Source organism: Nelusetta ayraudi, unplaced genomic scaffold (genome assembly GCF_046127955.1).
Source record: "Nelusetta ayraudi isolate G7.1 ecotype Tasmania unplaced genomic scaffold, CSIRO-AGI_Nayr_v1 ptg000060l, whole genome shotgun sequence".
Taxonomy (NCBI): Eukaryota; Metazoa; Chordata; class Actinopteri; order Tetraodontiformes; family Monacanthidae; genus Nelusetta; species Nelusetta ayraudi.
Window position 1 is genome coordinate 7,922,687 of NW_027466110.1, and position 52,869 is coordinate 7,975,555.

Here is a 52,869-nt window from a genome sequence, read left to right on the forward strand (position 1 = left end):
CAAGCTAGAGTCTGTATTAGAGTTTGTGAATTCCAACAAATATGTAAATATGTGTACATATAAATCTTTGCTGTAATGTCTCTAAAACAGGGGTTTGTACAGACCCAGTGTCGACTTCACCAGACGACCGTTCCATGCATCCCTGCCCAGAGATGATTTTTGCCACTCAGCAAAGTGACGTGTTCCCCTGACATATTTATGCTGCCAAAGCCGGGCCGGGGCCGGGGCCGGGGCCGGGGTGGGCCCTGTATTAGTTTTTGCCTCGCGCAAGTCGACACAAGTTCATATTTTCCAGGAATTTGTTTCACGGTGGTGCAGCGGAGGAGTCGGGCAAGCGCCGTGTTTATGGGCCACGCAGGAGGAAAATGCCATGGGGCACTTGTCCTCCGCTCCAGTATCTCGCCAGACATCAGCGGCTCCTCCGCTCCCCTCCGAGTCTCTGGGTTGTACCGCCACTCGCCAGCACCGCCGCCGCTGCTCGGACCGAGCCAGAGAAAATAGACAAGTGAGCAGAGAGATTTATTGGACCTTCACTATAAATATAGTTGCCTGTCGGCGTCTGTGTGCATGTGGCCGCCTGTGTCTGTCTTTGTCACTCAGTGTGTGTGTGTGTGTGTGTGTGTGTGTGTGTCCACCAATGTGTTGCAGTGAGGCTGGAAGGAGGCCTTTGTTGTTGATTTTTTTTTTTTTTTGCTTTGTTTTGTCCACATGACAGCTCAGAGGAAAAGAGGAGAGTGACATCGGCCTCTCTGGATATGACTTTTGTCACACACACACACACACACACACACACGCACGCCCACACACATACAGAGAGAAAAACACCGCCTCACACAAAGCATTAATGATGGGTTGCCACTGTAGAATGGATGTCGGGAGTCGTTTCCGCCGATCACTCAGATAAATGGAGTCCTGCCACCTGCGATCTCCCCCCGACCTGGAGTGACTGTTGGCTGCTCTGACGCTCCGACAGAGCCGTCCGTGCATGTGCACCGGTGTGCAGGCCATAAGAGGAGACAGACTGAGAGACAAAGTGACGAAGTGGAGCGAAGGGAAGCAGCGGCTCACTGGAAACCGTCCTGCGCTCGTGGGAACTCCACAATCCTCAACTGTCTTCAGTCTCGCCCTGAAAACGCTGCTTCCACGTCCTGCCTGGGATCAACTCTGTGTGGGGTTTCATCTGATACCGACGACTGTAATTACACGAGTGGAAGAGGAAACAAAATAAAACGACAACAAAACAACAACACACAGTGGAGCTGTGAGCTGCCGCTGGGCTCCGACTCCCACAGAAACAAATGTTTATCGTGCCCTCGAGATGGACGCGCACGTCCGCGCGAGCGCCAACGCACTCGCGCACGCTTGACCTCCGCTTGAGCTCGCCGGCGTTCGCAGGAGACAGGCAGCTTTACGAGTTAATGCAGGCCCTGGAGGTGGCGGCTCAGCGGCTGTCTGGGGCCACCCATCGCGCCCAGAGAGATTTAATAGTTTGTCTCCTGCATCTCCACCTTTTAGGTTCCCTTCGCCCTTCGCCTCGGGGGGGAACCTCCAGTGACATTTACTGTCGTCACACAGCGAAACGCATCAGCGCTATTGGACTTGACGGGCCGAGGCGCCGGGCCCGCCCGCTCACCCAGATAGATTAGCGTAGCGCAGATAAGTGCAGCTTTTAATTTGAAAGTGTCTCTCGGCTAATGTGAGAAATATGGTGGCGGGCGCGGGCGAGAAAACACGAGGTTCTTCGAAAAAGGAAACCCGTCATGGTTGCAACATCCTGGAGCAACACTGATTCAACCTTGAGGAGACGCGGCCCGACCCTCCTCGCCGTCGTGGGCGGACAGACTCGGTGGATGAGCTCAGAGTGCAGTTTTCACGCCCACTCCCCCAAATCTCCTCGCCCCTGTGCCGGATCCTGCTCCCTCCCTCCCACTGTTGCGTCCATCCCTGCGATGGCGTCATTTATCAAACCCTGGAGCTCTTTCGCACCCCCTGCCCCTCTCAACCCCCCCCGCCCCCAGACCCCAGACCCCACCTCCTTCCCCTCCTTCTTGCTGTTATCTTGAGTTGAGAAAACATGGCCGCCTGAACCTGGTGGGATACAAAGAAGGCCCGCAGTCGGCTGCCTGCTCGTCTCTGCTGGTGTGTGTGTCTGTGTGTGTGTGTGTGTGTCTGTGTGTCTGTGTGTGTGTGTGTGTGTGTGTGTAAAGGCTGGGCCATCCTCCCTCCTTTTCGCTTCAGGACAATAAACACACATTGCGCGAGAACGTCCATGGAAATCTTTACGTAGAAGCAAACTGTTTTCGCCCGGCTGCACCCTCGTCATGAGCGCACGGAACATCTTTTCCACTTCTCTGCCATGTCTGACACTCATGCAGGCACACGGAGCCTCCACCTCAGCAACTTTTTCGCAGTGTGAATAACTGGTGTTAACACACTACAGTTTTCAGTTGCACACCTTGTGATTGACGGAGGGCAGGCAAAGTTGGCCTCTTTGTCCTAAAAAATAATCACCATCCATAAAGTCGGTAGCAAAATGTTTTTAGGAGCTTTATTACAATCAGAGTCACAAGCAGAAGTGTCTGAAACTAACAGCACCTCATGTATCTGTGGAAGTGTAATTATTATTAGAAGACGTTGCCTCCTTTTAGCCCAGGTGTACTTTGTTGCTGTGCTGAATGACAAGAACAAAATAAAAATAAATGAAAACTGGTGAAAGAAAAAATAAATAAATGATGCTGGTAATAAAATCAATGACCTGATCTGAAAAAAATCCCAGAGGATTGAAATTTACTGGCCTGCATTGTTTTGGCCGAGTCGTCGGCCAGGAGTCCTCAGTCTGCTTGTGGACTCCTTGCAAGCAGACAGTGAGTTTATGGTTGCTCAACACAAGGTGGCGTCATAGGAGCAGACAGCTGAGCTGCCCAGCAGCAGCATGGCCTCCTTCTTCTAGTGGGACTCAGACTGCAATGCGAGGATAAACCACAGGAAGATAAAATTCAACTGTGGCCACGGAAAGAAAAAAAACCCAAAAAAAGAAAACAAAAACCCACAACTCCGTCATCATCAAACAGCAAGAATGTGTGTTGACATTCTGGCCACTGCTGCCTCGTCAATCTGCTCCTCATCTCAGGGTCTGTGAACAATTGTTGGACCTACCTGAGTACGTGACGTGGACGTCACTCAAGCACATATTTCAGTGGCAGTCTCACACACACACACACACACACACACACGGACAACAACAAAAACAAATTGAGCACACAAAATATGCCGTAATCATCCCCAATTAGGGATTCCCAGGGGTCAGTGAGGCGGTAAGACAAACAAGCCTTCCTGGCCTCTGCAGCAGAAGGCAGCGGTTCTAGCAGCAGCTCGTGAGAGCACGGAGCCAAATCTGGTCTGATGACGAGTGGCTCCTGACGGGCCACTGCACCTCGTCGGATGCAGGAGCACGACGAGGTGAGAAGATGAGGTTAAAGTTGAAGAGAAGAGTGATGCCTGAGGTTGTGCTTTCAATCACAATCATGATCAGAAAAGTGTTTCAATCCCCTGCGTTACAGCACTCCTTCCAAGTAAGACAATGACACCAATTATGCCTTGTCTATTAGTGTGTTTAAAAATAAATAAATAATATGTACATATATATATATATATATATATATATATATATATATATATATATATATATATATATATATATGTATATAGAAAGTGTTATCCAGAGGTGAGAACTGCCACTTGATTTAGTTTCCCTCATTTCATTTTTAAGAAAGACCAGAATGCAGGGAGGCAACTGTCCCAGCTGACTGGGCCTGTGTGTGTGTGTGTGTGTGTGTGTGTGTGTGTGTGTGTGTGTGTTTGCGTGTGCACCTTTCCCCCCACACCTGCTGCAAGAGCCTACAGGTGTGATCACTTGCAATCAAGGCCTGAAGCAGGATAAAAAGCTGCTGGGCAGCTGCAGTCTTTGGTGCCAGTGGCTCAAACTGCAGAAGACTGAGGAGCGGCGACAGTGAAACTTGAACCAGCAACCAGCCAACCGTGAAGGCCACGTGTGTTTAGTCGTAGTTTTTGTGTTATTAGTCAACTTTAGTTTTCTCAGCTCAAGTGTGTGTCTGTGATGATTATATATATATACTACATTTTTGGCTCCCACTTATTCCAAGTGTGTTCTGGTTTATGATTGGCTTCCGTTTTTGTCAATCATTCAACCATTTTTGGATGTTTTGTTTTCGGTTTTGGAGGGCGGAACTCCTGCTGAATAAAATCACTACTGTTTTGGGTAAACACTTTCCCTCTCTCCCTTATTCCTGGGATTCAATTATTATTGTTACTTTCCTCATTTAATAGGCAAGCACTGAATTGGACGAAATGGAATTATTGCTTGTGTTTTCTACTTTGACACATTAATTCTAAAAACACGTTGGATGTATTTATTTCCCCCAAACATTTTCCAATTCCTCTTTCAGTTTTTATTTGCCTGCAGAGGTTTTTTTTTCTCCCCATGCTTTTCTACTGCCTTCTGTTTTTATGTGCTCTCTGCAAATCTTTGGGATCATCTGAATTGTGGGCACTTCCTAACGTTTCAAAGCCTCTGGTTATTTTTTTTTAATTCCATACAATGTCAGATTAATCTATGTTCTCACCATGGGAATCACAGCAGAAATACGCTGCAACACAGCAAAATAAAAACAAATACAAATCCCCCAAAATGAGTTTGTCAAGCTGGAGGAGTTGCAAAGCGTCTCATGAAAAACAATGAAGTGAACAAAGTGTATATTTAATGATCATTACTGCCAAGTTTGTCCCTGTTGACCAGACTGGGAGACAATCTGCCCAAAAACAACTGACGGAGATCAGCCTGTGAAAACACAACCAGGCCCAGCACAAAATCACAAATAATAAATCTCAATTTCATTATTTTTGTGGTTTTCGCAAGATTAAAAAAAAAACAAAAAAAAACAACAACATTGTGGCTGCAGCGACTCTGTAAGTGAAACTGTTTTTGTTTGTGAAAAAAGAGCAGAGAGAGTTTTGCGCCTGAAGGACTCTTGTTGGACCCTCGGAACTTTCTCTCTTCCAGAACGTCCAATGACATCCGTCCCGAACACTGGCTGCTGGACGGACGGGCAGCCCTGTCATTTGTTGCAGCTCCCTCCCGGTGGTGTAATTGTAGAGCAGTCAAGTCCTCTGCTACTGTTTACCGCTCTCAGTATCTCACACAAGGCCACTCGCTCATGTAACATCGAGCCTCTGCCTGCAAAAAAAAAAACCCAAAAAGACATGCGCCGGTGCTTATTGACAGTGCACTGTTCCTGCATTGACACACACACACACACACACACACACACACACACACAGACATACACAGAGCAAGGCAGGGCCAATAATTTGTTTGCCAGAAGTTTGTTACTAGAGTGAAGCCTTGTAATTGACTGACCTCTGCACTGCCGCTCTCTCTCTCGCTCTCTCTCTCTGTCTCTCTCTCTCTCTCTCTGTCTCTCTCTCTCTCTCTCTCACTGATCTTCGTCTTCGAAAAAACTCTCCAAGAAACGTGAACTTAGCTTGAACTTTGTTCTTGATGTGAGTGTGCAACACAATTTTTCTGCTTCGAAGTCCAGCATATTGAAGGTTCCTGGAGTTGTTGTTATTCTGAGGGAAAGCAACACAGAGGAAGAGAAACGGGAGTCAAGGTTAAAAAAGTGCAGTTTGTGCAGTATTTTTCACCACAAATTCCATCTTGCACGATAAATGATCAAAACTCTCTCTCGATATCCAGAAAAACTAGGTGTTTAGGCCTCTGTTGGCTTTGTTGAACCCTCCATGTGTTAAATGAGGCAGACCTGAACACCTGGCTCCGGGTGATCTCGATGTGGGAGAGGGAGCAGCGTTGACTGTGACATCACAAGGGGCTAACTGCCCAGAACTGTGAGCTGTAGGGCACTTTACTTGAAAGGTGAACCTGGCAAACCACATAACTGATGGACCTTCTCTCATATCAGGCCAGTTTGCTGTCATTTGGCTGAATTTTACCAAATGTAAGACCTTTAGTAATTAATATTAACCTTCTGACCACCCGGCCAACAAAACTACCATCCACTTGATTTAGGACGCTGGGGTTCACAGGTTACTGGTAACAGGGCCCAGGTTCACTGTATCGCAGTAAATGAGCAAAAAAGTAACCACGACACCGGCCCTGCAATTCAAGCCAACAATAGGCGATGGGGTTGAAGAGGACAGAGGGGGAGGAATCCACCAGAACTGGAGAAAGGTCGTCACTGCACTGTGTAAAAGCCTCCACCGCCGGGGCACAATGGAAGCCCCTCCTTGCAGTCTAAAGGCCAGCTGTAACACAGTGCAACGCCATCAGTCACCTGTAATCAGAGCAACGTTTCCATGGTTTTCACTGGAGGAAGAAACAGTGCAGCTGAACTTTAAACATAGTGGGGAGGGAAGCATGTGGCCGCCGTGTTCGATTGGCATGTGGCTTGTAGCTCATTGGAAGATCGAGTTAGCTTAGCCTGAGACAGATTGAAAACATGGAGCAAAGACTTAAAGAAGAAATTGGCATCATAAGTTAAAAATAAGGAAAAGTTTATAATGTTTCTAATTTTGCTAACGTGACAGGTGTAGTTTACCTTTGAAGAGAGACGTAGAACTGGAAGACATACTTCTCAAGTCATTTTCCTGCAAGTTTTCCATATGTGTCCATAGTTTTCTGTCTGCACGTGTGCATGTGCACAATGTATAAATAATCAATGACAGTATTTAGAGATAAACTACTTGGGCGTTTTCAAAACAGCATCATGGACATTTTGCTGGTAATTCTCTAGTAATATTAAACAAAAAAAAATATATATATATATAACGCTATCATCTAGCTATTATTAGAGTGAGTCCACAGGTTTACACTTCACTTTTGGGCTCGTCGAATATTCAACAGATCAAAGGTGTGGCAACGTTTGCTCTTGTTATGACAAACACATCCAGCTGCATTCTCAAGTTGTCTTTCTGGAAAAACTGTGGGAGGAAAAAAGAAATTACATTTTGAGGTTCAGTGCCTCGGGCCAAATTAAAACACCAAGTTCAAACATTAGAAAAGTAAAGCTTCGACATACTGTACCTGTGGTTTTGCACGGCAGTGTCAACATTGACTTGGCAAGCAGTTATGGGTGGGGAGACGCGGCTTTTCATGGGAAAGATATAATAAAATTAACTTGCTTGCATGCCTGAAGTTTGCCAAAGGTGATGTTGATTTAATCTTTACACACACAAAAATATTGAGGCAATACCGGAGCAAGCCACCTGCGGTCACTCACTGTGGGCCTGGTGGGCTGCATGTTTTGTCTGTAGCCAAGAATTAGTCGGCCTGATTACGGGTATCGGGTGGACTTTTAGGTGCTTATCAATATTTTGTTATAATATAAGGTTTTCTTCCCTTCAATCACTTCAGTGTTTGAGACGCATTGTAGCATCGAAGCCAGAACACGTCTTCGGATTTCCGGTTACTTCATGGAAGAGTAATTCAGTCAACTCATTATATGTGAAAAATACGATAATAATGATAATAATGGCTTGAGTTTATATTGTGCTTTTCTACCAGGTACTTTTGCTGAAACCACGATTATTTACACTGGTGGTGGTAAACTCAGAATCTACACTTTAAAGACAATCTATAAACTTGCAATATCCATATTTAGGGGACTTGCCGTCCCCTCATCACTATCATCAAGTCAAGGCCACAATATTCTAAAGCTGATGGCAAGAAAAACTTTAAGATTACACATTTTCTTATTATTAGTTTCTATATGAAATCCTCACTATTAAATCATGATCAAACTATTTGATCTAACGTGTTTACCGGACTGCAGAATCTCAGCCCGTCTCCCCCTGCAGGACAGCAAAGCTCCAGCTGAGGCAGACGCGGAAACGCTGTTGGGAAGCCTCTGTGTTTTACTTCGTTATTGAATTAAAGGTCGGCCAGGTTCATGTTTCATGTCGCAGAGTGAGTGAGTGAGAGTGTAGAAGCGGGAGACAAGAACAATACGTGTTTCAGGGCCTTACACAGGAAATTCACGTTAAAGACGGGAAAAAAAAAAAGTTCAGCCACGAGTAAAAATGAACGGCTGAAATGAATCCGGCGTGAGTGAAAATAAAGGTCTGACGTCTCCAGACACAGGAGTCGAGCTGAGCTGAGAGCAGCACGGAAACCTTTCCCACATCACCGTAATGAATTTAGCTGGACACGAACATATTGTCTCATGAGGAATGGGAAACAATTAAAGGTGTGTGTGTGTGCGTGCGTGCGTGCGTGCGTGCGTGTGTGTGCGTGCGTGTGTGTGTGTGTGTGTGTGTGTCTGTCTGTAAGAAAGGAAGACCACGGTCCAAAATGTTTTGCAGAGAACTTCAGTCCAGATGTGGAAGTGCGCACACAATCTATTTTACATTATGAATAATGTGTATTAGGGCCTTGTCATGACTCGGTTGTGTGAGTGTGCGTGTTAAAAAAAAAAAAAAAAAAAAAGCATTGCCTGCTGGGACCAACTTTACTTTTTTTTTTTATCTTTTTTTTTTAAACATGTGTAAATTATTCCAAAGTCATCATGTGTGTGGTTGTGCTGATGCGTCCTGAAGCCCGAGGTTTATGAGGTGTCAGTGTGGAGTGCGGAGAGGAAGGTCAACTGTTGCCTTGGGACGTGGAGGGGGCAGGGTTAATGCTTTATGGATGTGTATTCAAGCTTCAGTGCATATTAGGTCCTGAGAAACAGAAACTCAAGGTGACCCAGTGTGGAGTAATCCACAGGTTGTTTTTCTTCTGAGGTGCCCACTGCCAACGCGTCTTCCCCCCAATAACATGTTTGTCTCCCGCATACATGTGAATGTTTCCTCCTCAGTGACAGTAGTTCAGCTCTGACTTCTCTTGTTTGCTCCTTTACCAAATCGTACAATGCTGCAAAAAGTGTTCCTTTTGTGATGTCATTGAAGGCAGTGATACCTCCCCCGAGCCCAGCCAGGTGTTCTTCCTCCCCCTTGGACCCCCTCAGGGCCGCCTCGTTCTCCCCCCCCCCATCCAAACACGTGCAGGAAGGTCCAACAAGTCAGCATTAGTTTAAAGCTGGAGAAAAAAGGGCAGTAAACAGAGTTCGAAAAGTCCTAGAAAATAACCTTTATTCACATAGTGAATATTAACCAAGTGGACTTCACTGATACTATTCAGATGAATAATACAACACAACACTTACACGTAGACTTGAATTGACAACAAAAACAACAACAACAATGCAAACTCTCTGACTCGGTTCCAAGGCTGCGTCCTTTACATGCCTGGTAATAATTAAACACTGAGTTGTGTCTGTGTGTGTGAGAAAGCCTCAGGGTGCCGTGATGAATCCGTGGGAGAAAAATTGATGTGGGATTATTTCCCCGACTTTCTAAATCCGAGTATGGCAACCTAATTGCATTTTAATGCTAAGCTTGTGTCGTGTTTGACTCCCCCGATGACTCCATGCGCTCAGAGCGCTCTCTTCCCTCCACTGGAGGGGGCAAAGACTTCTCCTCTTCTTTTTTCTTTTTTAAAGCTTGCGGTGGTTTCTGATTCTTCGTTCAACGCTACTCATAAAGCACTGGGCTGAGTAACATCGTGTGGTTGTCAACAACAAGGGAGGTTTTTTTGTCATGCTTAAAAAGCCCTTAAATGAAATGATTAAAGGCCACAAGCATGTGGAGGAACTTAGGAAGCAACGGGGACGTCAGCCGGCCTGGGTTTTCATGACACAGAGAAGCAAAAGGCTGCTCTCAGTGAGGCCAAAGTCATGGTGACAAAACACGGGTGGCTTTGGTCACACATGCTTGTTCGCAGAAAACAGTTTTCAGGCTTTTCAGATTGTAAAACAGACCTGATGAGTGAATGTCGGGCAGCTTTCTAGGAAGGTGGAGGGCAACGTACAACAAACAGTGGAATAAAGAGTTATAAAGGGTCAAGTAAGTATAAATGTCTTCACAAGTGAATGAAGTTGAAATATTAGAGTCTTTGCCTCTTTATGTCTGTTTAAGGAAGAAAAAAAAAAAAAATCCTGTAACAGAAAAGTCCTGGTTGGGTCAATGAAATTGCTGAAACTATGTAGAAATATGAAATATAGAAATATATTTCAAAATGAAGTAGATAACTGAGATGAAATCTCCCTATTAAAGGCAAGAAGGAGAAGAAGAAGAAGAAGAAGAAGAAGAAGAAGTGTTTTACTTGAAGTGATGATCTCGTCTATTCATCACCTCATCATAAATCCCACTCTGATGTGCTGGAGACCAGCAGTTCTTGTTTGTCCTCCTTCACACTGCTCCCACTCTAAGGTTTGCGAACTCAAACATTTGTTTGTTTCTGTCGCCCTTGATTTTTTTTTTTTTTTTTCATTTGTGTTGTGGGTTTAATCGCTCTGAAACTCGAAAGCAGCCACACAAATAAAGTTTATTAGAATCTACAAACTCTGTCCTGCTCCTCCATCACCCAGCAGCGCAGCCTCTCTAACTGCCTGCCTGCCTGCCGCGGTGAAAATAAATGTTCCGCCTCACAGGGGGCGCAGGCTAAGTGAAGTAAGTGCCTCTCTTATCCCAGCCGATCTCTATCCCGCTCTAACGAGCCACTTGACCTCCCTCGGCGCTTCCCCCGCCTGACGCAGAGCGCGAGTGGGCCGGCGCAGCGCTAAGAGCGCCAGTTTAGAGGGCTGTCGGTGCGCTGGCAGACACCACTAGTCGCTCGGAACTCCGCGAGATCAGCCGCGTCTCTGGCGGTCGGACGTCACAGCGCTCGTGCACGCAACCTCTGCGCGGATCTCAGACGACAGTGCGGATGCGTGTTTGACTTGGCGCTCCTCAGACTTGCAGCGGCGGCAGTCTCCGGCGCTCAGCAGCACAAGTGGAGAAGCCGGTGAAAACTTTTTTTTAATGACTTTTATTATTGTTGTTTCTTTTCTTCTGTTTTCTTTTTCTTTTTTCCCCGTTTAAATTTTGAATGAGTGTCCCGCCGCTGGCTGCCACATCTGGACGTCTCTGGATCTTCGGAGCTGACATCCAATCCGGAAGCCTCTCTGCTGCTCAACACTTTTTGAAAAGTTTTAAGGCGGACTATGGAACTTTAATATACAGCTCTTCCTTTTGGTCAGACTTATTTTTGTTTTGTTTTTAATTTTTACTCAATTCCACAAATCCCAACATGGAGCACTTCATGAAAATAACCTGGCTGTTGCTGCTCATCTGCCTCTTGGATAAAAGGTAAGGATGAAAGTTTGAGATCTTAAAAACTCAGTTACTTTTATATGAATGAGTGATTCTCTCTGGTGTATTTCTTCCACTCAAATATGGACTCATTAGTTGATTACTTTTTCCTCCCCCCATTCTTAATTAAACTTTCTTTTCAGTTCTTCACAAGAATATTAGTTCAATAAATGTTTCTGATAAAAAATAAAAGGCATTCAAGTCCTTTGTTCCCAGGAAACCCATCCATAAAACTGGCTGAAAAATAAAAGCATAATAGACACATAGATATTATTTGTAATTTATATATTACGATATAGAAAGGGCACAATTAAACTTTAGCTTGCGGTTTCACGGGTACCAACATCTTTTACAATTTGTCTGCTTCCCATGCATTCCACTGTTGCCAATCAATAAAAACGTGCCCTTTCGAGAGATAGCTGTTGGAACAGGTCTGCTCAGGAAACACAACAGGTAGCAACAGAAGCTTTACTGGAATTAGCAATAGCAAGAGGAAAAAATAAGGCGGCGTGCAAGAAACACCTGACTTGAGGGCGAGTTGTGTTGTGTTCTCTGTTGCAACTCACAAGTGGCACTCTTTCAAGGAAATACATACTTTCTGCAGCTGCATGGCCAGTTCCCTCCTCTCTGCACCTGCTTTTGTCTTCTTTTTCTTTTTTGAGTGCGTCTATCCTGCACCAACACGTGTGTGTAAACTCATGCATGTGTTCCCAACATTTGACTCTCTGTGTCTGAAACACAGAAGAGACGCAAACCTGTGTTTTAGGTGTAATGATAATGAAAAGAACGCGCTGGGCTCACATTTCAGCTGGCAGGCTGTGTTTTCCCTGATACTGCTCTTACTGTGAAGTCGCCAGTGATCTACGGGCTCCTGTCAGCCGGATTACTGTTGTTTACACGATTGACTGACAGCAGCAGCAGCAGTGGCAGCGGACGCTCCCGTGCAGAGGCTTTGAAAGTGGCCACATTTACATGTTTCCCTCAGGTGGTTTTAGAGCCGTGCGGTGGGGAAACTTTCCTCTGCTCTGTGTGTGTGTGTGTGTGTGTGTGTGTGTGTGTGTTTTGCCTTTTTTTGTTGAAACAGTTAGCAAATATATTGGACGGGTGCCAGCAACGCTGACGCCTGGGCCTCCACTCTCACCTGTTTGAGTGGAAGTTATTGTTGGACAGGCTCAGATTCGCGATGAGGGGGTAAATTTAGCTCGACCGGCTCTGGGATAAAGAAGGAGGCTTGCCTTCCATTTACACGTTTAGCGGCAGATATCCATCAAAGGCGGCAGCCGTATATCGAGGACAGGTTTATATGTCAATTGAGTCAATGTGAAGATTAAAAACCTGACAGACCAGACAGTCTTTCCCCTTTTCAGAGAGTAGGTTTGACAGGTCTTGGGTTGTGCTGGGACATCATCCAATCAGTCTGTTTGGCACTGTGGGAACAGGGTGTTGGTGTGAAACCTCAATTTCCCAATTCAAAAAAAACAACAAAAAAGTCAAGTGCACAGAGCGGCTATGAATTAACCTGTCCCGTGTCCCCCATCCAGGGTGGAATCCAATGAAATCCTGGGCCTGAAACTCCCGAACATCGACCCCATCCTGAACGCCAACACGGTGTGTCTGACGCTGCCCGGCTTGACGCGGCGCCAGCTGGAGGTGTGCATGCGTAATCCGGACGTGACCGCCTCGGCGATCCAGGGAATCCAGATTGCGATCCATGAGTGCCAGCACCAGTTCAGAGGACATCGCTGGAACTGTTCCAGCCTGGAGACCCGGAACAAAATCCCCTACGACAGCATCGTCTTTAAAAGAGGTTCGGTTTTTCACATCGTCGTGCTCTAACGATTGGTCTCGCCCCAAAACCTGCTTTCTAATATCAAAATCTTGAAATTGAAAATAAGGGGAACACCTCAATTGGTGAAGTACAAAAAAATACATATCTTGAGTCATAAAGGTGATACTGAGATACTGTGCTGGCCTGCTTGGGACAGCAGAGCTCAGGCATGCAGTTCAAAGTTTGGTCTTCAAACAGGGTCTCATCCTCAGACACACTTTGAAAGAATACCTTGAAAGGGCAGGCTTAGAAAGATAAGTTGCCGCAAAGATTCACATCCTAAAGGAGCAATACTGTCACTCTGAAAACACGGCCGGGAGATTACAAAAGAGGATCAGCTTCAAGGGCAGATGCGATCCTTGAACGACGTCCCTGAGGCAACTGAGTCCTCCTTGCGGTTAGTTTATCTCTGATGACCAGTGGACCAGTGTCCTCTTTCCTGCCACCTTACTGTATCCCCCCTCCATCCCCACCCACCCACCCACCCCTCAATAGCCAGTACAAAAGAACGGGCAACTTCAAAAGCACTTAGTCACCTGAAGATTACCAAACGGTGTGCGGATCGGTTTTCTCCGACGCTTTGTAGTGCTCGGAGCTTTGCGGGTCGGCCACAAAAGGATGAAAGGGGATCTTTAGCATCGGGATGTCCCCTCAGATGTGATTGTACCGCCGTTGCTGACTGGAAAAAGTCTGTCAGTCGTCTTTGTAGCCGCAGCGTCTGGATTAAAAGTGCTCCATGCGGTCGGTAGTTTTTTGGTGTCGTCTTGAGTCGTGCTCGGTAAAGACGGAAGTGTGACCAAATCTGGATTATCCTCAGATTCGGTCGCCAGAAACAGTGGATACAGTTGAAATACCGACGTGTGAGCAGCAATTTGACGTGTCTGGACGGATTGGGTCACCACGCACATATTTCACACAGATTCATCTGTTGCACCTTGTTGGCTTTGATCTATCCGTTGGCGATTTTTAGTGTTTGCTAACGGTGCCAACGAAGCCTGAGAGAGAAAATCCCCATCATAAAAATGAATGCACTGATTTGGTGCCGCAGCTGGAGGGCATTGGCACGACGGTAATAAAACTCTCCATGATCTGTGCACAATGAGATCGTTAAAGGCTGGTCGTCCTCAGCGAGGAGTTTGTGTTGTTGGAAATAGTAAAATGGCTCTTGCACAACTCTGGCTTCACTTTCACTCCTCACTCATTCAATGAGAGACGGTTGCAGAGGCAGCTGCCGGTTGCCTGAAAGGCACTCGGTTGGCCCCAGGTGCAGAAACTCCAAACCACTGACATAAACAAAGTCTTTCGAGCTGATGATTCATGTGTTGCAGGTTTGATGATGTTTCATGTGCGCGGTTAGCAACGACAGACGGTTGTGCGCGTGAAAGGCACAATGTCACTGTCACATAACGAGGTCTGTAGACACGGATTGGATGACATTCAGCAAACGAACTGTGGAGTTAAAAATCAGTTTTCAATCCAACAGGATGATTGAAGACTTAATTTGGTTACACAGAAGAACATGGACACATTTCAAAAAAACATTTTGGAAAAGCCTTCATCGAAACCAGTATTCGCTGGTAGACGGTGAAATTTGGAGTTTTGCCGACTTTATTTATCTCTTTGTGAAACTTGCTTGTGTCTCCTGATGAGATTGAAATTCTCGTCTGCGTGGCGCTTCCACGTATCCCTCCGCTGATGGACTCTGCTAACTTTTCTGGGCCCCATTTTCGGTTCGGTTTAAGCTTGCGTTAAAAAAGAACTAGGCTAAAGTCAGGCAAGCCCCCACCCACCTCTCTCTCTCTCTCTCTCTCTCTCTCTTCCTCCCCTCCTCGCTCTTTCTCTCCGTCACTGAGTCTGCATTCTCCGTCGCTGCCGCCGCTGCCCCTTAATGCTTTTACGTCCCTCGCTGGTGCGAGTGCTTGGCGAATTTGCTCTCAGCACTTCCCCCCTGCAACTCTCGGCGGCAAAAGCATAAACCTGTTCCGTCGGTTTTGTAACACAAAGTGACAGTTTCCCTTCAATCTTTAATCCATTTTGTCACTTCCTCTGCCATCAGCTCAGCCGGGCGTAGCCGGAGCCAGTGAATTATTTGTTAGATTGATCTGTTCCCAGCCTTCCGGGGGCCTGCGTTGCAGCGCCGGGCTCGGAGCGCCGGGGAAGAGCTAAAACAGGCCTCCGTCATGCGAGGATGTGCCTAAGTGCTGACGCCTCTTGCTCATCTCTCCTCCCCGCCTTGTGTGGTCAAGGTGGTGGTGGTGGGAGGGGCCATGGTGGAGTTGAAATAACCTCATTAATTCCCGTTTTCACGCTCGAGGAGGATCCCTCGCTCTTGAGTTTTTTTTTGGTCTTTACCTAATTTTTTTGTCTGCTTTCAGTATTTTCTAAAGGCCCCTGCACTGCACTGCCTGAAAGCCGGATATAATTAGGATTCCGGCGAGGCGCCAGTAAATATAAGAAAACAACCGCAGGTATTTTCAAAAGGCATCTCGGTGCTCAGCGCCACTCGGCCGCCGTGCACTCATCCATCTCCGGCGTGTTGATGGTCTGGAACAGTGAAGTCACGGCTGTTGTAGGTGATCTGGGCTATGCAACCTCTCATCCCCGGGATCTCCATCAAAGGGAATGAGCCAAGCTTTGACAGCCTTGATTAGTTTACTTTTAATTTTGCCCAATTCCATGACCAATCGCTCTGAGACTTTGACAGGCATTAGCCAACTTGTCTCCCACGTTCACATCCAGGGAAAAAGTGCTTCAGTCATGTTCATTTTGAAAAAGCATTGGCGAAACAACAACTGAAAACAAGATGTTTTAATGTTCCATCTTTTGCATTCTGAATGTAGCGTAATACTTCCACATCGTATATGTCCACAGCGTTTTAAAGAAACATGCAGTGTATTTGCACGGACAAAACGCTGGCAGTTTCTCCTCTGCATCCTTCAACGTTTTGTGTCCCTCAATTGATACGCACGAGTAATAATTTCACAACTGCTCCGACCCTTAAACAGGGAAGCGGGATCAAACGGGTGCTAAAAATTGCAGTCGAAGTTAATAACTTTTTATTTGACTCCGACAAGCAGCCTGAATCACTTCCCCCTGGGAGCAGTGTGCCATAAACCCAGTTGGTTTCTTTTCATGTTGCCTTTACAAGTTTCCATTCTCATCGTCACTCTCCTCCACACCAGCCAGTAGCTGCCAGCCGGGACCTCTTTTATGGAACCTGAGGGCACTGCGCTCGCTACTAGTAAAGTGAGATCTGTCAACAAACAGCGGAGAGGCCGCGGGTGCGAGCGCTACCGTCAAACTTCATCCTTCAATTTTCACGGATTCCACAATCGGACATGGATCCCCCTCCTTTTTTTCCATCGTGTGGACTGTGTGTGTGTGTGTGTGTGTGTGTGTGTGTGAGAGAGAGAGAGAGTATGTGTGTGTGTGTTTAAGAGTGCAACGCTGAATTATAGCCTAGCTGTGGGTGAGTTTTCCCATTGCGAGTAAGACTTGCTCTGGAGGAGAAAGGCCTGTATTTAGCTGCCACGGCAAGTCAAACATCAACCTCTGCCTTTCGTCTGTCAGGGCCAGTTAAGAATTATGAGGCAAAAGCTACACGGCATCTTCATCATCATCATCATCATCATCATCAGCCCACCTTTCTCCTTTAACAATGAACACCTCTGCACTGATATTCTCACACAACTGGGTTGCAGTAAGAGAGGATTGACGGAGATCGAGGAACAATCACTGTTCCCACTCATCGGCTTTCCAATCTTGCAAAGCATTACCGAACTGTGACGGTCACCTGAGTGTTGTTTCTCACTTCTTGCGTGACAGTTTCTGGACAAGCGTCCCAGATGAGCCCTGTGTGTGATTAAACTCCTCCAAGCCAGGAGGAGCGTCAGGGACCTGATCTTGTGGAGCCACTTTTATTGCACAGATGTCGGTTCGGGACGATAGTGCGTGAGCCCTCAACAGTGCAGCAGGCCATATCTCCATCTGGTTTCCATCCAGTTGACCAGGTTTCCCATCCACAACAAGAAAACCCACTTATTTAGTATAATTTAGCATTTTTGTGCAAGAACTCAATGCAAACCTGCGACAGTGTTCTCCGTGTTGCAGGACAGCGGGGAGTTAGGCAACCTTGCGGATGACACACGCAGTGACATAGGTGACATTAGACAGACAGAGGCGCGTGTTATTTAGTGAGGTTAATCCCACCGTGAGGCCTCCTCTGGTCGCAGTGCCGGGGGTCTGGGGTCCGTTCACATCCAGCAGAGAGTGTTTGCAAAACTCCAGCACCATTTGTCCTTGGTGGTGTTTCCCCAGTGAGATGACTCTTGGCAAATGTTATATATAAAAAAAAATAAAAAATGAGTAAGTGAGTAACCCCTTATGTGTATCGTGATCCAAACAGAGTGCATGCTGAGTCACAGCAGTGTTATTGACTGGGCGTGAAACAAAGCGTGCAATTGCTGGCTCACAAAGCCTGCTGACACGTGTTGCTGACAGAGAGGTTAAAGACAGTTTTTTTTTTGTTTTTTTTTTAATTTTTTTTGGGGGGGGTACTTTCTTGCTTACTGGAAAGTAGTTAAAAGTAGTTAAACTCATGCTTTTCCAAGCACAGGCATCTTGAAGGAGGTTTCTGTTCAAAGTGTGTCTGTAACAAAAAGGATTTTGGTAGACTCACTGTAATTGGTAGACAAACTACAGCTTGTCCTGCTCACTTGGACTCTTTGGTGTGTTGATGAATTCCAACAGTAAATTTGCATTGCGCTTGTCCATATTTGTGCTCACTAAAACTTTATTTCCAATATGAAACCCATTCCATTTTGACCAGTCCGATGATTCTGTGTTTGCATTCATTTTATTTATTTTTTTGCCAGTTCTTTAACCTCTTCCACTCCTTCCCATGTGCTACCTCAGATCATCATTTATCGTTCTGGCTGATCTGATATCTGATTTGTACCTTCTGTGTCTACGCTGGTGTTCAGTTATGCCTTCCAGAAGTTTGGAAGGGGACAAACTGAAAGTGGGTGGAACTTTAGGTGGCTGTAACACCCCCAGCAGTATTAGGAATGAATTGTAGGAAAGGTATAAAAAAAAGAAGAAGCACAAAAAGGTTTTCTTATTACGGGGGGGGTTGGGCATTTAATTATTGCAAGGTCAACATATTGTTACGGATTCCACACTTTCTCACAACTCACGCTGCTCCCCTCTCTCACCCAGGCTTCCGGGAGAGCGCCTTTGCCTATGCCATCGCGGCAGCGGGCGTGGTGCACGCCGTGGCCAACGCCTGCTCCATGGGCAAGCTGAAGGCCTGCAGCTGCGACGAGAAGCGGCGCGGCGACGAGGAGGCCTTCCGCATCAAGCTGCACCGCCTGCAGCTGGAGGCCATCCACAGAGGGAAGGGCATGGTGCACGGCGTCATGGAGCACTTCCCCCCTGAGCCGCTGGGGCCCCAAGACTCCTGGGAGTGGGGGGGCTGCAGCCCCGACGTGGAATTCGGCGAGAAGTTCTCCAGGGACTTCCTGGACGCCCGCGAGACCTACAGGGACATCCACGCCAGGATGAGGCTCCACAACAACAGAGTCGGAAGACAGGTGAGGGAATTGAACCATCACTGTGGTCAAAGTGCATGTGCGTTCTTTCGCAGGTTTACAGCCTTCCTTACTATGACTCAACTCGCGGCCAATGATTTGTTTTGCGGTTTTTCCTTCTGATTCAACAGCTCACTCGGCAGTTGGTTACGCACGTTCCTTACGATTAAGCCTGTAAAAAAAAAAGAGTTGTATAATGATGCTCGAGGGGTGGATTTCCAGAACTTCCAAAAATAACCCTGATGATGTAGTCAGGGTTTTCTCAGCAAGGAGATGGAAGGGAGGGGGGTGAGAGGGTAGGTTGTTTGGCAAGAAATGAGTCAGTCCTGCGTTTCAAACCGCGGCCATCGAGGAAGCTGCTCAATTTCCCCCCTTCTCCTCCAAATATAAACACTTCTCTCAAAGGTTAACACAGTTTAAAACACTGGTTAGTAGGAGGAGAGATGTGCTGCTGAAGAGACAGGGCAAAGTGTGACGTTATGAACGGTTAATGTTTGGAACCAGACTTACCAACAATGAACTAGACATGTCGTCTTGATGTGTGCAATGTTGACTTCCTCTCATTCCAAATTGTAAATTGTAAAACAATTCATCATCTGCGTGGAATGAGAGGAAGTTTTACTTATAATCGTGGCCAAAACTGTCAACGGCGGTTCCGCGTCAGAGATCTCCCTGTTCTAAGCAGAATGTTGTGTTTCCTGAGGAGGAACAATTTGATAAACACAGCAAATTGCTGTAGGGTGTGAGGGCTGCCGCTGCTGCTGCTGCTGCTGATGCCTGCTGCTTCTCATAAGAACATTTGGAGCTATCGGCCTGCAATTATTGTCTTTTTCTGACTATTCTTTGGCTTTTCTTTAGTCGGCCCAGTCAGACAGCTGAGCTCCGCCACTCGGTCTTAATGAGGTCTGCTTGTGTTTTACTGTAAGTCTGCACTTTTTACGGATTCACAGCAAATCTCTCAAATATCAGCCTCCAACTGGGAGCAAGTTTGGACTGACCTTCTATTGTGATAGCGTTTCATAATCTAAGACTTTGTAAATCCCTGGCGGTTGGTTCATGATCTTTAAGTCAGGTAATGATGCTCTACCCAAGGCCAAGGCGGGACGTCTCTCAAAATGTCTTTTGGGTGCATTTTTCTCATGCGAGGACAATGTCGTTCCGTACAGATGCGGCGATGACAGCATGCTAAATGTTCGCCCACGCCCTCGGCAATTGGCGTATTATGTATGTGGCGGGTGCATTTTGAATCAACTAAACTCCCTCTCGATAATTAACAACTCTGACAGTCATATTGAAATCTCATAGCGTGTCGAGACACACTTCAGCCTTGGCAGCGGGAGAGAATCCACGGGGAGAGAGGTAGCGACACACGAGCAGCGAGGCTGCCGTAAATTGCTCATTGTTCTCTGTTTCCTCCTCAGTAATTTGAGGGGGCCAAGTATCTTTCCATCGGTTGACTTCTGGTTTCCTTGATTGTGCAGACAAAACACAAAAACGCCGAGCGCGTCAGCAAACTGGACACGCAGCTGGCAATCCCGGCAGTGTTGTATACACGGCGACAAATTTAGACGCAGTGACAAATTAAGAAGAAGAAAAAAAGTTCTGCGGCCAGCTGGTGTGACACGAGTCGCAGTTTCATCAAAAAGCTTGGACTTGAGGCCCTTGACTGGCTTCCTGTTTGGACTCAGAGGCAGATGAGAGAAGAGTGTCTCAACATCACTCGAAGCAGCAGCTAAGACGTTGCAAATTGGCGTGATTCTTTCAAAGTGCCAGAGACATTTCACCTCGACCACAAGTATGGATTCACTCACATGTAACGCAAACATACCAGTAAATAACGACCGGTTTTGATTCAGTTCTAATCCCATTCCCAGGCAGCCGGTGCTAATTTTAGTGTCACTCACGTCTTGGCTTCACCCTTTTTTACCGCCATATGTCATTACAGGCAGCAATTAGCCCATTAGCATTTTATTCACAGGGCTGCTTTTACTTTCAGAATCGGTTTGGACCGTAATTACATATGGCATTTAGCTATTACAGAGATGAGTTTTTAGTTTAATTTACTGCTTCCCAAAATATATATTATCTACCCGTGGGGAAAAGAAATTGTTGGATGTGACTTGGAGCCTGGAACCTATCCTGGAACCTTCTTGGTCCCAGAACCCAGAAAAAAGCCTTCTCAGGGAGCACACACAAAAACCCAGACATTGGTGGACTGACTGACTGCCTGACTGACTGACTGACTGACTGACTGACTGACTGACTGACTGACTGGCACCTGCCACTCATTGCCCTGAATCTTCTGCATTTGGGTAAAAGCAGAATAACCCCAGTTACCTCTACTGGGATAAGCACCGTCCGTCAAGGAAAATGAGTAAACAAATTGGTTTCTTAGACCCACATATCCTGCTGTGCGCCACCACTGTGTGCACTCATAAGTCTTCGGTGGGTTCCGGTGGGTCTGGCAGAAAGTCCTGGCGGCAGGAGGTTCATCTTTGAGGAAGAAAGAAAGAAAGAAAGAAAGAAAGAAAAAAGGCGGTAAAGCGGAGAGTCATCAGCGTGAGTCATTACAGATGTGCTCCACACTGCATGGCACTGCACAAACTGCCGCAAAGGACCTGCAAAGGACACACACACACACACACACACACACACACACACACACACACACAACCTCCCACACACACACAAATGCACTGACAGGTGAGGCCTGCGGATAATGCCTGGCCCTCCCATCTACTACCTTCTCACCTCCTCCCACCACCTTTTTCTGCCTCTCCCCCAACACCCTCCCCGCTCCTCCCCTCGCCCCCGCCTCCCTCCCTCCCGCTTTCAGAGAGGAGCAGCCAGCGAGCAAAAGGAATGCAGTGGTTTTTTAGCGGGGTGTGCATGTCGCCTCATGCCCACCCCAGGGTTCTCACGATGTCCCATCTTGTTTTTAGCCCTAATTAGTGGCTGCTGGAAGTTTGGAAACAGATGTTTAAAACCCTGCAAAAGATTTTAGACTTCAAAGGGCCCGGGCGGAAAGTAGAAAGAGATTCGCCCTTCCTTCCCTCCCCACTTGCTGCTCTTTGCCTTCTCTCTCCGAGTGGGACTGATTACAGAAGCAAATCTGTGCACGACAGAGCCGCTGGAAATGAATTCATCTGGTATTAAAGTCCCTCCAACAGCTGGCCAGAGTCGCACAATGTGTGAAAGACTCAATTTCAGGTGTTTAACACTGTCAAATGAACCAACTGAAACTAACCAAGTCCATACTATGAAGTTGTTCCCTCCACGGCTCCGCTTTTAACATGAATATAATATTATTATTTAGCCATCAACAGTTATTACAAGTAAAATAGCTCCATCTATGCACTTTTTCCCCCAGCACCTTACGCTGTGGTTGCCGAGCAGCGCTTGCTTCTGTTCAGCTGCGGAGGTGAGTGTCTGGGCTGCCGGCTGATGGCATGGAAACACCTCACCAGGTACATAAAGTTCTCCGCCAGCTCTTTAATTTATTTTTAGCGTCCCACTCAATCATTCAGGGAGCGCACCTCAAAACAAACGCTTGGCACGCTGCCGGTGCTGCTGTGTGGAGAAGACTCTGTTAAGTCCTGTCTGCTCATCAGGCAGGTGGTTGACAATGCTGCCAAGCAGCTTTTTGGTAATTAGAATTTTAACATGAGGCCACGATTTTTTTTTTTTTTGTGGAAGGAGGAGAGATGAGAGGGGGCACAAATTTCAATCGGCTCGGATCGCTTCTTTTGAACGCCGGAGATGGTTGATATACGAGGTGATATCATTCTAACTGCGCTTGTCTGAAGTCTTTGAAATTTTAGAGACGCTCTTCAAAGTGTGCGAGAAGGAAAGCAGGTGCAAGTCACGACTGCAGGGGATGATTCAGCGTGCTTTTAGTTCGAGGTGACAGCGTCTTTTTCATTCTCCCCAAGTTTTCCTGAGTTAATAATATAGCGTTGGCGCAACTTTGGCGCAACTTTGCTATGATGCCTCAGATAAACCCAGAAAACACACTTGATCTGTCATTTTTCGCTGTCCTCAGGAGGAGGACGACTGTTCGCAGTTCAGCGGGACCGTAAAAAAAAAAAATTCTTCTGCTTTCTTGGAATCTCAGAAAAATTTGAGCTTTCTGTGTGCGACTACAGAGAGCCAGTGATCACAACCTGCATCTTCTGTGAACTGCAACTGTTGTTGGCTTCCAAACTTAAACTGTCACAGTCGGATGAGACGTAGTAAGACCTCACAAATTCCCACTGAAAAATCCCGCTCAACTAATGACGCAGCTAATAGGTTCAACTCTCTGATGATAAATTAATTAGAGGAGACAGTTACCCTGAGCTCCTTGGGCTCATCGGCTTCTTTGGGTAAATAGAGACTTGACTCTTGTCTGCTGCCAGCCGCCTGGAAAGAAAGTTCTAATGCACTTTAAAGCTTAATGGTATTTGAGGGGTTTTTGTAATTGAATTATACCAAACTTGAAATTACTGAGTGGATTCAGACACCGCAAACTGCAAACTGCAAGAAAAAAAAAAAAAACCCTCTTCCCCTCTTCCTGCCGGTGAAGGGGCCTATTTTCTACGATATTTGCTTTTACCGCAGCACTGGACACACGCTGAGTCATAAATCTGAAGCTCGATCCAAAACCAGCGGGAGTGAGACTCCGGGGATCCTTCAGCGGCTGATTCATCCCACAAACAACGACAAAGCGCTCGCGACGTAGAGGTCGTCAGGTGTGTTACGACGGTAACACACCTGACTGACTCCGAGGTCACTCTGAGGAGAACAGCGGAGTTGGAGTTTGATCAGGAAACAGCGTCAGCAGGTGTGGGAGGTGAGGGTTGGGGTGGGTGGGGGGGCAGCCGGCGTCTCCAGCAGCAGCTGACTTCCACACCGCAGAGGCACTGAATTCTCTGCACGCTGCAGCACACACACACACACACACACACACACACACACACACACACGCACACGCGCGCTCAACTTCTGCCCACTCGTTTCCCTTTCAACTCTTTCAAAGCGGCGGCCGAGCAGGTGGGAACCCTTATGTCGGTAATGACATTTTATTATTGTGCCTAAATTAGAGCCGCGGACATTGTGTGCAATTAACAATGAGTGGCGATTTCAAACGCACACGCACACACACACTTGTTCCAATGTGCTTGTTTTGTTTTTTGGTTGTTTTGTTTTTTCCCAACGTGCGCCGTCGATGTGCATTTCTCTCAGTCAGTCACCGCGGTGGCGTGTGTGCAGCGGCGGTGGCGGCGGCGGCGGCGGCCGTGTTTGTCTGCTCGCGCTGAGCCGAAAGCTTTTGAAGTCGGAGCGTTTGACTGCTTCCAAGCGATGTCTGGGCTTAATGTGCTGCTGTGGGATTTGTTTGTGTGCTTTGATATCGCCTCGGCTCTTTCTGCCCGGGCTTTAAAAGACCCTCAGTAGTTTTTTTTTCTCCTTCTTCTTCTGCTTCTTTGAACTGGCGAAGCCGAGGCCAGTGTGCAGACTCGCCGAGTGTCGACTGTGGGATGCGCAGACGTCCCAGCAGGATTTTCCCAAACGCGGTTCGCGGCGATGACACACAAGTTTCTGGCGAATAAACGGTTAAATCAAAGGGCACAAATTACACAAGAAGCACCGCGAATGTGTGTATACATGACTCAGCGACTGGGCCTCCTACACTGACCCTTTTTTTTTCTCTCCCCTTTTCTCTCTCAAGATGTTGATTATTCCTGCAGACTGAGCCTTTAAAAAAAAAAAATAAAAGTGCAACTTTCAAATTACAAACTAGTAGCCCTCCTCCGCCTGTGTACATGTACACAGCTTGACAAGACGCAGAACCGTGACAAGGAGCAAAAACACTTGTTACGCAACCCAACTCGGCTTTTGATTCCCACCGCTCGCGTTGGGGCACCGCAATGTGTGTCATCCCGCAAGATCCTGGAAGTCGGACAACGAAAGCAGACTCAGCAGAAATGGATCAAAGTGTCAAAAAAAAAACAAACAGTCAGGTGCAAGATTTAAAAGATTGCATGGGATCCAGGGCGGGTGATGGAAAAGGATGGTGCAGTGGGGCGGGCTGAGGTCCAGGTCCAGGTCTGGGCCGTGCACGTGCACGAGAACCTTATCTCTGAACCAGGAAGGGGCTTCCGTCGATCACACCCCCATTTCTCCTCCTGTCTGTCAACTGCACCCTCATGCTCTGCAGACGCCCACCTCCCACCCACCTGCGCCAGGGTGACCCTGAGTTACACATTGAAAAGCAGCGCAGAGGAAATATTATAATTCTGAACATGAGAACATAAGAATGCACATGACAGTGTTTTCATCCTGGCCTGAAGTGTTGGTTTGTTTGACAGCAGAAAACTACTTTTGTTCCGCCATCGTTTCGCGGTGGTGCACTTGAATGGCCCAACACACACACACACGCACGCACACACACACACACACACACACACACACACACACACACACACACACACACACACACACACACACACGTACAGTAAATACATTTTTTTTAAATTAAATTTAAACTTTAATTTAATCAGGCAAGTTATTAATATATATATATATGTGTATATATATATATATATATATATATATATATACACAATGTGAATAGGTGGCAGCGTTCTGAGTGGCGTTCTGAGTGGCAGTCTGTAAGAATTGGCACAAAGATATGGTATTGTTGTCTGGATACAGAGCAGAACGATTAGAGATCCGGTCGGTCGACTCAATAACTTATCAGGAACAAACAAACAAACAGCGGCGTGCCAGGACAGGCTTGTTATTGTGCGCACTGTAACCTTTGCGGTTGAGTTCTGGCTGCGGCAGCGGGTCACATGTCAGCGCTTCTGTCGTCGCCGCTTTTGTGGCGCTGCCTGCGCGGATCCAGCCGAGTGTTTGCGCTCCATTAGAAGCCTTAATACCCTTTTACCTGCCGCTAATCAACTCCCTCTCCGACCTTGCCCTCCATCCCTCCTCCCTCGTTTCTTTCTCTTCAAGCTGTCGTTCCACAGGTAGCCAGGGCCCTGATCTCCCGCTGCTGCTGCTGCTGCTGCCGCTGCTGCTGCTGCCGCTGCACGGTAGCGCTGCTTCGCTGAACTCTTCTTCGCCGCTGTATTGTGTAGCCTGCAGTCCTGATCTGTCACTGGCGTGTTGCGTTTGATCCCCGTCTGGAGCGGTTTTTATAGACGCCTCTGTCTTGGCCTGGAAGCCAATTAAAAGTTGCCAGATGCCTGTTTTCTAACTGTCACCCAGCACCGACTCTGGAAGGGATCAGATCTCCACCAGCACACGTGCCAGATGGTTTGTGTGTGTGTGTGTGTGTGTGTGTGTGTGTGTGTGTGTGTGTGTGTGTGTGTGTGTGTGTGTGTGTGTGTCTGCCAGCGGGTTCTGTGGCATCGTGTGAAACTGTCCAGTTTCCAAGAGTAAATGTTGCACAAAATTACTTAATTATTTTCCCATTTCATCCGTTTTACCGTTCGCTACCGCAGCAAAGCTGTGAGTTTTGTTTGTTTTTGTAATTGTTGTTCTAAACTGTCGAGTGAGTTAAGTTCTGTTGTGCCGCTCGACATACTCGTCTACTTCCCGGCTCAGGTTGCCGGGGGCAGCTGGCTGAGGGCTGAGCTGCGGCGGGCCTTCACGGGCAGGTTGAGTGTCAGCAGGGCGGACGGATGATTTATAATCCCGCCCACAGACACACAGGTGTAGGGACAGCCAAGAGATAATCCCCCGATCATCTCTCCTCCTCCTCCTCCTCCTCCGCCTCCTCCAACCCGAGGGGCAAATTCTTAAGATGAGCCTTATAGATGTAATAAATCACACTATAAGATTTCCCTCCTTTCTCCTTTGAATATCGTAAACACAGACAGGGAGACAGACAGAAAACATTTTCTCTCTTTGTCTGCGTTGCCCCCAGCAAGGAGAGAAGGAGACCAACAAGAAACCAGGAATTCCCAACCTTTCATCTGATCTTTTCATCACTCTGTGATTTTTTTTTTTTTTTGAAAAGAGATATTCGAGGTTTTGCTCTGTTGCAACAAGTCAGGGTAAAATATAATATCTGTAGTTATCTGAAAAAAAACCTTTTATTCATTAAATAACTCAGGACATATTTGTAGGAATTTCATTTGAAACCAAGACTATGTTGGTTCAGCTTCCACAGGTTTGCCTTTTTTTTTTTTACTTAATGATCTGTTTAAGAATAACCACAAGCCAACCAACGTTCACACTGAGACAAATGACCACATCAGCTCCATGAATCAAAGACGAGTTAATGGTTTCTGTCACTAACTCCACTCTCAGCGAGTTGGTCTCTCCTCCTGTCCCACTCACAGATCGATGGTTCTGAATGTTTCTATTTCTCTTACACAAAATAAGCTGTTTTTTTGGGTTTTGTTGTTTTCTCTCTCTCCTTGCTGTAGCACTCAGGTTCCACACTCACTTATCGTTACATATTACATTTCTGCCTTGTGTATGGCTCATGTTCAAAATGCGCTCAACTGCTTCCTCTAGTTGTTTCACTGTTTGGCTCAACGACAAACTGACTGACAACTGACAGACAACATTGTGTCGAACGCTGCACTGCCGACGCAACACAACCCTATTTCCCGATGACTCTCAGGACCGCATGCATTTCATTCATGCATGGTTTGCTTCGTTGGAAGGCATATTTTCTGTCACACCATCTCATGTTCTTCTTCTGGAGCTCAAAACTGATGCAAACGGGCTGCCGATCATGCAGGAGGACTTTCCTTCATTTTCCTCCTACTGCATAAATATGTCCAGAGTTAATGAGGAATGGCACTTTTTCTGCACTCCTTGTTTGTTTTCAGCTCCTTTTGAAGCCCATATCCTGCTGCCAATGTACCTTCAAACAGTGGCAATGTGGATGCAATTACGACTCCGGGCCAGTTTGTCTCTTTAAGGTTTAAGTGGGTTGGAGAGTCGCATGATTACAGACTAGTGTGTTGTGAGTTTCAGGCCAGCACATTTGTGACTCTGGAGTTGCTTCTGCCCCTATAAACCCATGCGAGAGCAGCAGTCTGACGGAGTGCCGCTGCCGGAATGTTCGCTGTAAAGTCCTCGAGCGTCCTCGGGAGTGTCCACGGCAAAGTTTTCAGGGCTTCCCGACAGCATAAAAGCAGATTCCCCCCCCCCCCGTCACTTTCTGAGGTTTCTACCACGTGGCGGCGAATAAAAAAAGAAAAACCTCTTCCCTTGAAAAATATTTTCGCGTCATCACCATCTTACGCAACGTGCACTTAGCAAAGACTTTGCAGCCCGTCAAGGTGTTGACGACATGGCCGGGGGGGGTGACGAGCCTTGGATGACGAGACTAAACCCTGCGAGCTGCAAAGGTTTTATACACATTCACACCAATGTTACATTTGAGTTTAATAAAACACATTGTTCTTGTTTTTTTTGGGGGGAGCTTTACATAACGTGGCCTCATCTGTCTCGATAGTTCACTGCGTGCGAGAGATGGATGCCACTATTGGTACTGCGTCAGTGGAATTTGTGGTCGACTGTGCAAGTGTCTGATAGGGGCAGCAGCAGCAGCAGCAGCAGCAGCAGCAGCAGCAGCAGCAGCAGCATCTGCCACTGCTCTGCTGGGTGGCCTGCAGTTGCTGGCGGTAATTGGATCTGAAAGTTTAGAGCAGGTGACGACTGATCAGCGCGATCACATGCACACACACACACACACACACACACACACACACACACATGCAGTTAAATAGGTTTTAAGGACAACGTGAGCCTGCCAATATAGGTGTGTGTAACATGATGTGAGCTTTTAAAACAGAATCATGTCATAACCATATTGTAATAATGGGCCCGTTGACAGTTGGTAGCTGAATTTACATGCTGTTTAAAACTATATTGCCCCTGCGGGCCTGCAGCAGGCCGTTGGAGTGAAAGAAGGAAAAAAAAAAAGTAAATGTCGTCAGGTGTGCGGGTCCATGCATGTCACGCTTTGTGCGGCTAGCTGGTCCTGAAGGATGACTAATGACGCGAGTGTTTGGGTGATGCCTGCATCCACCGCTGTTACTTGATAGCAGCGTGTTTGACAACAGGCCCAGACCACCTGGCTGTTTGAATGTGGGGCCGGTGCTCTGCCAGGGGATTACAGGTCATTCACTGAACAACCGGAGCTCCAAACTTCAACAAGTGAAGCTGCGACGCCCTTTAACTGTATACACAACTAAATGTAACCGGTGCTCAGGGAGGTCATTCATCTTTCTTTTTGCCCTCCGCCTCCTTCACCTACTCCTCCTCCCCCGCCTTCTCCACCTCCACCTCCACTACCACCACCACTACCTCCTCCACCTTCCCTTCCTCCTCTCATTTCCTTGCCTCTGTGTGTCTCCTCTGCAGGTGGTGCTGGACCACATGAGACGGAAATGCAAGTGCCACGGGACGTCGGGCAGCTGCCAGCTCAAAACCTGCTGGCAGGTCACCCCAGAGTTCCGGGTGGTGGGCTCCATCCTCAAAGAGCGCTTCCAGATCGCCACGCTCATCAAGGCCCACAACCGAAACACGGGGCAGCTGGACCACTCCAACCACCACTCCAGCAACAACCACCACTCCAACAACCACCACTCCAGCAACCACCACTCCAACAACCACCACCACCACCATCACCACCACCACCACCAGAACAGCCACCACCACCACCACCACCACTCGCACCACCGGCGGAGGCCCAGCATCAACGAGCTGGTCTACTTTGAAAAGTCGCCAGACTTCTGCGAGCGCGACCTGGGCTCAGACTCGGCCGGCACGCAGGGCCGGATCTGCAACAAGACCAGCCCCGGCATGGACAACTGCGAGAGTCTGTGCTGCGGCAGGGGCCACAACATCCTGCAGCAGACGCGGAGCGAGCGCTGCAACTGCAAGTTCCACTGGTGCTGCTACGTGGTGTGCGAGGAGTGCCGGATAACAGAGTGGGTGAGCGTCTGCAAGTGATGGCGGGAGTCGGAGGGGGAAGAAAAGGCACGAGCCAGAAGAATAAAGGAACAGATTTAGAAAAAAAAAATAAAATCAGGAGGGTCGGTTTGAAAAAAGGGATCCTGACTGCCGTGATGTTTGCCCTTTACCCTTTTTGCGTTGGACTGCTGGTTTTTCAGAAAAAAAAAAACTTGGACGTAACGGAAGGAGAGAGCCAGCAGTGAGAGAGAGAGAGAGAGAGAGAGAGAGAGAGAGAGAGAGAGAGGAAGAGAGAGAGAGAGAGGAAGAGAGAGAAGAGAGAGAAAGAGAGAGAGATACGCGTGCACATGGTAAGGAGAGTGCACAGTCTAAGTCTGACGCTGCCTCAGCGGCTCTGCGCCGAGGAGACAAGGCGAGACGCAGCTCCTGCTGTTTCTGAATGAAGCCCGAAGAACCTCAGCGATCCTATTTCGCTGCAGGGACGCAGGAAAAGAGCAAAGATTCTTCACGGCGGAGGCACATTTTTATGAGGCGGGAAGGCTGAGGTCGTCGTCGTCTCATGGAATTTGCGATGAGTAAAAAATAAGAGACATAGTGAGAAAGTATTTCCTTCACCATCCATAAATGTAAGCAGAGACGATCTTGTGGACCTGCATCCTGTTTGTGATTGACCCTTGAAGCTTCCTCCACTCCTCAGGATCCCCAGTGATGACATCACCGCACACCTGGAGCACCTCGTCCACGGCAGTCAGGAGGTTTCAGTGTTTGTAGCAGCGCGACGCTGTGACTGTTGCCGAGCTCAATGTGACTATGCATCCCTGTTCCATCCTGCCGTGCACAGTGACCACACACACACACACACACACACACACACACGCACAGAAACATTTACAAATGTTTGCACACATCCCAGCAGCCTCAACATGAGGATGCAAACACACCCCATTGTGCTTGTGCCAACATGTCGTTTTTGTCATGACCCTGCGCAAAGTTGTTCAATTGTGTCGTCCTGAGTTCAATTTGAGCTGAGTGCAAAGTGTGTCATGTTGTAATCGGACCAAAATTCCAATCCAGAAATCATTTTAAAATACTTCCCTACCTACAAAAACCAGAATAGAACAAACCCTCTGCACACTTTTGATAGATTGTGGCTCTACGTGCAAACTGTCTCTTGTAAAACACATTTACTCTGCGTGAAAACTCGTTGTGCTGCATCGTGTCGTCCCAAAGCCTTCCGCGTCCCGTGTGTTCCGTTCTTCCTATGTGAAACGTCCAGAAGTGGTGAAGTGTCGTGCACGTGTGGGTCACTCAGCAAACACAGTTCCGACGTGTAAATAAAAACTGAGAAACGCTGCACAAACAAACAAAGATCTTTCAGGAGCACACGTCGGGATTCCTCACTTCTCCCGCCGTCCCAGTGTGTCGACCAAGTGCTGTTTTGTGACATGTGCGACACCGTGAGCTTCCGCCTCAACACTCTGTCACACTTCCACTGAGCCCACGTGGACCAACAGTTTGTATTATCAAAGAAATAACAGTAAAATGTCAATGTAGATTTCTGCCTATGCACATTCAATTGATCATGTTTGGTCTCGGGGGGGTGGGGGAGGGTACAAGTGAGACTTGTTGCAAGTTATTTACTACAAGTGTGTCTCTGTACCAAATGGAGGTAGAAGAGGTGGAGGAGGGGGAGGAGGTGGAGGAGGAGGAGGAGGGAAAAACGATCTGGGACATTATTTTCTTGTCAGTGTAATGGATGGTTTTGATTGCGATGAGTTGATTGCACATTCTTCATGACTTTGTCCAGGAAAAAAACTCTGGGAGATTTCAGCAATATGCATTTTTTTGATGTCATGAATTTTAATGTATGTATGTATGTATGTATGTATGTATGTATGTATGTATGTATGTATGTATGTATGTTTTAATATGGTTATTATCTAAGTTATTTTTTTATTTTTGTGGATAACTTAATATTTGTAAAACATTAAAGAAAGACAATATGGCCGTAAAAGTAGGGGCTCTAATGTGATGAGTAATAAAAAAAATACATTGTATTTGATAAAACCTTGAGTGTTGTGTTTCTGCTGTCAGCATCAACCAACCGTCAGACTAGCAACATATTTCATTTGCAGACAGAAGAAGAAATGGACTGCACACTCTGAGAACACAAAATACAGCTAACTGGACGGCTTTAGGAATTTTACGTAATCTCAACAACAACAACAACAACAACAACAACACCAATAATAATAATAATAATCACCTACTAGAAGTTAGACGGTGATGATGAACTTTCTCATCCTGACACCAGAATCATCTAATAAACAATCAGCCAATGAGAGGGGAGGAGGGTGGAGACAGAAATAGAAAGGAAGTTGTGGTTTGTTTGAGGTCACAAGCAGCGTTGTTAATGTTAATACTTATGACAACACTAATGCCACCATAATTTCACTTTTTTTAATACTGTGTATGCGTATCCAATCTGGAAAAAAAAAAAAATAATAATAAAGATAATTTGGTGGCGAAACCTCGACCTCCTGGCCCGACAAAGCCGAAGGTGTGCCGAGGTTTTCACTCTCTCCGCGTCGTCCTCCTCCTCCTCCTCCTTGCAATAATGACCGTTATTACCGCCGTTATTACGACTCAGCGCCGCACATAGCCGGGATGTTTGGTCTATAAGAAGAAGAAGGAGAAGCGGCGGGGTCGGGTGAGAGCACGCGGCTGCAGCGGCGGAGGGAAGGACCTGTAGCAGTTGCGTGCAGAGAGAAACCCTGTTGAGCGTCCTGACTGACTCACTCGAACATTCTGCACCCGCGGGGGGGTTTGGAGGGTTTGGGAGAGGCGGGGTGAGGGGGAGGGGGGGGGAGGGGGCGATGAAGTCGCCTAGTCAAGTGTAAGAATGCGAGAGATACACTCGCAAAGTAAACAGATGTGCCGAGGAAAGGTGCTATTTCGGAACGGTGCCAGTCTATTCTTATCCAAACACGGCAGCGCTCATATCCCAATCCCTCCCGTCTCCCTGGTTGACTTTTCTTTTTTCTGTTTTTTTCTGGAGCACCATCTGTATGTCGGCTTCAGCAAACTCAGTGAATCTTTCAAAGCGAACACGCCCGCTGCTCGTCTCGTGTCTACGTGCTTCTGAATAGTTGATGTCGGGATTCCTTCGGCGGCGACGGCGTGCGTTGACTGCAGCAATGTTTTTGTTTTTGTTTTTGCGAGGACGCGTGCGTCTTCTTTTTGAAGGACACAATGCGTGTATGAATACGCGTAGGTGCGTCGGCACGCTAGCAGGTGTTGACAAGGCTTTGACGCAAACACTTGCGCGGTTTCCTCTGCCGCTGAAGGGCCAAACCGAAAGTTCACCTGATTCTCTCTATTATCAGCGGGAGGCAACTGCACGGACCCGAGTCCAAGGAAAATAGAACACAAAGGAAGAGAGAGAGAAAGCGCGAGTGTCGCCTCCTCTCCCGCAGTAACGATTTCATCTCACGCGGCAAACGAGAAGATCGCGTAACCATCCGGAGCCCCGAAAGAAATGATAAGCCCTCTGATAAATGCTTGTTTAATATCAGATTACCTGAAAGGGGGAAAAAATACATTAATCTTCATGAGAAGGGCTCTCGACTGTGAAGCAGCGCCAGGCCCGGACTTGTGCGTCAGGGTTTATTTGAATAGAGGCTGTTATTTTGATAGTGAACAGCTCTCTGAGCTGAAACAACAGCGTGCCGCCAGAGGAGATTGATCGAGTTGTGATCCCTCTGGCACCGAGTAGCAGCTCGTCATCACCCAATCAAAAACCCCCCTCAGCCCAGCCCCCTCACCCGGGCTCCCCCGCTGGCTAAACCCAACCTGCGGTCTCGTTTTGCAGATGACGGTGGGGTGGACGCTCCGCTGTGGCACATTCACACTAGCTGCGTTCCCATGACCCCTAGAATTGCGCAAAACCTAAATGTGGCAATAAAGATTTGGTCTTGCGGGACGAGATTTGACAAGAATTACAGCTTATGCGATTCACATCTTTCAATGGAAACACCTGCAAATCGCAGTTGTACTTTTTTGAATTTTTTTCAAATTTCGCTTTTATCTTGCAAAAAAAACTGTGATGGAAACGCAGCTCTTGCAAACTTACATGCAGATTGATTGTTACTCAGATACGCGAGATGGATCAACTTCCATCCATCCCTCCATCCTGGGTCACTAAAGTGTTGCAGCCTGTTCCTGTTGTTCAGAGCCAAAGTCCAATTTTGACCTTGGACAAGTTGATAGTTTATCTCAGGGTCACGCAGAGAGACAACAGAGGGGGAACATCCATCCATGCAAAAATTCACATTTTAAACATCCGTCCATCCCTCCATCCGTCCGTCCGTCCATTTCCCATCACTGTCTCTCCTGCACTCAGGGTACCATACTTCTGGTGTCCATCCAGACACCAGCCGGAGGCCGGTTTCATCACGGTGCCGCAAAGAGAGACAATTGACACTTCTGGACATTTCAGCCATCTTGCCAGTCAGCCCAGAAAAAACATTCACACGCACACCAGCTTGTGGGAGTAAGTAACTTGGAGAGAAGCCAACATGCAAACCTCCACACAGAAAGACCAGGGGCGGCAGTAGAACCCACAACCTTCTCGCTGTGACGGTTCCAATCACTGCACTGCCGCGACACCCACACTTCACAGTTGACACCCACGTAGACGACGGTCTAATTATTGTTTACCTGCGGGCGTCGGTCAAACCAGTTTTTGTCAGTCACAGGGCTTTCGCTCCGTTGGCGCTGCATGCCAAGTGTCAACCCGTGAGATTATTAATTGTCCCTTTAATTGCTTTATTTACTTTTGTAGCGCTGCTCATTGTTGACATTATTTTGAAGCACTACGAGAGTGGGGGGGGGGGGGAATCAAAGGCACAGAATTTGCATACCACGGTGAGATAAAACCGCAGCATGTTATTTTTAATGACTGTTTTTAATAATTATTTGAAATGTGACCTTTTTTTATTTTTTTATTTTTTCATTTAAAGAGAGATTTATCATTTAGAAGCATGTGTGTGTCTGTTTGTGGGACATTTTTAATGCCCTGATTGGATGTTGACTAAAAGTGACATCTAGTCTCTAGGCACAGTTACATTCTGACTTATCCAACACCACAAACTTAATAGTTTGATCGGGGGAGGGGGGGTGCAGCAGACTGAATGAAGATCAGGAGACTCATAAGATGTGAGTTCTCTTTAACCCTGGAGGGATAAACAGAACCAGGGACCAGTTCATACAGGCACGTCAATCTCTGGGAGCAAAACTGGTGCGATTACAAACAGATCCACGTCTTCGGTGGCTTCAGGTAGGTGTTAATGAACCAAGAAGCAACACAGCACCTGCTTCCGAGTTCTGCAGGTTGGACGGATTCCGGATCTTTCCCGCCACATTCAGCTGCAAAACTCTTCTCTTACAACATAGTGACCTATATATAAAAACCCCGAGAGCTGTCCGGTCGTAATGGGACCCCCGGCAGTGTCGGCCGATGGACAAAAGTCAAAAAGAAAGTTTGAAGTAAAGTTTGAGAATGAGTGCAAACATTTGGTGTCGCCTTCATTTCAAGCGTAAGTGAGTTTGCAATTGCAAATACAGAATCTTATTTTCTCTTTAAATTCACCTCTGCGCTGCTTCCGTGACTTAATTGATGTCATTCGCTGCTGCCGGCTGTGTCTGGTTGCAAAATGCGTTATAACTTTATGGCGACTACTTTTTTTCCTCTTCTTTTATGGCTCCCTTCCAAGACATTCCCATCTAAAGATAGGTCTTGTGTTTTGATAACTAATTCATCATTCTCATACCGTGTAGAATCGCCCGCTGCTTTCTTTTTTTTTTTTTTTTGTCAAGTGAAAATTGAATGTGACAGGAACAGGGAGTGAGCCTGGCACATCCACATGATCTCATAGGACCCCCTCCCACCCCCCCCCCACCCATCCCACCCTCCCGCTGTACATAGTCCTTTCAGCTTCTTTTACAAATACTTGATCTGCACTAACACTGCAGTTTGATCTGTGTTACTTATTCATGCGCACTCCCCACCAGGGATCGAAGAGGAAACAGGGATCATTTTTTGTGGGCCTCCTCTCATTAATTATTGAGGAAGGAGGCCAACGAGTACATGCTTTTAACACCATTTGCAAATGTTCCGCCCGACCTAAGCTGACACTTGTTCCACCGGATCTGAGTTCCACTTTCCTGGGAATGAGATGGTACACGGGGAAACGCAATGGGCCTCCTGACGGATTTATTTTAACTCAAGCCTCTCTGGCACACACGCGCGCACACACGCACATGCACACACACACATACACGCACGCAACCCGCAACGCGGGGCAATTATTCCCTCGTCCACTTATGGACGGACTGACACGCGGAGCAATTTCCTAAAATATTGATTAGCACGGGTCAAAGAAAAGGTTATAAATGAAAGATGTCCGAGCTCTCCGCTCCACGGATTTTCCTCCAGAGGAACCTTTAGCTCCATCAATCCGCCTAACTGCTTGAATATTGCACTTTCAGCTCAACCAAGTAGAAGACGGGAGCCGCGCTCTGCTAAATGCAGACCTTGAAGCGGGACACGCAGCACCGTGTTGCGTGGCTCAGCATTTAGTGAATTTTTAACTGATTCCCCGGAAATCTTTCGCACCCTCGTCAGAGTGCGTCCGCTTTGAGAGAGAACGGAATGTCAGTTTTCCGTGTGGAAGAGTTGGACAAAGTTCCCATCAGTTTGGCAGAATTTGTTTTGCAACTGTTCCAGTTCAGAAACTTACTTTGATCCGTGCTCTCGGAGGCCAGCTGATTGTTGTTTTTGAAATGGGAAAACAAATTAGTAAACAGGGTGTTTATCAGATTGCCAACCGGAAAACAAATAACACCCAATTTTTATGTTGTTTTTTTTTTTGCGTTGTACTGCAGGCACAGAAAAAAAAAACACATAACAGTTTGTACTGCATGAGCTGTTTAGTGTGTTTTTCTTTCTTTTTAAATTATAAAAAAGAAAAAAAAAAGCAAATGCCAAATAAACATGAAGTAGCCGGGTGTTGCTAGTTCTAGTTCGTCAGCTCTTGGAAGGACTGTTGATCCAGAACCTGGAGCTGGAAGTCCAGTGACAAAGTGAGCTAAGGCCGACACTAGTTTCAACAGCAACCTTTTTTAAAAATGCAAGGAATTATTGTTCACTTTCACATGCCAGGCTCTGTGAAACTTTAATATTTCAATGGCTCTAAGAAATAGATGTGGCAAAATGGCTCTAAAGTGCCACTGAGACAAAAAAAAAAAAAAAAAACTCTCTGCGCGGCGTGACCTACATATGTGCAACCACATGTAACATGACAAGACAAAATAGTCGTGCGTGACATAAACCCCAAAGGAAATGATGCGTTTTGGATTTTATTTTTCTGTGGCGTATTTCCGCCAAAACCTGCAGTTTTAAACAAACTGTCATGACGCTTTTCTCTCCAGTAGGAGATTAGTACGTAGAAAACGTTTAAGTAAGTTTGTTTTCTTTTCTCATGCTATCGATGACATCATGTCACGTCCCGTTGAGTCGAGTCCTTCAACGTGGGGAAATTTGCACCACACGGGGACGTGCACTTGCACGGTCTTTCTTTCAGGCCCACAGGTGGCGCTGCGCTTTGATCGAAGCCCCCTCACCGCAAAACAAGTTTGACTGCTGGGAAACTTCCCCGGCCTCAAAACCATCTGAGAAAAAAAAAAAATCTAATGAGTGATTCTAGTATTAATATCGCAGCAGCGATGCCCTCTAATCTCAGGAGCTCCGGCGGCTTGTTTCATCTTCCTCGTCGTCTTCCCACTTTCTTCCCGGGCTTCCACTGACCCGCGACGGGCTGCAGCCCACCGCCACAGACGCGGGCCGCAGCCTCAGAGAAAGGGTGTGTGTGTGACTGGAGACAGATCTGAAAACCTAGTGGTTTGTCAAAACATGTTGTCGGTCATTTCTCATTTGTAGTCGTCCTCATCCCCGCCTTTGATATTCTTCTGCGACCTGCGGGGCATCAAACGCTTTGAGGGCTCGGCGGAGGAGTTCAAGTGGCTCGGAGCGCCTCCCAGCTGGCGGCGCGGTCGGATGTGGAGCTGGTGCTCGCCTCGCTGGAACAATCTTTTCATTCATTCTTTACGCATATGAAGTGTTTTATCTTCTCTGCGAAAGGAACGGATGAGATCCAACCCCCCCCAAAAAAAAAAAAACGTTTGTCATCTGGAGCACATCTAAAACGTACACGTCATTGGTTCAAATGTAAAAACTGGAGCTTCAATTGCAGAAAATAGTAAAAACGCTCACTTGACGTGTTTCCATTTAGGAATTTGGTGCGGCGTCACAGCGCAGCACCAAAAGCAGTCGAGGTCGACAAAAAAAGTGGGAAAATGACAATTTCAGGTATCACTGCCAACTGGCCAAATTCAGCTCATTCTTTTTTTCTTTTCTTTTTTTATCATTCCTGCCAATACAGAGTATACAAAATAATGTAAACACACTACATGAAAGAAAAACGTACATATATATTTTAACACCAAATTTATTTAGAAAATCATGAGATAAATACAAGTTACGCTTGGCCTCTACTATTACAAGAGACGCTCAAAGTGGTGGCCATTGACTTCCAGACAGTTATGTGCGTGGTCAACTACTACTTGGATAACGTTGGCGTCCAAAAGTGTCCAATAGGATTGCTGCACATGTCTTGTCTAAGGGCCACCAATGCAGTCGGTTTCAAAGTGTTTATCGTAACCTCATCAAACTTCGACAGAGGTATCCACATGTAATGAAGTACTTATACAAATTATTCCTTTTTTTTTTCCTGATGTGTGTATGCATTATTTTTGGAGACACTATATAAAACGTGATATGAATCAAAGGATATCCCAGTTTGAACATCGTTGGGGTTTAATTTTGGCTTGAAAACATCCCCTCAGTTTTCCTCTTCAGGAAAAAGCAGCTGACCACCAGGTGAAAGATCAACAAGAGTCATTCCCACACAAGGTCTTTTACTAAACATTGTCCCAGTTTATTCCTCAACAGGACGAGGCCCCCAATCTGTGGTGACCTGGCCCAAGGATCAGACCGTGTATTCTATGTGTATTATTATAGGAACTGGAAGACCTGGAAAGATTGACGTCCATTCATTTCAACTGAGCCGCTCACCCAAACGTCCCACCACGTCACCCCTCTGGTGTTCTGACCAATGAGATGGAGGCTGATGCTGACCTGCTGAGAGCGCTGAGGCCCTGGCAGAAGACGTGTCCCGAGGCCATCGCCGCTACCTGACACAGAGTTCAGCTCGGCTCAGGTCTCTGCACAGACCTGCTGCCGGGCTGAGCTCAGCCGTCATTCCACACATTCCTGCCTCCTCGGCTCCCTCCTGTCCCGGCCGTCCCTCCCGCTGCAGCCGCCGGTGCTGCTGCTGCTGCCGCTGCAGGGCCGCGGGGCATCGCAGTCTGCAGACAGACATTCGTAGCACACGGGCCAGTTATGCCACCTACACACTGTCTGGATCACACACACACACACACACACACACACAGAAAAAAAGAAGGAAGGAAGGAAGGAAGCTGACTGTTGAAAGAAACCTGCGTTTTCTATCTCTGACAGAAACAGACATGATCTATTGGCTGTTACTCTAATTGCTACCTTTGAAAAAAAAAAATGCACGCACAATTGCACGCACACGACACAGAGACACAAGATTCCCCTTCTTTTTGCACAGAGAAAAATGCAGTTTGTGCCACGTCGTTTAATGAAAGAGAAGAGCGCCTGGATGGAATGTTTTCTCTGGACTTTCACCTTCTGTTTCCCGCACAGGTGGTGGTGGGGGTGGTAGAGGTGGAGGCGTAAGAAGAGGAGGTCATGGAGGACATGAAGGTGGTGGTGGAGGAGGTGGAGGAAACCATCCCTCATTTATGTTTTTATTTTTTTGTTTTCTCTCTCCTCTCGGCTGATCCAGCCACACATTAAACAGAGTTTCAGTGATGAGGACAGATTTCAACATGTCAGGTGGGGGAGTGCCAAGGCTACCTCAGTGTTTAAACCTGCCCCGCGCTGAAGGCGGATGTGTGAGTGCGACATATGAACACACACACAAAAAAAAACCAACACACATGCAGGCTTTCTGAGAAACGGCCTCCCAGTGGACGGGACTGTGAAAAAACTGTTACAGTTTAAAGATTTTTTTCTACCTTGATCAGGCCGATCGCCAGCGTCCGACGCTCACATGAATGTGTTCAGTGGAGGCAAAGGCATCTTTATGAATCACTGCTGGAAGAAGCTGTTGCCCAAGGCGCCGTTTTCCGGGGTTTTCCATCCCACACTTGTAAAATGCAGTATCCTGGAAACACCTTGAAGGAATCGCTTTAAGTTTGACATAAATCTTCCTTTTCTTTTGGGGTTAGGGTTAGAACACAGTCACAAAGGCGGGAGGAGGGACTTAATGTACAGGTACTATAAGATTAACAATCTGGTTTACTGAGATGTTGCAGTTGGTTTTGCAGGTTCACACACAACTTAGCTCTTGAACTGGGAGAAAACTATTTACTTATGTATTTATTTATTCTTTTTATTTATTTCTGATATTGAATCTTGCCCAACAATCTCTACCTCTGCCTCTTTTGTCATGCAAGAAATGGAGATCTATAGCTCAGTGTAATGTGTCTCTAATATTATTCAGGTGTTCCAGTTCCTGCCTGGGGGAATGTCTCTTTTGAAAACAATTTCATTTGATCATCAACATAGAAAAAAATAAAAAAAATCCACGGTTTCATGACGACCTCAGCTGGCGTGTCAGCGGAGATGAAAGGATGAGGTCAGTGTGTGCGAAGCACCTGAACACCACCATGACATAATGTCATTGTCTCACCACTCATTCCCTCTCATATGAGGCAACCGCTGCAGGTACAACCGCTCATCACCCCTGCAACATCATCACACTTTGTTCATTTGTGTGTGTGAGAGAGAGACAGGGAGAGAGAGAGAGAGACAGAGAGAGAGAGAGAGAGAGAGGAAGAGGGAGAGAGAGAGACAGAGAGAGAGATCTGCTCATCACAGTCAACACAAGACCTCAGATGTGTTTTATTCGGGCAAGCATGTGGTTGTGTGTGTGTGTGTGTGTGTGTGTGTGTGTGTGTGTGTGTTTAAACATTCAGATGACTAGTGCACTACAGAAGATATCTGAGCGAGGTAGTTAACAGTAGTCTTGGATGCATTAGCCAGACACTGCATCAGTTTATGCTTTAGTTTCATCTCCAACAATATAGAACATCACCACAGTCGGCACGTCTGTGAAGATGATAGATTTTTGTCAATATGTATATATATATCTATATATATATCTATAGACATATGTGTGTGTATGCCTTTGCATATGGTCATTTCCAAGTTTCTCACTTCTGTCCATCGAACCGTCTGTCCATCCCTCCATTCATTCATCCATCCATCCATCCATCCATCCATCCATCCATCCAACCACGCACTAATGGTATCCAGTCCAGTTCAAGCCTCTAATCTTTGGTCCTGAGCAGCTGCTGGCTTGTGGCTAACAGGCTACAGGGCTCTTATTATTGCACATGCACCCATGCACTTAAACGCACGCACACACACACACACACACACACGCAGGCACACAAACATCTTCTCATGTGGTAGGCCAGCTGCCTGCCTGCCTGTTCCTTCCACTCAGTAGTGGGACCCAAACACTGCAGCTTCTCCCGCTGCTGCCGCCGCCGCTGCTGCCGCTGCTGCTGCTGCTGCTGCTGCTGCCGCTGCACTGCCTCACTTTCCAGTCAGGAGGTGTGACGGAAAGATCAGAAGACAGGAGGAGATGAAGGGGCGTAACAGGGCGTGGCGCTGAGAGCGGAAGCTGAATATATAGATGGCTGCAGCAGTGCTGTAAAGATCTGAGTCAGAGAGAGAGAGAGAGAGAGAGAGAGAGAGAGACAGAGAGAGTCACCTCCGCTCTGATTGAATGAATGAATCCAGAAATAAATTTCTACCAAAATGTATAATGGAGACCTGGTGAGAGAAATGTTTTATTCCCCTAGAAGTTCTGCTGTTTGTTGTTTTGGTGCCATTTTTTTTTACATGATTTCAGTTGAGACAAACAAAACAAAACAAAACAAAAATTTCAGCACAGATGTCAGAACATGAGACTTCTGGCTTGACCTTCACCTGCTTCACATTTCTTGAATACAAAGAGAAAATGCTGCCGCACAGTGATGCAGGAGTCGGTCGTTACTGAGTCGCTGAGGCTATTTTCACTTGCGAAAAAATTCTACATCATCAAGTGGCTATTTTGTGTCTGAGTATTTCTACTCAAGCTGTCAGAGAAATATCTCTCTGAGAGCAGTGAGTGGAGAGCAGACCACCCACTCCTGCATACGAACGAGCTCAACGCCGTCGACTCGGCCACGGTTATGAACATGTGAGCCAAGCGACCGAGTTGAGGACTCGGGCCGGACGGCTACATGCAAATTTTCCTCGAGTCCAACTTCCCGCGTGCCCAACCTCGGGCCGGCCCAGCCAACACAGCTTCACATCTGCCGGTGAGGTCAGCAGTAGCTTCCCATCGCAGAAACATGAGCATGATGGATGCTTTGGGACGCCGAGGGTTTTTTTTTCTCTCTCTGTGGCTTTTTCCAGAGTTGCCTCGTCCACCTCGCCGCTCTCCTCTGATCTTTCCTCCAGTTACCTTCCGTCCACTGCGCCGTCTTTAGCAACCGCGTCATTCTCCTCGACGTCCATTTATTAGCTGCTCAAACGTCCCCCGTCTGTGTCTCTGTTGGACTTAATAGGTTTGGGAACGAAACGGAAATCTCCGGGCAGAACCAGAACTATATATGGAAAGCCCAGTGAAGTCTGTCATGTGTCCACGATGCCTCGGGTTGGCAGCTGCTACAGGAGGATTTTAACAGAAGCCTGTTTTTTTTTTTTTTTCTTCCATCAGGGGCCTGAAGAGTGAGAAATGCCGGCAGGCTGTGTTCACTAATCACAGTACAACTCATCACCATCTTTAAAGGAGCCAAAGATTGCATTTCCATATTTTATTCTGATTTTAATTCGTGGGAGCTCAAAGGTTTTGCTAAATTCAAAGTTGTCCAAAAGACTTTAGAAAGGAGTCAAAAAACTTCAGTCGACATGTTTGAAATACGATGATGTGACCACACATTTTTGTGCGATACCGGTGGCTCGGTAGCACTCGCACAAAGTTCGATGAAGAACTCTGAAAAAACCAGAGCGACCCAGCGTGGAAAGAGGCCAAAGTTGAGTGGATTTGTCAGACTCTCTTTCTCTGAGGTCGCTTGACGGCTGTATTTCCCCCCCCCCCCCCCCCCCCCCCGAAGCGGGAGCGGAAAAGGGAAGGACGACGAGGAGTTCAGCTTAATTACCACCTGCCACTGCTGGACGCCCGGGTCTTTGTGTATTGTTTTTTTTTTTTTTTTTGACATTTCTGTGCCCTTATACTGCGGTCATTCAGATTATATGGCACGTTAACTTTGAAGGCATGGCGTTTGCGTCCATTGGCTTCCGCGTGTATGTATACAGGCGTGTGTATGCGCTGCACCCAACTGGAACTCTGTGGTCTGCTCAAGGATTTCTGATGATGGTGAGACTTTTATGTGAGGCCTCAGCCGCTGATCTTTATGCAAGCTGGTTGGAGAAAAACCTCCAGATCTTTTTTTTTTTTCTTTCCGTACGTCGCATATGATGCCGAATTGCACGTGCGAGAAAAGAATGGCGAGACGGGAAAAAAACCCAGCAGAAAACAGACCTGTAAACTGAAAAGTGCACGCAAGCGTAGACGTCCACAGCGTTTGTTTATTATGATAAGCAAGTGTTTTGTTTGCAGAAGACTCTGGTGACTGACGCAGTCTCGACTTCTGAAGTTGAAACCACGACACCACAGGGCCAAAATAGTCATAGTCGCAGAAACCGCATAAATGTTTGTCACCCCCGCCGTGCACGGTCTATTCCGACAACCCAAGCGCTGTCCTTTGCAAAAAAAAAAAAGAAAAAAGAAAAGAAGCAAATTGCAATATGCAAATTTGAGGTACACTGAGCGAAGACAAAGTGCAGAGAAGTCTGGACGTTTGTTTCCAATCAACTGAATGAAAACCCGACTTTGTCGACTCTCAGGCTTTTCTTTCATCTGAATTCACACGGGTGGTTTGCGTGGCAGAAGAACACACATGCAGCACATCCACCCAGTAGCCGGCTGAGTTTGCTCAGAGGAGGCGATGGCCTGATCAAAGCGCTCGTCTTGTCCTCCAACACCGGAACGGATCACACACACTCTGACGGAGGCATCAGGATGTTGTTAATCAGGAGCAGTGGGAGCAGAGTGGGGAAAAAACGCTGGAGGCTCACACAAAGTCTGGAATATTCAGGGTCAGTGTGCTTTCGGAACGCCAAAAAATAAAATAAAAAACAGCGACGAAAATAAAGAAGAGGAGTTTGAACCTCAACATTTCTCAAAATGCTCAGGAATAGCGTCAACGAGCTATTGTGACTTTTGAACTAGCGTAGCTTAGCTCACTCCAAACAGCAGCCATTCATGTGTGTTTGAGGTGGATCAGCAACATGAAACTGTTGCTACTTCCTAAATAAACAATAAATAACGCGATGACAAGAGTAACTTGAAGCTGAATGTTGCTCATCTCCCACAGAACTAGCAAAAGAATGAATCACAAAAAGACGACCAGATTAAAAGACGTGCGTTTTATTTTCGTTCCGCTCTGCCATAATAATACACACACACACACACACACACACACACACACACACACACACATAGGAAGATAATCCACCCCGTTTGTTGGCATGTTGGGACGACAGAATCAAAAACCTAAATTTGTGAGTCACAGGTTTGCGTCTGGTGGCTCCCCACATCAACGGCCGTGATTCAAGCAGGGCCGTGCGTCCTCGCTGGATGAGACTGTAATTCCTAAATATAGACGTCAGGATGACAAAGTGCGGGGTTGGAGGAGTTGGGGTGGGGTGGGGGGGTTCGGAGGGGACTCCTTTGCCTCGCTTACCCCACAGAGCTCATTCCAACCCTTTGTTTCAAAACTGAATCTGACTTTTATTTACAGCGCGCCGCCACTCCCCGCGTTTTTCAAACCTCGCAGGCCGTTAGGACGTCTGAAATGACCGTAAATTGCCTCCCTGCATGTGGGACGCAGCCTTTGATTCCCGCTGGCTGCAGTAATGACTCGGTAGTCGTCGAAGGTAGTTAGTTAGTAGCGAGCTGACTGCTTTTGAAGGGGAGGGGCTATTTACTGTAGCCAAATGACAGGGTGAGGTCAGTTCCCAGACCAGGTGAATGACTGGCTGTCACTTGAGATGGAGCGCGGGGGCAGTTGCAGGGGGGGGGGGGGGTGGGGGGGGTTAATGGCCAACCCATCCCCAAACACAGAATGCATTGGGAGGTTTTGTGCTGCGTGCAAAAACAAATTTGCATGCATGGAAATTTCAAATGGTTTTGCACGCAACAGAAGCCTCGCAACGCGCAGTCACGACACGCAGGGTGAGTAAATGTTCATCGAGCCCTTTCCCCTCCTGTGATGAGGGCAGGTAGCACCTTCTCCCTCTTTTTCTTTTTTCTCCTCTCCCAGGGGGAAAATTACAGGCATTTTCGGTGCAAAGAGAAGCCGATTTTGGAAACGAGTTCCAAAAAAGCTGTTTTCCTCCGGCGGTTGTTTGTTTGGCTATACAACCTGCAAAGAACCTAATTTGCTGTGCTGTAATAAACCTTCTCTTGACATACGGATACTTTTAAACTTGGTGATTTTTCTCTGTTCTTCTAGACAGACTCTAGCAGCTCTCTCATCGACATCTTCCAGTAAAAATCCTGCAGCTGCACACCCGCTACAAGGAGGAGAAGAAAAAAAAAACTCTGAAACTTTCACTCGTTTGAAAATGTTACGGGAACAAGGGCCTGCAGTTACCGAAAGTGTGTGTTTGTGTGTCTGCATTGAGTCACCCGTTGAGTTGAGTCAATCGCAAAGTGAGGTCAGAGGTCAAGTGAGCTTGTCCCGCTTGTCCTGGCCGGGAGGAAACCTTGTTTCTTCTGTTAACAAGCGTCCTGTGTGGCTCCCGAGGCCTCGCAGGGAGCCGAGCGGGGGAAGGAGTCGACGGCGAGCTCTTATCAGGAGGCTGTTTAGCGGCACGTCGCCCGCTGACAGGAGCCAGCTGGAGCCGCCACGCAATTGTATCCAGATGACAGCCATGTATTTTTCTTTTTCTTTCTTTTTTTTTTTCAATAAATTATCTCGCAGGAAGCCTCTTCCTGTTTTTACAAAATTCTGCAAATGTTACCGCATGCTGTCCTGGAACACCTAGGTCAGATATAATAAAGAGCCTTTATTTATACACAAGCCTCTGCTTTAAAAATTTGATTTGGGATCTGGGGGATTTGGAAACATCACTGAGTGGGTCACTGTTTTTATAAATTGATTTTCAAAGCCAAATAAAGTGTTGCTTCATCTCTAAATGTTTTTTAAATGTGCAATCATCCTTATTTCACACCTCATCCTGGTACCGCGGGACAGGAAGTCATTACATCTCGTCAGGGCCTCCTGTTGAAAATGAAACTTGTGCAATCGGCCGGAATGAAACGGGGGCCAGCTGCACGCCAGCCGTCTCGCTTCTCTTTTCTCATTCCCCGTGTTGCTTTAAACTCAGAGTCTCCACGCCGTGAACGAGGCTGACTGCCTCTGAAATGTACGGTCGCTGGTTGAGTCCATCTCTCGTTGGCTCCAACCAGGGTTGGTCACGGTTGGACACCAGTCAGACCCATAGCAACATCACCAGGCAGAGGAGCCCGATGAAAAATCTGGGCATGGTCGTGTGTGTGTGTGTGTGTGTGTGTGTTCATGTGGTACCATGGGAAGTTTTTATTGAGCGAACTGGAGGTCCGGGCTGTCGACAACCTTGTCATTCTTTCCGTGAAGTGAAACAGTTGCTTCACTTCACTGACGTTCAGCTACCATCAGTCCACCGGGGGGCTTCGTCACTCCGTGGCTGGGATAATATAACTGGGGGTATTTTGGGAACTCATCATAACATTACAACAGTCATGACGGGGCGCCATCGGTCTGTCCTTCTATTTTCCACCGGGAGTGCGGCAGCAGATTTTGCCTCGTCCCTCCGCTGCAGTCTCTAACCAGCACGCCTTGATGCTGAATGGGGACCAGTGCAGTTTTTCAGTTGAAGCTCTGGGTTTGTGTTACGCAGTTGTAGTTCAGTTGTGCAGTTCAGTTGTGTTCCTGTCATTCAAGTTAAAGCAAACAAACTTGACATACTGAAGGCTAGATTGTTAGAGATGCATCAGACCAACAAACAACTTTATTCATTGTGTGCAGTCGTGCTGCCGGATGACAACATGTGACCACCCGCAGTAGGTCAGCGGCACACACAGATCTAAAAGGCTCTTGACAATACACCTGAAAAGTGTTTACGTCTCTTCAAGGACAGCACCTGCATGTCGTTGGCCCCCCCTGTAGCCGCTGCCACCGCCGCCGCGTCCATCAGCAGGTAATTTACTGCTTTAATTACAGACAGAAAGAATACCAGAAACATTTTATAACCCCTCCTAATAGGTTTGACCCCTGCAGGTCCCCTTGTGGGTCAAAGGGGGTCACCATCACTCTTCACAAAATGAGTTGGGGTTGGCGTGGGGGGGGGGTCCTGGGAACCCTGAGTGGATGCAGCTTCAGAGAGCCTCCAGTCCGAGGTGCTTAAAACGTCGGCGGGAGAAATGCAATACTGAATAATTGCGTTTGGCCGACATCAAAAGGAGAAAAGTTTCAACTCCACAGGTGTCCGGCCCCGTTGTTTTCCACGACCTGCTAGGGGCCGCCGATGCGATATCGCAAGCTGGGGGCCAGAAAGCACCAGGCCCACACAGTAGTGTTGTAGTACTGGAGATTAGTGTTGGTCTGCGGACCACATTTTAAAAGTCTCGGTCTCGCACTGGGCAGACTCGGGATTTTTGATCAAGACTGATCAAGACTCAGCCAACACTGCAATGACACGATAATAACAGAAAAGAATCCAGCTGCAGTTTTACGCACTGTTCGTAGCACCCAGAGTGACACCCTGCCTCCTTATTCCTGGTTCATTTCCTTTTCAGTTTTGTTTTTTTTTTTGAAAATGGTTCAAAATAGTTGGAAAAGCAGCAAAATGTTAAAGAAAATCATTCAAAGACACCTTGCTGAAAAGAGATCCTGCTGTTCCTCTTAGAAGCAAATTTGAATTTTGAAAAAGGTACTGGTCATTTTTTTTCTGTGTTGTTGTTATTTTCTGCGATGAACTGGCGACTTGTCCAGGGTGTCCCCTGCCTTCGCCCTAAGAAAGCTGGGATAGGCTCCAGCAGACCCATGTGACCCTGAGCTCGGGACTAAGCGGGTATGGAAAATGAATGAATGAATGAATGAATGAATGAATGTTGTTATTTTTCTTTGATATATAAAGTCTTGGTCTGGTCTCCATCTCGATGCTCTCCAGTCTTGACAATGTCTTGGTCTCGGTCGGTGCCGTCTCGACTACAACGCTACCACACTGCTAACAAATGCTTGCTTTACTTTACACTTGATTTAAGAAATGATGTTCATCTGGGGGTCATGCATCTTTTCTCACAGTTTTTAAAATCATTATTTCATTTTAACCAGAACCAAACATTAAAAAATAAAATCCCCACTTGGTGGTTTGAGCCCCTGCAAAGCCCCATGTGGCGCCCGCCAGCCTCAGTTTGTTTATCTGTTTGTGTGGTTCGTCCGTTTGCGTGCAATTAAAGTGCGTCTGTATGTGTGGCACTCGCATGTTGTTTATGTTACATTTATTTTACGCGCGCATGTGTGTGTGTGTGTGTGTGTGTGTGTGTGTGTGTGTGTGTGAGTGTGTGTGTGAGAGAGAGAGCAGGGTGGGGCCGCGGACCCTGATGTGGTGGCCTCTGTGTTACTTCAACACATGGCGACGGAGGCTGGAGGCTCCACGCATCGCCAGGAATGTCTGGGAACCTTCTGCGAGTAGCGCGCGCGCATGTTGTGTGTGTGTTTTTGAGGCTGTATGTGTGTGTGTGTGTGTGTGTGTGTGTGTGTGTGTGTGTATGTGTGTGCCACTATGCAATTTCTGATGACCACACTGATCATTATACACTGGATTCATGTGCACGGATGCAAGCCTGGGAATTTGCTCCTCTCGCTTGTTTATGTTCCCACTTGTTGTGATGATAAACACGCAAACATGAACACGCGCGCACACACACACAAACACACACACACACACACACACACTTAATTGAACTTTCGGTGCGGCGCGAACTGACAGATTGTTTCACCTCAGTGTGACTGATGAGTTCTCTTTCTTGGAAACGTGGAAGCTGATTAACGGTTAATTGAAGACTTAAAACCCCACTTGCATTGTTTTCTTTCCTGTGTTGTTGTATCCTCCAACATGATTAAAAGTCCAAGCAAGATTGCAGAGACGAGGCCCATTTCCCACCAAAACCAAACACAAGAGGCACATCTTCAGGTTTCATTTGGTTCTGCGTGTGACAGGTGCAAAGTTTTAACCTTGAGCTTGAATTGAGGGAAGAAGATGGATCAAGTCGCTGCAGCCCTTCAATACACACACTAGTTATATTGCAGCTGTCCTCACTCAATTGAATTTCTTTTTTTGGACTTTTCAGTGGCACTAACTAAACGAGTCGACGGCGTTTAGGTCGTTCGTATGCAGGAGTGGGTGGTCTGCTCTCCACTCACTGCTCTCAGAGAGATATTTCTCTGACAGCTTGAGTAGAAATGACACAAAATAGCCACTTGACGATGTAGAATTTTTTCGCCCGAAAGTTTGGAAAAGTGAAAATAGCCTCAGCGACTCAGTAACGACCGACTCCTGCATCACTGTGCGGCAGCATTTTCTCTTTGTATTCAAGAAATGTGAAGCAGGTGAAGGTCAAACTGAAGTGTTGTAACAATAAACACTCAATCCATCACAGAAGACTCAAATCATGAATGTGGAAAACAAAATAAAGTGACTCTCTGCACAATGTGAGTGCAAAAAAAAACCTTTGTGCAATGTTTTGAACCAGGTCAAGGGAGCGTGACGGTGCAGCGAGCTGACATGGAGTCCGCTGCACTTGCGATAAACTCCCTCCTCCCGCTGGCCGCGCTCCTGCACCGCCGCGGCTCCAAAATAACTTTGTCAAACGTCCCGGTATCGCATATCTGCTTCGCAACACACAGCTCTGCAAACTGCGGCCGTGACACATGTCGAGGTTCTCCGCGCGGTTCCCCCGAGCGGCGGCCCGAGCGGTTCTGGTGGTGTTCGCCCTCCGAGCAGCTGCGCAGCGCCGGGGCCAAGTCGCTGCTGACCCGACTGTTCTGCTTCCAGCAGTCGACCGAGCCAGGCAAACGGAGTTCAGCTCCTGCTCTTTTTTTCTCTCCCCCCAGTGATCTCGGGAGCTCCTGGGATCAAACAGTGCAGCAGGCAGGCAGCGGTTAGCGCCGGCCAGAGGGAAACACCCTCCCTGCGGCTTCCCTCTCCTGACAAATATTAAAGACCTGCCCTGCGCCTGCCTTCCACCGGTTGTGTTCTCCGCTTTGTGTGTGTGTGTGTGTGTGTGTGTGTGTGTGTGTGTGTGTGTGTGTGTGTGCACCAGTAAGCGGTGTAAACAGAGAGAGGAAAAATCTAAAAAGCAGTTGTGGGAAACAGTATGACGGTACGTCAACATTCACCTGCAACAAACGCATTTGTTTGATATTGCGCTGTTTTCTTTTCAAACACTCCGTACGTTCAAACAATAATACTTGCAAACATTAAGACAATGACCGGAAACTCGCTGGAAAGGAGAAAATCCCTTTTCTTCCATCTTCTTCTGAATCATAGGTGAGGCTTTAATGGAAAGGTCAGAGGGCAGCTTCCCACAAAGGTCAAGTTCATTATTTATTCAAGTGTACGTACAGATTGGTCTCTGAAACTCTTCAAGGATCAATCAGGAGCTCCAAGACATTATTCCCGTCAGCTGTTTCTGTTTGTCTGGATCACCTTGATTTTAAAGGGTCCATACTGTGCCGTACTCACTTTGACAGTGTTTTGCAACTTTAGGAAGAATCTTATGTTCCTGTTTTAATTTCCAGTTTTTTTTATTTCCTGCCCTCGGGTGTCTCCCTCACCTGAGTGGTGACCTGATTTGTCGCACCTGTACCTCGTTGTTCTCACCTTATTTAAGTGCTGCGTCACCAGCCTGCTGTGCCAGTTTGTCTCACTCACCTGGTTTGGCGCCGGTAGCCGCTTGGCCCCTCAGGGTCTCAGTCAGCCAGGTCTTAATATAAAGGGCTTTTCACCACTCCATCTGAAAGGCTTGTTCAGTTCAGTTCGGTTCACTTCAGTTCATAACCGCTCTTCATCAACTCCTCAGGTGTTTGTTTTTTTTTTGTATCTGCGGCCTGTTGTTGTGTTGTGCCTAATGTGTCTGTAGTTAGGTGACGTTTTGAAAAGACCGAAGGCCCAGAACCAGCAACAGTCGAGCTCTCTGCTGACCCTTGTGTGCTTCTCTCCTTCTTCTCCTCCTCCTCCTACACCTCTTTTCTTCTCTCCCTCCTCTCCTCTGACAGGGTTACGGGATTAGTAGCTGCGTCTTCAAAGGCGAGGCCACATGCTCGCAGATTTACTACGAGCGCAATCCTGTGCACCGAGAGCGACAACAAAAAAAGAACAAGAAGAAAAGAAAAAAGATTTACGCCCCACCTGGAGTCCAATGACGCTCCGCCTGCTGCTGTTAACATTTCACTTTAACCTTCAGCCTCTGGCCACTGTGGCAGACTCCTAATTGCTCTAATTTAGCCATTGTTCATTTTGAAGAGTAATTTCAAATCATTACACCGTGTGTGTGTGTGTGTGTGTGTGTGTGTGTGTGTGTGTGTGTGTGTGTGTGTGTGTGTGTGTGTGTGTGTCGCTAGCCTACCCGCCCTCCACCTTCTCCAAGGAAGATAAACAAACTAATTACACAATTCAGTCACGGTGCTTTGGGTGCTGACATGTATTCAAAGATGAAGACGAAGAAAAAAAGACGTTGGATAACAAACATGTCATCGCTGTCAGTTTGAGGGGCTACTCAGAGCGTGCAGACGGCACATGGCGGTGGGCGGCGTCCCAGAGCGGCGTGAAGAGCCTCCCTTGTTCCTCTTTCACTCGCGCCGCCAGGTGACGTTCCACGACTTCACCTCGGCCTGCAGTATAATAAACAGTCAAGGCGTGGAGAGCGCAGAGGTGAGGGGAGTTCGCCACCGAGAAGGGCAGCGGCGGCATGTCAGGGCGAGGATCAGTGACGCTCGACTGTAAGAAAAAAAGGAGAAAAAAGTGGCCTAAAGTTTAAGAGCCAATCTACTTTTTTCCTCCACATGTGGAGAACAGGTGTCAGCCAGAGCAGCTGTGGCCGCAGTGGAGAGAAGCCCGTTGGTGTTTGAGTGTAGGGGACTGCCCCCTCTACAGGTCAGCCGGGAGAATTACAGCTCCAGTCGAAGCGAGCCCGGGCCTCGACGGCTGGGAGTCACGTATGTCACAGTCCTAAATCAGCGGCACCAGCGACGATCAAAGGTGCCGTACAGCAGCGAAATTTACATTGTTTCATCCTAATTACACCGTCATGTGGAAGCAGCTCGTTCCAGCCCAGTCCGGTCCAGTTCAGTTCTGTTCAGTTCAGGGCAGCAGGGCATCGGCAGGGCTTACACACAAATATCTGCCATATTTCAGATGCTTCTGGAAGTAACATAATGACTTGCATCCCACCAGAGGTGAAAAGGTCATAGTTAATGTAGTACATTTATGGCTCTGTAGGGGGGCGTAGCCTAAACCGACCAGGCATCTGGTCTTTATAACCGTCCACTTTGTTTGATGTTGCACCTAAAGCGGCTGGAAAATGGAGCGAACCACGTTTGGTTTTGAGACAAAGTCCCTTTTCTCCTTCTTCCCGTCGTCCGGCCCTCTTCTCTTCCCTTTGATTCAGGCGTGTATCGAGTCGCCTTGGCAACACGTATGGATACACGAGCAATTTGGCTTCTGGTGTTTGACAAAAAGTCTCAACATGACTCAGCGTGTCCGCGGAAAACAAAATCCATAAGGTGTTCCTCCGCTGTTCATCTCGAGACTGCAGCCTGCAGTGAATGGAACGGTGTCACCTGTCGCTAATACAAATACTGATTATGAGTCGAGGTGATCATCATTAT

At 47.2% G+C, this 52,869-nt stretch overlaps 1 protein-coding gene across 1 annotated transcript; it reads left to right on the top strand.

Moving 5' to 3' along the window:
- Positions 1-10,706: 10,706 nt before the first annotated feature.
- Positions 10,707-31,641, top strand: wnt10a (wingless-type MMTV integration site family, member 10a). Its single transcript, XM_076040029.1, has 4 exons — positions 10,707-11,262; positions 12,807-13,072; positions 18,311-18,684; positions 29,053-31,641. Exons 1-4 carry the CDS (start codon positions 11,204-11,206, stop codon positions 29,641-29,643), a joined length of 1,290 nt encoding a protein of 429 aa, XP_075896144.1. The 5' UTR covers positions 10,707-11,203; the 3' UTR covers positions 29,644-31,641.
- Positions 31,642-52,869: the final 21,228 nt, after the last annotated feature.

Bases quoted from the DNA above. Each gene is read 5' to 3' on its own strand.
- wnt10a (XM_076040029.1), top strand. From the start codon at position 11,204: ATGGAGCACTTCATGAAAATAACCTGGCTGTTGCTGCTCATCTGCCTC. The intron at 11,263-12,806 runs GTAAGGATGAAA...TCCCCCATCCAG, and splicing joins ATCTGCCTCTTGGATAAAAG to GGTGGAATCCAATGAAATCC. The intron at 18,685-29,052 runs GTGAGGGAATTG...TCTCCTCTGCAG, and splicing joins ACAACAGAGTCGGAAGACAG to GTGGTGCTGGACCACATGAG.